At 35.8% G+C, this 72,089-nt stretch overlaps 1 protein-coding gene and 3 long non-coding RNA genes across 11 annotated transcripts; all 4 read right to left on the reverse strand.

The window, feature by feature from the left end:
• Window positions 1-3,043: 3,043 nt before the first annotated feature.
• Window positions 3,044-8,648, reverse strand: LOC147474807 (aldehyde dehydrogenase family 7 member A1-like). 8 transcript variants are annotated; one of them, XM_086582999.1, is made up of 9 exons: window positions 8,205-8,648; window positions 7,922-8,083; window positions 7,363-7,461; window positions 6,958-7,042; window positions 6,130-6,164; window positions 5,871-5,980; window positions 5,622-5,696; window positions 4,008-4,132; window positions 3,044-3,258 (listed from the first exon to the last, which is right to left on the reverse strand). In XM_086582999.1, the coding sequence occupies exons 1-4, from the start codon at window positions 8,241-8,243 to the stop codon at window positions 7,028-7,030; spliced, it is 315 nt and encodes a 104-aa protein (XP_086439125.1). In that variant the 5' UTR covers window positions 8,244-8,648; the 3' UTR covers window positions 3,044-3,258; window positions 4,008-4,132; window positions 5,622-5,696; window positions 5,871-5,980; window positions 6,130-6,164; window positions 6,958-7,027. The 8 variants fall into 8 exon arrangements, 7 of the variants coding, with proteins under 7 accessions (XP_086439125.1, XP_086439122.1, XP_086439124.1 ...); XM_086582996.1 differs by having other exon boundaries at window positions 5,622-5,749; XM_086582998.1 differs by having other exon boundaries at window positions 5,871-6,011.
• A 20,353-nt stretch (window positions 8,649-29,001) lies between these two features.
• LOC147474808 (uncharacterized) lies at window positions 29,002-30,348 on the reverse strand. The gene is made up of 3 exons (XR_015209576.1): window positions 30,316-30,348; window positions 29,233-29,526; window positions 29,002-29,111 (listed from the first exon to the last, which is right to left on the reverse strand). It is a non-coding gene; the product is annotated as an uncharacterized LOC147474808 (long non-coding RNA).
• Window positions 30,349-30,790: 442 nt separating this feature from the next.
• On the reverse strand, window positions 30,791-31,698 carry LOC147474809 (uncharacterized). Its single transcript, XR_015209518.1, has 3 exons — window positions 31,574-31,698; window positions 31,290-31,451; window positions 30,791-30,828 (listed from the first exon to the last, which is right to left on the reverse strand). It is a non-coding gene; the product is annotated as an uncharacterized LOC147474809 (long non-coding RNA).
• A 368-nt stretch (window positions 31,699-32,066) lies between these two features.
• On the reverse strand, window positions 32,067-33,134 carry LOC147474810 (uncharacterized). Its single transcript, XR_015209633.1, has 4 exons — window positions 33,057-33,134; window positions 32,607-32,663; window positions 32,383-32,501; window positions 32,067-32,183 (listed from the first exon to the last, which is right to left on the reverse strand). It is a non-coding gene; the product is annotated as an uncharacterized LOC147474810 (long non-coding RNA).
• Between the last annotated feature and the right edge of the window lie 38,955 nt (window positions 33,135-72,089).

The following is a 72,089-nucleotide window of genomic DNA, read 5'->3' on the forward strand; positions in this document are numbered from 1 at the left end:
ATATTAATTCAGAAAAGATGAGGATCTATATTGTTTATTGTATCCGCTTGTGTAGTTGTGTTACATTCAAAGGTAAGTTACACACATTGTGTATCATAGCCCTCTTTTCAGCTTATTTTCTCGACAGAGGATACAAATTATATGTCCTCCTCTACTTGTTGCTAGTGGGTTAGACTTGTGCAGCCCAACTTTTGTGAGTGCATGATTTAAATTTTTTTGTGTGCTCAATCTAACTACTCTATATATACTAACAAGATGCACGTGCTATGCACGCGATGTTAAACAAAACTTGCCGAAAAGTGTAAACATGATGTTGTTCCAAAACCAAAATGATTATTGTAAACAAACACTCTAACTCTATTGTACAACACCAGCCTGTAGAATAGAAAAACATAATAAAGGAATGTAGAGTTCCAATTTCTAGCAATAAAATCCACCACTTTCTAAGAGAAATTAAGAACAATCTACAAATCAATAATAAAAACTAATTTATGAAGAAGATAGAAAATACTTGTTGGTAAATGCCAGATTCAGGCATTTTTCCTCCAACGAAAAAACCCTATGAATTTGGAAAGTGTTTGGAAAACTTTCAGGTGGTGCTACAGATCAGATCATATCACTTGATAACTCGAAGCCTGTGAATATGATGAGGGTCTGAGTAGACCACATGCCAACATGGAGGAGACCTCCATAGACTCATCCTTGTAACTTTAAAGCCCTAAAAGAAAAAGGATATAACATATTATTGAATAAAAGATAGTAACCATGTAACTGGAAGATAGAATGTGATGCTAGCTTCCGCATCAACTAAAAATCAAAATAGGGAGTATAAAATTGTATACAAATTAATTTTAACCACATGACTCAATAAAAATAGGCTGCTTGGCACTTGCTTGAACTGTAAGATTGAAAAAGAGATAATAAAAAGGTGTTTGCCAATTTCTCTTGCATTCATAGTGTTGTAGGATTAGGCACCATAAGGATGTTCTTAACAGTGAGGAAATTGGTAAGTACATATGAATAGACATATTATTTGCATAAAATCTCATCCCACACGACCATCTCTAACATGCTAATATTCTTTTAGATGTTAAATGAAGATCAATGCCAGATCATTCATATAAAAAAAATTCTAATGTGAGTAAAGTTTGATTGTTTTTTATTTGGACGCTTTAGATGGTTTATTTTCCCAATTTCACAAATAATAGAGGTTGTAACTTCTCCGACTGTTATTAAGATGATATTCTTGATGAGAGTACATCATCACAACTAAGAGCTTTGAAATCAATATCATGTAGTCACGACTGGGGTTAAGACCACTTTTGGTAGGCAAACAAATAACTTTAAAATCATTGTTGAGAACGTATGTATTATAATCATATTATGCAGCCTCAGGTCATGCCTGGGCAATTAGGTTTCCAAACTTAATATAAATAGATAAGTCTCACATCGAGAGTATTGTACTTTTCGTTAACATATACTTTTCACTACCAAAGCAATCAAGACCTACATGTATAAAACCACCATCACTGAAACCACACACCACACCGCCTACACCCTCTAAAACCACAAATCAATTCACCAACAGCCCTAAAACAAAAGCCATAACGACACCACAGATTTGTTGGAAGAAAATAACGGAGTCGAGAGAAATACATTATTCTTCAGAACGTACAAAAAGGTAGATGATAAAGAGACCTAATTTATGTTAGCTTTTTCATAAAGTACATCTAGACTTTCTGAAAGTAAGCTATGAATGGCATAGCCAAACAAAGTTTCTCTACGTATATACATTGGAAGTCTACAAAGGTAAATTTTCGAGTCCATCTAAACAGGCATCACAGACTTAATGAAATATTTCATATTCTTACCGACATGTGAAAGTATAAGATAATATCATATCAGCACTAAAGTACCAAAAGACTAAAAGAAAGGACTTTAAAAACAAACATCGCCAACTTTGAACAAAACCTATAATATAATATGTGAAACTAAGAAAAATCAGTCGCAGCTCATAGTACTACTGTAATAGATTGGCATCATTTTCATTCAGTAGTATTAAGAATATGATTGCTCAAGTGCCGAATCATAACAATTTGACAAACCAGTCCTTAACCAGACGCACACTCATCGCTATGGGTGATGACGTTCACACGTCGTGACCCCATTTTCACATAATTTGATTTTTAAGTAAAGTCTAACCCAAAACACAAGTACATACCTTGTTTTTTAGAGGAGAAGTGGGTATTTCAATACTTATCGAGCAACTTTTGGGAAAACTCCCTTCTCTATATCTCCTATAGCTGCTTGTATCAATGGTAAGCAGACATCAACTGCATCCATAAAATCACTTTCATGGCTTTAATTCTTCTTCCTACATAGAATTGAAATGCCATAACAAAAATAAAAAATAGATAAGAAGAGAACCAAACCATGTGAATACGATGAGGGTCTGGGAAGACCACATGCCAGATGGATGAAACTATATTTAAGTATTTTTTCATATCACTACCACTACACCAAAAAGGGGGTTTGGTAACGGTAATAATTGTTACTAATATTTTTACTAACGCTTATATCCGTTACATCTGGGGTGTTACAGTCACTTACATAAATATTTGTAACGGATATATTCGTTACTAAAATTAATTTAAGTAACGCTTATATCCGTTAGTGTTCCAATTTGTAACACTTACCTTGCGAGTGAATTTTGTTCATTTCATGACATTCGTCACACTTATGATCGTTACTAATGTCATTGACCAAATAGTCAATATTTATTTGTAACAAATTTGTAACGGATATATCCGTTAGTGTATGGGGACTGTTTTGAAAAAAAATATAATATATATTTTAGCCCGGTTGTTTTGGATATGGACTACCTGCTCCTGCTCCTCCTACACCCACACCCACACCCACACCCAAGCTTGCAGTAGCACACCCCACCATAAAAAAAAAAAAAACTCCATTCAAGTCATATAACCATGTAAAGAAACACAAAATACTTCTACCATTCCAAACACAATTTATACCAACTCTACCATTCAAGTCAAACAAATATATTTTATTGATCATAAATACTAAGTCTTGACATAAAAAATATGGTACTAAATGGGTGAATGATTTCTTACCAACAAAATTTACCATACACATTTAATTCATTAATTACAAGTACACCTAATATGTCCAACTCAAAACTTCATTTCTTTCTTTGACATGCACTTCTATAAGAAAGGCTTGCTTTACAACGCCTGCACACTAGCAAATGGTTAAAAAAAAATTATTAGAAATGACATTACCATAATGTATTAAAAATAAGTCAAGCTACTAGAAAATGAAAAAATTATTACTGAAACACGATGCATATAGACGGTGGCAACCTACGTTCATACATGAAATATATTATATGCAAAGTGTAGGAAGTTACCATGAACTTAATTGGTGTCTAGTTCAATAAAGGAAAAATAATCAAAGGCTTAGATTGCTCGTGTTGTTCCCAAACATACATAGTGGGGTCCATACCCGCATAGCGGTGTTCTTTTTAATGGTACATATCTACAAGACTACAACTACCTTCATTTCTTCCTTTCTTTTACTAATTATCTGGTAGAGTGTACCATGGAGGAAAGTAAAAAAAAGGTAAAATAAAGCCAATTACACGAAGGATAGACAACCAACACAATAGAATTTTTTTTTTTTCTATTCAGATCAAAAGATAGACAACCAAAGTAGCAAAACATAAAGTAGATCACTAAAAACCCTATGGACAAGAACAACAGTTATCTATACCAATGCAAAACATTTGACCCCACTACTTCGATCCATAACATATAGTTTGACCCCTAAAAACCAGTAGAACCAAGTGCTGAAAACCCATGGTTCAAATTGGATTAACAGAAAAGGGAAGAAGCTTTTTGTTAGTCTTAAACTAGTAATCTAGTATTATAAATTTCTAAATGTGCTTTGTTGGAAAGCCTAATGACTTTCAGAGAGGAAAACATACATACCTCTCAAAGCAAAAATGATTGTATCGTCGGACATGGCAACCACTACCTTGAACAACTTGTGAAACCATACCCATTGGACCAATAACACTCCCCCCTTTATAAACCACATTAAATTTCCTCGTCACCTACATCCAAAGAAAGCAAACTCAAGTCAAACATGAATCGGTTCACCAAATGTAATAAAAGAACCCATTTCACAAAACAAAAGGATTGTTCAAAACATACTATGCATTTACTTCACTAAAAAAGGCATCTTTGGATAACTCTGTTAACACTATGGAAAGATAAACACCAAGAATCGAGCAAATTAACTAGAAGTGTTCCAAAACAACCAAAGAGAAAAGACAATTCAATAAATTCATGTTATCGAGACCTAGCTTGGTATATTGGAGCTGAATCAGATTCAACAAACAAAGAGCGATACCGATAGTCTGATCAATACATTTCTATGGTGCCCAAGGCAGGTTTGTGATGTGAGTTCTAATTTGCACAAGGGTGGGTAGACATGTCTAATGAAAACAATATTTTCAAAGGTGAGCTGATGTTTCTAATGTATCTTAGAGCAATATTGTTGAACCTATATTTGGACCAAGACGCTAATATAAATTAAACACGAATAAAGTTGAGTGGTGTGCTATTCAACTTCAAATTTTGTAAACCTCAGAAGCATCAAACCAGAACGTTGGTACTAACATAGAAAAAATGAAGAACTTGAATAAAAATAGCTAAAAGAAGGGGTCAACTTTCGCTCATCCTAATGGCATCCTCAATGTCAACAAACTCACAAATCAAAATAGCTAGAAGAACTATTTTCCTTCAAACAACAATGTGTCGGGGCAAAAAGGACATGCATTTAGATTTTTCCTTACGCCTTTTTGAACGAAACTTAACTATTCAAGTGTTGGTGACCCGACAAACTAATCGAGTTCTAAATCATGCAACCCTCCAAATGACTTCCCTAAACTTTGTAAGTAAGCTAAAATGGATGGAAAAGTCCAATAAAATCAGCACAATAGAAGGCGTAAGGAACAATCTAAATGCAAGCCAATAGTGGGATACAACCCTTAATAAAATCAGCATAATAGATGGCGTAAGGAGCAATCTGAATGCAAGCAACCAGATGGGATACAACCCTTAATAAAATCAGCACAATGGATAACGACCCTTAATAATATCAGCCTGATAGATGCAAGACAATTCAACATTATCCAAAGAAACACCACCATAAGTTGTTTCCTCGCAATTCTATAAGTTGTTCCCTTTATGTATGATTTACCTAGTCATGGGGTTAATTACTAATAAAGTTTACCTTTGAAAATAAAGGAACAAAAAATACTTGTATGAAGTTGCACATGGCTTGTTCCAGACCCAAAACCCGAGTGATACATACGCACAAACAAACAAACATAGAAATAAAAGAGAAGGTAGTAAAAACAAAGATGAGCAATGAATACTTCTTCAAGGTAATGGATGCAACAACAAATGATGAACATCCAAAAGAAGTGATTCCTCAACCCCAACCATATTGACAAGCCTGATTGATGCTAATTCTAATTGATAAAGTCGAGACAATAAAACAATGAAAACAAAGAAGATGAAGAAAAAAAAACTAACCAGAATATTAAACATCAGACTAGTCAAATGCATTCAAAAGCTTGACGTCGTCATATATTAAAGATCAATGGCACCCTTCCATCCAAGAATCAAAGAAGAAGCTCTTTTATAAGACCATGAAGAGTTATCTAATTACAAGCATAAAAAACACATACAATCTTTATAGTATGAACAAAAAACAAATCGATGAATACACTTTCTACAACATAGATGTACTAGAAAGAGGAAGAAAAATGTGATATAACTTACAAGTTTGTGTCACATGAAAAATTATCGACCTTCCCAATCATAACAGACTCCAAAGATTTGTTCTCATCAATTTGAGAATGTCGTGCATGTTCCATAACAATACAACAATACTGTAAAGGTTCAATGTGCCGAAGCTTTTCACTTGACAAAAACAAAAATGAACAAGGAATAAACCAACCCATTATCTGAAGATTGATTTCACTAGAAAAAAAAAAACTAGTAAAAAAAAATAATAAGTAACAAAAATTCTATAACTTGCCTGTGTCCGTGAGAGAAAAAGCTATGTAGCACAACCTAGGAAATCAAACAGAAAAAGAAACAGTTTATAAGGAAAACTAAATCTTAGATAAACATAAGCTATTTAATTAATACCGAAATTCCTTAGATTTCTTATTAGCCAACCGAAGCCCAAACCAACGAAATATCCCAATTGATGATCGAGAAGCGTAAATTTAGAGTCCAATCTTGCAGTTTCAATACAAAGCTTAATTTCCACAAATTTATCGACAAAATCTGAACCAAATAAACCTAACTTGAACATGCGATCATGGAGCACAATTAAAAAAAAAAAAACTTAGAAATTAAGCTAGATGAGGTTTGGGTAGAAAAAAGAAAGTGTACCTGGTTTATTTCCTTCTTAAAATCGGGCTAGGGTTGGACAGAGGAGACGGGGAAGTGTTCGATGGAGGCTTGAAGAGAGAGAGAGGCGAAAATGGGAAATCATCGGCACAATTTTTCTCTATTTAATTTAATGTTATCTGTTAGTTCCGAATATACCCTTCTGTTCATTATTTTAGTTGTTTGCTAACAGACACAATTGTTACCAAACATTATTTTAGTTGTTTGCTAAGCCCAGTGTATTGTCCACATTGTTGTAATGTTGGTCTAAGACACAAGACAAATAAATAAGATAAACTATTGCCACTACTTAAAAAATGGAAAACAATTCAAAGTCATTTGTATGTAAATCTGGATTTAAAACCATAGAATGGTTGCAAGCATTTGTTAACAAACTTAAGTACTCAATAACATAAAATTATATCTACTTCACAAGTAGCATAGTTAAAAGACAGATTTTGGAACCTACCTTAGTTTTGCATTGCATACTACAATTGCAAGGATCAAAAACAGAATTGAGGCAACACAATGGAACAGGGCTACTCGTTGTGAGCCTAAAAAATAAGGGAAAAAAATGAAACAAAATGACACTTGATTAGTACAAAATGTCAAGGCAAACAAGCAATGAAACTTAGAAGTAGTTACTCGCCTTATATAATCCAACGATAAAAACATAAAAACCATGCTATCTAACCATGATAAAAACATAAAACCGTACTTATTATTCAAGTAATAAGTATAAGAATAAGAATAAGAAAACTTACAGCTATGCGAACCTTCTTAATGAGAGCCATATATAACAATACAATATAACAACACACACATGGTGAAGAACGTGAGAAAATAAAATATAAGATATGGAAATGAAATCTACCTTTTCATCAACACATTTGAAGTGAACAGATACACAGAACCTATTATTCTCCACTTTAGCAGGGAGTGATTTGGTTTTCTCTAATAGTGCTTTATAAACCTGTAATTTTTGTCAAAAGCCAAACAACATTAACTTCATAGTTTTATATAACTTTTATTACAACTAGTACAACTCTTATTTTACCATTAGTTCCCAACACCCAAAACGAATAAAGAAGAATCAAGATTACCACTACTTTCCAATTATATTGAGGGCAATAAAATTATGTAAAGCTTCATAAAGGTCTCTTGGGTTTCTATTAGTAGGGTTTTTGGTATGAAGCACCCCAGATGCTTCACTATAGTTAAATTTTTTTTAAAAAAAAAATAATAAATAAATAATATTAACAATATGAAAAATATTAATAAATTACATGCCAAAATATTATAAATATTAAAAATGACAGTTAAATTTAAACAAAAAATGCATGCACCTTAGTTATAAGAAACACTAGAAGACAAACACCAAACTTACGACTGGGAAACATAAACCGACTTTAATCGTAAGAAAAAATGATTACCTGAGTTTTTATGATTTCCATTCCCTTTTCAAACTTTTCCTTCGACACACTAGTATGTAATGGCCCTAACAGCGTACCCTTCTCTAATGGATCCCCCATTTGAACTTGCTTGTAAACCCCAATTAGTTGTTCCAGTACACTTTGATATATACTTTCATGGAGCTGCATGTAAAGAATATTTCAAATTGTATCAACAAAACATCATTAAAAATCAAGAAAATGGAATTTATGGCAAACATATCCCCTCCCTAATGTAATAGCATAAGTTTGGGGAGGAACTTACTTTACAAAGTACATCCCTGCGTACACCAATTAGGATCATGCTAAATCTCCACGTTATTTGATCCCGGTGGCTCGGATTTTCGGTGCACCAAGTCACAATGCAACATTGATGTCACACTGCAAAACAACCGGACTGAAGGGCGCTGCCACATGGCGGCTTATATGTTTTAAAATTGCATAATTAAAATGCCAAAATACCCCCAAAACTCCCATATGGTCACAGTACTCGTTTCCAAATACCTTTGCCACACGGGCGCCACGTCAATTAAAAATTCTCCACAAGGATTTGATTTGTAAAATTAGTGTTGTTTCCTATTTGAGTAAACTACAAAACAAAGGCTCTATGCCCAATTCCGTGAAAAAAAAAACAATCTTAAACGCTTTGACTAATGTTATCATTTCAGGACTCTAATGATAAACGAAACTAAATTACCGACCCTCGACATGTTGTTGCGGTACCGACCAGCCGATACCAACAAACAAAGACAAATAACCTGCGTAAACGGACTGACTAAGCGGGATGTCTGCATCATCCATGACAATTATGGCATTGTTCCCACTTAATTCCAGTAAGCATTTGCCAAACCTCTCACTCACTGTGTGCTAAACCTTAGGCCCACCTGGAATTGCGAATGTGTAAGAAATGGTTACTGCAACCAAATGAAATGATCTAAGATTCTCAGTCTGTAAGCACAAGACCATCCGTCTATTAGGCCATGAAACGAAAGGAAACGAATTAATTTATGCGCAAATGAAACGAAGTCCCAATATTAGGCCATGAGCAAAATGTGAGTAATAAAACAGTGATAGATTACAAACCGAGAGAACAAGTAGCTGCAAACCCCCACACTACTAACTTGTGCACCATCAATATTTGCTATAGAACATCTTTGGTTTCACAAGCGGACATATTGCATGCCATATATCGATTGAGATTGCTGGTTTTAACATAGAAATGTAATAAATATTAAAACATAGAGAGAAAAAATAATATAATATAAGTTTATTATATGTATCAACCTCAATGTAGTCTCCTTTCTTACATATTTGTATTGGACTACTTGCTGTTCCCAGAAGCTTCCCAGTTTCGTCAAACAAACCTACTTGTTAACAAAAGTAAAACGTTTATTTGTTTATTAATTTGATGAAATGGAAAATGAATGTTACTTGCACAATGAATGTTACCATCGATGAATCCAGTTGTGAAAGTAGCAAAGCCCTAGTTTCTTTTTCCCAACCAAACCCAAAAAAAAAAAAAAAAAACGAAATTTTCCCAATTGGGAGCATAAATTTAGAGTCCAGTGTTACAGTTCCCACACAAAACATAATTTCCCCAAATTTATCAACAAGAAAATCAAATAAACCTAACTTGCACAAAAAAGGAGCACAATTAAAACAAAAAAAAATTAGAAATTAAGCTAGCTAGGGTTTGGGGTAGAAGGAGAGATAAATCATATCAGGAAAGTGAGAGAGAGAGAAAGCGTACTTGGTTCTGAGTTGACAAAGGAGATAGTGTTTGATGGAGGCTTGAAGACTTGAGAGAGACGAGCGTAGGAGATATCGGCCATAACCAGTTTTATTTAATTGTAGTCTCTTCCGTTAGTTCCGTATATACCCTTTTATACTTTGTGTGAGTTGTTTTTTATTTGTTCCTAACGGACACAGTTGTTACCAAACAATAAAATGATGTTTTAATAGTAATTGGAAAAATAAATTGAGATATACTAACGGATACAAGAGAACCTAACAGTTATATCCGTTAGGAAGGCAGTGACGGATATATGTGTTACAAATGAAAATTTTGTAGCATTACAAAATGGCCATTGTGGTGTAGTGTACCATGGATTTGTGGCCTACTTAATTAGTACCCGTAGTGTTATGCGAAACAACTGACGAAGTTGACGATTCAGTATAGGAATACAACCATCGGGACGATTCCTTGATAAGTTACAAGTAATTAAATATCCTCATACTGACCTGTAAACTCATTTATACTAAGATCAATTACTTTATTGACTAATCTCCCGAGCAAGTGAGCCCACCAACATACTATTACTGAAATCCAAATTTAACTGTTGCAATCTTCTAATCTCTAGCAATATCCAAGGGAACAAATGCCAAATCAAATTCTAATTACACAAATCTAACAGCTCAAACATCTTTGGATTGGAGGTATACTGCCATATTGACGAAGACACTACTTAGGAGTATTCAACCAATTTAAACACAAAGGCCTTAACCAGGCCATCTTTAATGTTCAATGGTGTCAAGCTTTTACTGAAAATCAATTGAATCAAATAACTAAAAGTGGAGTTGAATTACCGAAGACAAATACAATTTCCACACAATCGAAAGTAGAAAAATTGGAGGAAACTCACATGCAATTGAAAATCATAACACAATTGTTTAACGGATAAGTAAACAACCTCATATGATAAGATAAAGTTTATATTTGTATTCGAAACCCAAAAGAAGCACATTAAAACAGACAAATATCAATAAATAAAAAGATATACGAGTTTGAATATTGACTGTCACTCGGTCCTTGGAAATCAAACAAAACTCTTGCACGCCATTGTTGATCATCTCCACCTTTGTAGTCACATGTCATCCTAATCATCAGAAGACAAAGAAAAAGGTCTTAAAAGAACACCAAATAGATGAAGAAAATAAATTACAAAATAAGCAAATTGAAGAGATTTTAAAATCCATCTCTTCGTATTAGTTTGGAGTCTAAAGACACGAATACACGATGATGATTATTTGGTTATTTTTTCTACCTTTTCATCTGCTTTTCCATTATGTTTTCTTCCTAGTAGGAGGAATGCTTTGGTGGCTCGACAACTGTTGCCAAGAAAGACAAACGTTGGTGATAGATCGAAGGCTCTTTAGGTGTTCTCTTTTTAAAAAGTTTTTGTATGCTACTATCGCAACAACTTTGACTTAATATATAAATAATGACACACTTATTTTGCAAACACTTCCAACACATTAGCATATGAATCAAGAAGATACAAACAATAGAACACATAAACCAGCCTGAAACCTAATAACTTTTAAGAAAAACCCGACTACTACATGAAGTACTAAGTCATGTAATAAAAATGAAGCTACATATTCAAACATTCTACACACTACTTTCATAAAATATATTGGTAAGCATTAGTAGCAGAACATATGCACAAGCGGTACCCCACACATAATGTCATATTGCTATCATGGATTTTTAACACTTAGATACCAAAAGAAACCACAGTATCAAAACTCAATACAACCTAATTAAGAATTCATCAGCAAAACCATGCCCAACAAAAAAAAAATTAAAAATTAAAAATAACCAAAACCCACACACTATAATTTCAAATTCATGCAAGGATAGCGTATGTAAACAACAACTCCAATGAAAATTAAGCAACTCCAAGGAAAACCACAATCTATAGCTAAGATAAAATAGCACAAACATACCTTTCACCAAGAGCAACGAAGTCCTCCTCAGAAGTAATATCGTATTTACTAAACCTCAACTGCCAAACAAACCAACAAAAACACATGAACTTCACATTCTCAAATCTCATGCAGTGAACCCAATAGAATCCAAAAACAAAAAGTCGGGAAAAAATTGAGGAAAAACTTTCAAATACAATAGGTTGCAAACAAAACCCGAAACCCAATTTCACGCTTCTAAAAAAAACCACAAATCTTCAAAAGGCTTCCAAGCATATACCAGATTTTTCTAAGAACACAAAATGAAATATCTAAGCACACCAAAACTAACTCAGGAACAATAGATATGTATAAAATGTAGGAAAAAAGGCAAGAACGGTTACAAACATTTTACATGAAAGCTAATCTAATGTAAAGATATGATTACTCACTAGAGGATCAAAGCAGGGCTTCTCCACTAGCACTATTTCAAATATTTCCCGAAGATCTTCCTTGTTCCACAAAAACAAATACCAATAAGGTGAGAGAAATTACTGGCAACCAATGCGTATTTACATAAATAATGAAAAATTATAAAGTATAGATGGAAGTGTAGAATGCAGAATAGTACAAATTGAGAAAACACACAAAGAAAAACAAAGCAAGAAATAAGTTATAGTTTAATCAAACCAATTCAGGAAATGGCTTATATAATGAGTAAATGTTTATGTTTTAGTAACGATGGAGCAAAAGGAGAGAGAAAAGAAGAAATATTAGAACACAATCTACAAATGCCTCACCTTTGCCTCCACATTTAAATTTCCATAATTGTCGCCTCCCATCGTAGACCTAAACGTGAATGTGTGCAAGTGAATGGAATTGGAGTTCCAGTATGCTACAAAACTAAACACAATCAAGTCCAAGATTATAGGAAGACACATTGGCTATAAATCATCAGAGGACATAATCTCATATATACAAAGGAAAATATACTTACAAACGTCTACGGCTCTGATCGTGAAACTTTGTTGAACTTTAACCTCACCTTATGCATGAGTGCACTTAGCTACCATTATAGGGAGAAATGCATAGAAGAAGGCTCCGACCATTTTAGAAAAAAAGAAGGTTTTGATGATTTTAAAAGAAAAGAAGGTTCTGGCCAATTTAATATGTATTCAAAGAAGAAGCTTAATGTTTTAAAGAAATTGCAGTTCTAAACAAACCATATATCGATTAAAAGAAGGTTATCAACTTGCTTGGCGCTATTTGGTATTTATTGAGAAAATCAGATACAATAGTACCATCATGCTCTATAAGTCTCATCCTTGCATCGCTAGGCCAGCTAGAATCATATAGATCCCTGATTCTGCTTATTAGAAATTTAGAACTGTAAAGTAAATGGTGGTAGCAGTTACTTGGTGGTCTTGTGATGTATGATTGACGGTGATTTAGCATACCTACATTCCTATAAAGTTTTGTCTTAAATACATCAGCCAAAATACTTTATAACTATCAAAGTTTTCACATAGCTAAGCAGAAATCAATCAAAGAAAAATCAATAAACTTATGAAAAATTTAATTATCATGCACGTAGAGAGAAATATATGGATCTTCAATTCCATAGGTTCGGCAAAGCCCCGCTCATTTAGAGGTTCCTATGCAATAACATGGTAATGCATCGAAATAGTTAAACATCTCAAAGTACATTATCAAAAAAATATAAGCTAAAAATCACAATACATCAGTACTAATATGAAGCTTGAGATCTTGAAAAAATTGGAATAAAAAACAACAAATGGTACCGATAACTCTAAACCCAACCCTAAACCCTAAATTTCTTAAGTTAAGTGTTGATCAACAACATACATTATCAAAGTCGCACAAAACATACATATTGCAATTATAATGGGCCATTATCGAAGCCAAAAAACTAATGCAAACAGATTATTACAAAAGCAATAAACATATTACAAAAACTATTTGCAATCGATGCCAACCTGTAAACTTTGTTGCTTGAACCAAGGTGACTCCTTGTAATGTTTAAGATGAATTCATTTTTTCCGGAAAAAATAGAAATAAATAACTATTACAGAATACATTCTCAGTAGTACCTGACATCACCTGGATAGCTTGCAATGACATAGAGAAACTTCTGAATGACTCACTTTCTTTCAATGATGGACTGATCCCAACCTTAATCACTTCTTCATGATGATCCGAAAGTCACCTTAACCTTGCTTATTTGTCTTCCTAATGGTCTCGTTAAGCAACAATTGTTGAGATTTTTCAGCTGCCGCCTTGCCTCATGGACTGTATGAACCAAAAATAGCACAAAATGTCTAAGTTTGAAAAGATATAAAATTAGTATCTCCAACTTAAGTTAAAGTACGGTTAGTTTCCAATAAGAGAAAAGTCGTTAACAATGCCATCAATATGTAAAAGATAATAACCACTACTTTGAAGAAAAACTCTCTCAATAGTATGCCAATTATTTATAGCAATACGAGAAAAGACCAACTTGATTGAAATGGTAACTAACCATCTCTACTACCAGTACATGGAGTCACTCGGACCACTTTCCGTGTTTCATTGCCTATCGAGAGAGCACATCTTTAAGCGTTAGGACTCTATCATGTGTCCAAATGGGCATTGATCGAATAATGCTAATTGCACACAAAACATAATTTTGCAACTTTTGTATTCAAATAATTATCCACCCTTAATAAAGTTTATTCCTATATCCTCAAAGAGCATAAATGTCAAAGCGTCAAGCACCATATGAAGATGAAAAACATATAACATGTATTGCCCATTGACTGAAATGCTAATACTACATTTTTGTATGCTTCGAAAACCACTCCAGAAAGTGAGAATTCAAAAGAGAATTTCAGGGCCATTGATTATAAACACAATTAAAGCAGAGGATATAGTGAGACACATAGTGACACTGCAAACAAATTGTAGAACTTAAAAATTAATGTACAACTTGTGAAAGTAACCAAGTACGATTACATTAAATCACATTCATTCTTCACATTTACCATAGCAACAAAAGTAGGATGGATATAGTTGTCAAGGACCAAAAACCACTAAAGAAAACGAATACATACCTCAACTTTCTACATCTTGTAAAACCCATCTCCCTCTTTCAAAATCTGCAAGCCCAATATGTACCATCTCAGGGATTGTCACTTGATACTTAGTGACATACTTCCCTATGAATTTCTCCTCATTTAATGTCAACGCTGAAGTGACTAAACCTGCATTCACTCTTCCTATCAAACTGTTTGAGTACAGAATTTCCAGCACATTACACCTAGGAATGATCCTTTTCTCAAGACTAAGAGCAAGTATCACTTGGATTTTTCACAATATCCGATAGTTCAAAATTTTTGTTTTACAATTGAAAAACTCAACCCTACCTTGCATATTCTCTTTTGAAAGTACAAAAATACAGGGGTTGCCTCTTAAACATTGAAAGACTCTCCATGAGAAAATCCCAAGCTAAATACATACCTTTTCGAGGGACATGTAACAACCACATCCAAGGAACCGGTTTTGAGTAGTGGGGCTGTTTTGAAACAAGATTTTTTTTTTTACTTCTAATAATAATCATCATGGAGGCAGAAGCATTTTTTACCTGTTCTCATACACATTAGATGATGAGAGCACCTCGGGGTTGTTTGACATACATCCTAGTGTTTTCGTAGAATTTTTGGGTGTATGACATACATTCCAGGGTTTTCATAGGATGGTTTATCGATCCAGTCGGTTGGTGGCCATGGTGGTTGACCCACATAGTGAATAGGCATCTGCTGTGGGCTTGGTGAAAATAGAGTATTATGCTTCCTTAGTGGCTTACGAGTCTTTGGTATGTTGGACCATCTTTGATTGTCAAAGACGACTTTCATGTCTGTAAGTGGTATTGTTCTTGATACTGATACCTCTCTTGTGCTCTGTAATTATGTTCTTTCCACATTTCATTGTAAGAAGGTGTTGATCTAGAATTACAGGGAGTGACTCTCAAGGACAAAAAATGCGAAAAAGTAACTCTCAAGAACACCTTTTTATTTTTGTAACTCTCAAGGACCGGGTAGATGAAAGTTCAAGTATACCCTTGACGCGAAATAAAAAACGGATCGGGTAGATGGAATGTCAAGTATACCCATGACGTGAAATAATTAACGACCCGGCCCAGACGAAATGACCTGGTGTATTTAGTATGAACATTGAATGTTCATACATCTTTGGGTATGAACATTCGATGTTCATAGTGAACATTCAATGTTCATAGTCCTTTGGGTATGAACATTCAATGTTCATAGTCTTTGGGTATGAATATTGATTAGGTATGAACATTCGATGTTCATAGTCCTTGGATATGAACATTCAATGTTCACAGTCCTTTGGGTATGAACATTCAATGTTCACAGTCCTTGGGTATGAACATTCAATGTTCACAGTCCTTGGGTATGAATATTGATTGGGTATGAATATTCAATGTTCATAGTCCTTTGGGTATGAACATTCAATGTTCATAGTGAACATTCAATGTTCATAGTCTTTTGGGTATGAACATTTAATGTTCACAGTCCTTGGGTATGAATATTGATTGGGTATGAACATTCAATGTTCATAATCTTTTAGGTATGAACATTTGATGTTCATAGTCCTTGGATATGAACATTCAATGTTTATAGTGAACATTCAATGTTCATAGTCCTTAGGTATGAACATTGATTGGGTATGAACATTCAATGTTCATAGTCTTTTGGGTATGAACATTCGATGTTCATAGTCTTTGGTCCTTTGGGTATGAACATTCAATGTTCATAGTCTTTGGGTATGAACATTGATTGGGTATGAATATTGAATGTTCATAGTCATTTTGGTATGAACATTCAATGTTCATAGTCTTTTAATATGAACATTCAATGTTCATACATCAATATATTGTATAAGGTGCATTCACCTATTTGGATATGAACAATCATTGTTCATACACCAGCAGAAGGTATGAACACTCATTGTTCATAGTAAAATGACAGAAAGGGTAAAATTGGAAAATATTTATTTTAAATCCGGGTCATTTGTCCTTGAGGGTTATTTTTACGAAAGGGTATAACTGACATTTAAAAAAAGTAAAATGGCCGGGCCAACTTATTTTGTCCTTGAGGGTTACTAAATTTGAAATCGTGGGTTCGTGAGTTAGTAATTGCTAGAATTTGTCCTTGTGAGTTACTCATCAAAAACCGTGTCCTCTAGACTTCATTTTCTTCAAAATTGGGTGTTAGGCCCAATTTCTTGCTAGAATTAACAATTGTACCTCTAGGATTGCTAAAGTTCCCATGGAAATAATTTTGATCCTGGCCATATCCTCTTTCATATCTTGAAGGTCCTGCTGGCCTAGGCACGTTCATTTGTATGGTTGTTTGGAACATGATACCGATTTCTTTGGATAATCCAACAACGCAGATGTACTTGGGTTTCATTTGGAGTGTGTTCTGAAGTAGCCTATGAGACGCTTTATCCTAAATGATGTCCGAGATAGCTCCCCCCCACTTGTGGCTGTAAAAGCAAATACAGAAATTTGGCATTCAATTAATAGTGATTAAATCTAGTCAACCAGTGTATAATGTACAATAATGGGTTAGTCAACTTAATCACCATTGGAAACTCAATATGTCCGAATATGACAACACGAAAATCAGATCGTTACCAATATCTAACGGTGTTTTGATTGCATGGGAGAATTTTCAATGGTAAACCCGACTTTGTAATATGAAAATATTTGAGCTAGGAGAATCCTAATTTTTCACTTGCTCCAATTCTCAAATGGAAGTACCGAGGCAGGGAGTTACGATACATACAATTACTATCACATGGAAAAGTCCCCACTACAAAAAGATTTATCCATCCCAAGCATTTTTGAAGCACCCACCCAAATCCCCATGGCTATCTCAAAGTATCTTTCGGATGAAAGGAATGGCCAACTTAACCAGGTTTATCATACTAACTAGGGCGGACTCACTTCTCTGCAAGACGGTAACATTTTTTACTTTCTTACGTCAAAGACAAACTGTTCTCTCGGTACTTATAGCTTCGGTTTCCTCCAATACCGACAAAAAAATGCACATTTTAGACCTTAGAGCAAATGAATTATTAGAAATTAGTCTCACCTATCTCTAGCTTGATGGCGCTGCTCTTTGTTGTCTTAGGTGCCATAGTAATTGAGAGGGGTTTTACATCGAAGGATTTATAATCTGTTATCAAACCAGAAAATAAAGAGGCGATATATTCAAATTGAAAAGTGTTAAATCGACAATAGTAACAAACTATGATGCAAGGAAAGATTCAACCGAGGGATTTTTTTTTTTAAGAGAGCGAATGAGGGAGATTTCTTTTTGGTAACTGAATGAGGGGAGATTTGAGAGAGATAAAACTCATAAAAGAGAAAAAGAGAAAGACGTCCCGGGATATATGTTTTTTTTTTTTTTTTAGCTTTTACCTTTTTAAGAAAGAGAGAGAGAAATGTGCGCATAAGAAGAAGAAGAGAAGATGAAGAGAGAGACGGCTGGTTTCCTCGCATTGAAATTCGGCATAAATGGTAATAATTTGGCAATTAATGTGAAGGCTAAGTCGCTAACAATTGAATAGTGGCATGTAGTTGATTTCCGACTTGAATTTACATATACATCCTTAAAATACTATGTAATTTTAAGGGTATAAAATTTTGAAATGACGAAGTAGTCCTTCTTAAAGGCATTGAATAATTTGTTTGAATATTTTATCAAGGGTATTTAGTGGTAGAAAAAAGGCTAGTCCAATTTAAATGTCCATGTTAATTATGGTGTACTCTACTAATTGAGATGACCGACAGGTTTGTTTTAAGAACCATGCACCGATATATGACATTTAGGGCATGGTCTGATGATCAGATTTGGTTTTTGTATGTCCGAATACATGGATTATTACATCTCTTGTAGATAGGTCCTTCTTAAGGAATTGTCTTGTTTTACTGTGCTAATTAGGCCCTATTCCCAATAGTTCACAAAAAAAAAAAGGAGCACCTACGAGGCGAAGGATTGGTTGAGAGTAATACTTTCGTCACACCCGATAGTCTCTACGCGCGGTAAAGTTTTCTAAAAAAAACTAGTGCTCTCTTCACACCCCATTCTTTGTTAATATGACCATTATACCCTTAAATAACTCTCTCCACACCGCATTGTAATTCATACGTCCAACTCTTTGCTCTTCACCATACTTACAACTCCACCAATACTCCTACCACTCATGCTCTCTAAAATTTCTCCCACTCCCTCTCTTGTTATTTTAGGTTAGTCTTGAGTCTCTCACAAAATTGTTGTTATTCCCACCAAATTTTCACTTTGAGAATGGGCTCAAGTGGTGGAAGCAATATTCAAGATAAATTCTCCCACCAAAATCAAAATGATAACTTTCAAGGTTCTCCAAGTGACATGGAATCAGCTTAAACACCACTGCAATCCAATTATTGTTCTGATGATGAACTCCAGAACAATGTTGAAATTAGCTATCCCGACATGACCGAATCATTTACAACAATTGAGATAATAATTTGAAAACTTGTATTTTTATTTATTTATTTATTTATTATATCAATAACTTAGCAAAAAATAATTTTTTGTCAATAATATCTAAGATCAAGGGTTTATGCATGTCTTCAAAGATCGTCACTCGTTGATCCAATGGTGTTTGACAGTTGATATTACTGTTGGAGTTGCGGTTGTGATATTAAAGTCTGATAATTTGGGACTTGGGCGAAAACCTAGAGTTTTCTTGAGTTGTGAAAGGAGTGGAAAATTTAGACCATCTGTAAAGCCGAAAATATTGAACCCTAGGTGGAGACAATGTAGTAGCACTCCGATTGATCTTCCTAATGGGTCATTTGATATTCACCCCTAGCTTGCACAGATTCAGAAGAAGTTTCAGTCGCTCTCAGATGAACAAAAGGTTTTGATGCTGAAAAAGTGTACAGAACTAGGTGATCCAAAGCCAACTTTCATGTGATAGCCTCGGGTTAACACCAATGTAAGGGGTAGGCCACCTGGAATAAACATTGGTGTGAAGACTTGTAAAGGTAAAAGTGGCACAAAGAGGGAGCCTTCAACTTTCGAGTATGCACAAACAATTGAGGAACAAATTGCAAGTCAAGAAAGCAAGAATAGTAAAGCCAAGAAGTTGGTACCATGCAAAAGAAGACCAAAAGGAACTCATATTCAAGTGTTTGTAGATTTACCTGAAATTGGGCCTAATTGGGACGATATGTTACAAGACTTAAATCCATTGATACGAGACTTCATTGTGGATTGGCAAGATATTGAACCGAATGGACATTGTGGATTTAGCGCGATTGCACGATACTTAGGGTCTAATGGAGATGATGCATGGATTACTATGAGGGCTCTTATGTTGACAGAGTTGATTTCCCATGAGGCAGATTATACTTTAATGATGGGTGGAGAAGAACGAAAAAGAAGCAAGCAAGACAAATCTATGGTGTATAGTTCCATATACAATGAATAGTTTGAACTTCCTTCAATGGGATTTTTAGCCGCTAATACTTTTCAGTGTGTCATTGTCGTCATTGGAGAGAAAGAATGTATGACATACTTTCCTTTGTGGACTGCTCCCCGATCCAATTAGGTGTTCAGATAAGCGGCAATAGGCCACATTGGAGGAGGCACACATTTTGTGAAACTCATGCTTGAAAATGATAGTCCTATTCCACCACTTGCTCCAGGATGGGAGTCATTTGCATGGACATAAGCTTGGGATTAGACAACTATAATGGGACCAAGGATTGTGAAGTGGTATAAAAGGTGGTTCCAAAAAATGTTATGGATTTAGACATTTCAGAAACTATCCTTGTATCTTGACAAGATTTTTGGCTTTAATATCTATTTTGTGTATGTATATTGTCGAAATTGCAAGATTACTAATTTAGACATTTTGTTGTTGTTTGATATTGTTATTGTTTCTTGCCAAATTGTAAGCTGCATGTCATAAGTTTTTGCATGGTTTTTGAAGTGGTTTTGACATTTTATTAAAACTAGTTTTTGTTAAGTGCTCTGTAAATGGTATAATATATATAAAGTAAGGTCATTTAGTAGAAATGATACTTTGTTTTGACCAAACTTTGTAGTAGTTCTCTCCCAAGCTTCAGTTGCTATGGAAGTATGTGTTAGGGTTGTCCCTTGCCATGAGGCACCCAAGAGTATGGGCAGAAGTATGCAACTCAGAATGGTATGAAGTATGACACTGTTAATGGCATATGCATCAATGTTTCGCTTAATGTCACCGAACAGAGAAAAGATGTTTTCAGAGTTTCAACAAGTCTGCCAAAGTATGTCATCAGAAGTGGCATAACCTTATTTTTTTAAGTATGTCATCAGAAGTGGCATAATCTTATTATTATTATTTTTTTTAGTTATTTGAGTTTGACGAGAAAACCGAGTTTTGAGTAGAAATCAAAACCGTATGTGAACGATTAACACACCCGTCCACAATGGGATGTGTTTCCAACTTAAAACGGGGTGTGGAGACAATTTTTTACACAGGGTGTGGAGAGATACAATTGGGGTGTGACGAGTATTACTCTTGGCTGATACTCAACATTTGTTATAGAAACAAATTTGTTGTCCTAAAAACAATCAGCATACTTACTTTTAGGCTTCTGGATTTCCCGGGTGTCTCGAGTTTCTTTTTCTGATTATTTTGGAAAACCTCGGATTGAAATCTGATCCCCTTTGTCGCTTTTAGTTTTTCACTACTAATGGTTTGTAGAAGTGAAATTTTCTCATCTCTTTTTTTTTTTTCCGATAGAAATGAAATTTTCTCATCTCAAGTCCCTGTAGCTTATCGAGCCGAGCACCTTGTTAGTAATTCGCCGAATTATTCGCGAATATTCGTGAATCGAATTTTTGAAAGGCAAAACATATAATACTTTCGAATGTTTGAAAGATTCGCAATAATTTACGATTTTTTATCTTGAAACGAATATTACGGATTTTGCCGAATTTTCAAAAATTCAGCTAAAAAATTCGGCTAAAAAAAAAAAAAACTGAAAATTCGGTTGTGTTTTTGTTATTTTTTATGTACTTTATGTCCTCACTCTTACTTTAAGTCCCTTACTCTTACATTTTTAGTGATAAATTAATCCAAAATGTTTGCTTTTATACTTTTTTGGCAATTTTTAAATTGTCATGTCATGGTGTGTGTTTATTTTGAAATTTGAACATTAATTTCAATCCAAGAACAAATAAATGAAGGTACCTATGTGGACCTTGGTTTCAATGTTTTTGTAGCTAAATTGTTTAGATATATTTGTTATGTTGTAAAGAATGACAATTATTATTAATATTTACTAACATAATATTAAGAATTTTTTATTTCTGAATTTTTGCAACCAAACGTTTAAAACACGTATTAATTAAACACCGAATAATTGCCGTATTGCGAATTTTTGACCTAATATTTAACCGTACCGCTTTTTTGAATCACCGGCGTATTAATTAAACACCGCATAATTGCGGTATCCCGAATTGCTAACAATGGCCGATCATACCTGTGCTCAAGTCAATTATTTGTAAATGCAAAAATGATGGACTGGAGTAGCTAGAATAGTGGTTTGGAATATGGAGGGAAAAGCTTATCGAGCCGAGCATCACTCGATTAATTTCTACAGCTTAGAAAGATTAATCAACTTTGTGGAGTCATAATCACTTGGTATTAATTAAGTAAGATGAGAAGACTTGTCTACAATTGCATGATTGTACGTTATGTTAGAGTTACTTTGCATGAAGGATGCCTCATGAGATTCCTAAAACAGCGTAACAACAACACAAAAATAGTACTCTTTCTGTCTCTTTACTTTCCCCACTGTTCTATATAAATCAAACGCTTCCCACTCTCTTACTCACATCTGCTCCTCGATCTCTAATCTTAAGAATGGCATTCTCTTCTAAACAAATGAAGATGCTCTCTCTCACTGTGCTGCTAACATGGACAATAGTGTCTATGACTGTGCAAGCACGACCACTGGCCTCCAGTTCAACTCTGGCTGCTCGACTACAATTTGAGGACTCATACAAGTGCTGGGAATCTTTGACTGAGCTTCGAGCATGTACTGGTGAAGTCATTCTTTTCTTTTTCAATGGTGAAACATACTTAGGACCAGGTTGCTGTCGAGCTATTCGGATTATTGAGCACATATGTTGCCTTCCATGCTTGGTTCACTTGGCTTCACCGACAAGGAAGGCAATGTACTCCGAGACTATTGTGACTCCACAGAGTCTAGTTCTCCACCGTCTCCACCATCACCATCAACTATTGAATCCAATGAAATAGTGTCCAAGTCCCCGTTGCCCTAATTAAGTCCACTATGCTTGGTTTGATGATTTCTCTGTTTAATTTTCATCCAGTACTATTCTAAGTGTGTTGGTTTTGGTCCAAAGGTCTTATGTAATTTGATGTTTCTTTATCAGTGTTTGAGTTTTCAAGTTTTAGGTTCTTGCAGATTATGAGTCCCTTAAGCTATATGCCTATATTACAAGTCAAAATGCTGTGACTTATATATAGAAATATTAGTGTTTTGAATGCATGAAATACTAAGTGCAGCTTAAATGGAAGAGTCACATACTCTATTCTGCAACTCAAGTCAATACAAACAAGTGAATTGGATACACGATTTGGAAATAGAAGCAATATTAATTCAGAAAAGATGAGGATCTATATTGTTTATTGTATCCGCTTGTGTAGTTGTGTTACATTCAAAGGTAAGTTACACACATTGTGTATCATAGCCCTCTTTTCAGCTTATTTTCTCGACAGAGGATACAAATTATATGTCCTCCTCTACTTGTTGCTAGTGGGTTAGACTTGTGCAGCCCAACTTTTGTGAGTGCATGATTTAAATTTTTTTGTGTGCTCAATCTAACTACTCTATATATACTAACAAGATGCACGTGCTATGCACGCGATGTTAAACAAAACTTGCCGAAAAGTGTAAACATGATGTTGTTCCAAAACCAAAATGATTATTGTAAACAAACACTCTAACTCTATTGTACAACACCAGCCTGTAGAATAGAAAAACATAATAAAGGAATGTGGAGTTCCAATTTCCAGCAATAAAATCCACCATTTTCTAAGAGAAATTAAGAACAATCTACAAATCAATAATAAAAACTAATTGATGAAGAAGATAGATGATACCTGTTGGTAAATGCCAGATTCAGGCATTTTTACTCCAACGAAAAAAGCCCTGTGAATTTGGAAAGTGTTCTGAAAACTTTCAGGTGGTGTTACAGATCAGATCATATCACTTGATAACTCAAAGCTTGTGAATACGATGAGGGTCTGAGTAGACCACATGCCAACATGGAGGAGACCTCCATAGACTCATCCTTGTAACTTTAAAGCCCTAAAAGAAAAGGGATATAACATATTATTGAATAAAAAATAGTAACCATGTAACTGGAAGATAGAATGTGATGCTAGCTTCCGCATCAACTAAAAATCAAAATAGGGAGTATAAAATTGTATACAAATTAATTTTAACCACATGACTCAATAAAAATAGGCTGCTTGGCACTTGCTTGAACTGTAAGATTGAAAAAGAGATAATAAAAAGGTGTTTGCCAATTTCTCTTGCATTCATAGTGTTGTAGGATTAGGCACCATAAGGATGTTCTTAACAGTGAGGAAATTGGTAAGTACATATGAATAGACATATTATTTGCATAAAATCTCATCCCACACGACCATCTCTAACATGCTAATATTCTTTTAGATGTTAAATGAAGATCAATGCCAGATCATTCATATAAAAAAAATTCTAATGTGAGTAAAGTTTGATTGTTTTTTATTTGGACGCTTTAGATGGTTTATTTTCCCAATTTCACAAATAATAGAGGTTGTAACTTCTCCGACTGTTATTAAGATGATATTCTTGATGAGAGTACATCATCACAACTAAGAGCTTTGAAATCAATATCATGTAGTCACGACTGGGGTTAAGACCACTTTTGGTAGGCAAACAAATAACTTTAAAATCATTGTTGAGAACGTATGTATTATAATCATATTATGCAGCCTCAGGTCATGCCTGGGCAATTAGGTTTCCAAACTTAATATAAATAGATAAGTCTCACATCGAGAGTATTGTACTTTTCGTTAACATATACTTTTCACTACCAAAGCAATCAAGACCTACATGTATAAAACCACCATCACTGAAACCACACACCACACCGCCTACACCCTCTAAAACCACAAATCAATTCACCAACAGCCCTAAAACAAAAGCCATAACGACACCACAGATTTGTTGGAAGAAAATAACGGAGTCGAGAGAAATACATTATTCTTCAGAACGTACAAAAAGGTAGATGATAAAGAGACCTAATTTATGTTAGCTTTTTCATAAAGTACATCTAGACTTTCTGAAAGTAAGCTATGAATGGCATAGCCAAACAAAGTTTCTCTACGTATATACATTGGAAGTCTACAAAGGTAAATTTTCGAGTCCATCTAAACAGGCATCACAGACTTAATGAAATATTTCATATTCTTACCGACATGTGAAAGTATAAGATAATATCATATCAGCACTAAAGTACCAAAAGACTAAAAGAAAGGACTTTAAAAACAAACATCGCCAACTTTGAACAAAACCTATAATATAATATGTGAAACTAAGAAAAATCAGTCGCAGCTCATAGTACTACTGTAATAGATTGGCATCATTTTCATTCAGTAGTATTAAGAATATGATTGCTCAAGTGCCGAATCATAACAATTTGACAAACCAGTCCTTAACCAGACGCACACTCATCGCTATGGGTGATGACGTTCACACGTCGTGACCCCATTTTCACATAATTTGATTTTTAAGTAAAGTCTAACCCAAAACACAAGTACATACCTTGTTTTTTAGAGGAGAAGTGGGTATTTCAATACTTATCGAGCAACTTTTGGGAAAACTCCCTTCTCTATATCTCCTATAGTCTGCTTGTATCAATGGTAGCGACATCAACTGCATCCATAAAATCACTTTCATGGCTTTAATTCTTCTTCCTACATAGAATTGAAATGCCATAACAAAAATAAAAATAGATAAGAAGAAGAGAACCAAACCATGTGAATAATGATGAGGTGCGGGAAGACCACATGCGGATGGATGAAACTATATTTAAGTATTTTTTCATATCACTACCACTACACCAAAAGGGGTTTGGTAACGGTAATAATTGTTACTAATATTTTTACTAACGCTTATATCCGTTACATCCGGGGTATTCTGATCCTTACATAAATATTTGTAACGGATATATTAGTTACTAAAATTAATTTAAGTAACGCTTATATCCGTTAGTGTTCCAATTTGTAACACTTACCTTATTGAAGTGAATTTTGTTCATTTCATGACATTAAATCACACTTATGATCGTTACTAATGTCATTGACCAAATAGTCAATATTTATTTGTAACAAATTTGTAACGGATATATCCGTTAGTGTATATGGGGACTGTTTTGAAAAAAATATAATATATATTTTAGCCGGTTGTTTTGGATATGGACTACCTGCTCCTGCTCCTCCTACACCCACACCCACCCACACCCATTACCAAACTTGCGGTGCCACCCCAAAAAAAAAAAAAAAAAAAAAAAACCATTCAAGTCATATAACCATGTAAAGAAACACAAAATACTTCTACCATTCCAAACACAATTTATACCAACTCTACCATTCAAGTCAAACAAATATATTTTATTGATCATAAATACTAAGTCTTGACATAAAAAATGGTACTAAATGGGTGAATGATTTCTTACCAACAAAATTTACCATACACATTTAATTCATTAATTACAAGTACACCTAATATGTCCAACTCAAAACTTCATTTCTTTCTTTGACATGCACTTCTATAAGAAAGGCTTGCTTTACAACGCTGCACACTAGCAAATGGTTAAAAAAATTATTAGAAATGACATTACCATAATGTATTAAAAATAAGTCAAGCTACTAGAAAATGAAAAATTATTACCTAAACCACGATGCATATAGGCGGTGGCAACCTACGTTCATACATGAAATATATTATATGCAAAGTGTAGGAAGTTACCATGAACTTAATTGGTGTCTAGTTCAATAAAGGAAAAATAATCAAAGGCTTAGATTGCTCGTGTTGTTCCCAAACATACATAGTGGGGTCCATACCCCGTTACATAGCGGTGTTCTTTTTTAATGGTACATATCTACAAGACTACAACTACCTTCATTTCTTCCTTTCTTTTACTAATTATCCGACCGAGTGTACCATGGAGGAAAGTAAAAAAGGTAAAATAAAGCCAATTACACGAAGGATAGACAACCAACACAATAGAATTTTTTTTTCTATTCAGATCAAAAGATAGACAACCAAAGTAGCAAAACATAAAGTAGATCACTAAAAACCCTATGGACAAGAACAACAGTTATCTATACCAATGCAAAACATTTGACCCCACTACTTGATCCATAACATATAGTTTGACCCCTAAAACCAAGAGAACCAAGTGCTGAAAACCCATGGTTCAAATTGGATTAACGAGAAAAGGGAAGAAGCTTTTGTTAGTCTTAAACTAGTAATCTAGTATTATAAATTTCTAAATGTGCTTTGTTGAAAGCCTAATGACTTTCGAGAGGGAAAACATACATACCTCTCAAAGCAAAATGATTTGTATCGTCGGACATGGCAACCACTACCTTGAACAACTTGTGAAACCATACCCATTGGACCAATAACACTCCCCTTTATAAACCACATTAAATTTCCTCGTCACCTACATCCAAAGAAAGCAAACTCAAGTCAAACATGAATCGGTTCACCTGAAATGTAATAAAAGAACCCATTTCACAAAACAAAAGGATTGTTCGAGAACATACTATGCATTTACTTCACTAAAAAAGGCATCTTTGGATAACTCTGTTAACACTATGGAAAGATAAACACGCGAATCGAGCAAATTAACTAGAAGTGTTCCAAAACAACCAAAGAGAAAAAGACAATTCAATAAATTCATGTTATCGCGAGACCTAGCTTGGTATATTGGAGCTGAATCAGATTCAACAAACAAGAGCGATACCGATAGTCTGATCAATACATTTCTATGGTGCCCAAGGCAGGTTTGTGATGTGAGTTCTAATTTGCACAAGGGTGGGTAGACATGTCTAATGAAAACAATATTTTCAAAGGTGAGCTGATGTTTCTAATGTATCTTAGAGCAATATTGTTGAACCTATATTTGGACCAAGACGCTAATATAAATTAAACACGAATAAAGTTGAGTGGTGTGCTATTCAACTTCAAATTTTGTAAACCTCAGAAGCATCAAACCAGAACGTTGGTACTAACATAGAAAAAATGAAGAACTTGAATAAAAATAGCTAAAAGAAGGGGTCTGCTCGCTCATCCTAATGGCATCCTCAATGTCAACAAACTCACAAATCAAAATAGCTAGAAGAACTATTTTCCTTCAAACAACAATGTGTCAGGCAAAAGGACATGCATTTAGATTTTTCCTTACGCCCTTTTGAACAGAAACTTAACTATTCAAGTGTTGGTGACCAGCAAACTAATCAGAGTTCTAAATCATGCAACCCTCCAAATGACTTCCCTAAACTTTGTAAGTAAGCTAAAATGGATGGAAAAGTCCAATAAAATCAGCACAATAGAAGGCGTAAGGAACAATCTAAATGCAAGCCAATAGTGGGATACAACCCTTAATAAAATCAGCATAATAGATGGCGTAAGGAGCAATCTGAATGCAAGCAACCAAAATATACAACCCTTAATAAAATCAGCACAATGGATACGACCCTTAATAATATCAGCACAATAGATGCAAGACAATTCAACATTATCCAAAGAAACACCACCATAAGTTGTTTCCTCGCAATTCTATAAGTTGTTCCCTTTATGTATGATTTACCTAGTCATGGGGTTAATTACTAATAAAGTTTACCTTTGAAAATAAAGGAACAAAAAATACTTGTATGAAGTTGCACATGGCTTGTTCCAGACCCAAAACCCGAGTGATACATACGCACAAACAAACAAACATAGAAATAAAAGAGAAGGTAGTAAAACAAAGATGAGCAATGAATACTTCTTCAAGGTAATGGATGCAACAACAAATGATGAACATCCAAAGAAGTGATTCCTCAACCCCAACCATATTGACAAGCCTGATTGATGCTAATTCTAATTGATAAAGTCGAGACAATAAAACAATGAAAACAAAAGAAGATGAAGAAAAAAAACTAACCAGAATATTAAACATCGGACTAGTCAAATGCATTCAAAAGCTTGACGTCGTCATATATTAAAGATCAATGGCACCCTTCCATCCAAGAATCAAAGAAGAAGCTCTTTTATAAGACCATGAAGAGTTATCTAATTACAAGCATAAAAACACATACAATCTTTATAGTATGAACAAAAAACAAATCGATGAATACACTTTCTACAACATAGATGTACTAGAAAGAGGAAGAAAAAATGTGATATAACTTACAAGTTTGTGTCACATGAAAAATTATCGACCTTCCCAATCATAACAGACTCCAAAGATTTGTTCTCATCAATTTGAGAATGTCGTGCATGTTCCATAACAATACAACAATACTGTAAAGGTTCAATGTGCCGAAGCTTTTCACTTGACAAAAACAAAAATGAACAAGGAATAAACCAACCCATTATCTGAAGATTGATTTCACTAGAAAAAAAAAAACTAGTAAAAAAAAATAATAAGTAACAAAAATTCTATAACTTGCCTGTGTCCGTGAGAGAAAAAGCTATGTAGCACAACCTAGGAAATCAAAACGAAAATGTAAAATTGGTTTATAAGGAAAAAACTAAATCTTAGATAAACATAAGCTATTTAATTAATACCGAAATTCCTTAGATTTCTTATTAGCCAACCGAAGCCCAAACCAACGAAATATCCCAATTGATGATCGAGAAGCGTAAATTTAGAGTCCAATCTTGCAGTTTCAATACAAAGCTTAATTTCCACAAATTTATCAGCAACTGAACCAAATAAACCTAACTTGAACAGTACGATCATGGAGCACAATTAAAAAAAAAACTTAGAAATTCGCTAGATGAGGTTTGGGTAGAAGAAAAGAGAAAGTGTACCTGGTTTATTTCCTTCTTCGTCGGCTAGGGTTGGACAGAGGAGACGGGGGAAGTGTTCGATGGAGGCTTGAAGAGAGAGAGACGAAAATGGGAAATCATCGGCACAATTTTTCTCTATTTAATTTAATGTTATCCTGTTAGTTCGAATATACCCTTCGCTCATTATTTTAGTTGTTTGCTAATGAACACAATTGTTACCAAACATTATTTTAGTTGTTTGCTAAGCCCGGTGTATTGTCCACATTGTTGTAATGTTGGTCTAAGACACAAGACAAATAAATAAGATAAACTATTGCCACTACTTAAAAAATGGAAAACAATTCAAAATCATTTGTATGTAAATCTGGATTTAAAACCATAGAATGGTTGCAAGCATTTGTTAACAAACTTAAGTACTCAATAACATAAAATTATATCTACTTCACAAGTAGCATAGTTAAAAGACAGATTTTGAACCTACCTTAGTTTTGCATTGCATACTACAATTGCAAGGATCAAAAAAAATGAATTGAGGCAACACAATGGAACAGGGGGCTACTCGTTGTGAGCCTAAAAATAAGGGAAAAAATGAAACAAAATGACACTTGATTAGTACAAAATGTCAAGGCAAACAAGCAATGAAACTTAGAAGTAGTTACTCGCCTTATATAATCCAACGATAAAAACATAAAAACCATGCTATCTAACCATGATAAAAACATAAAACCGTACTTATTATTCAAGTAATAAGTATAAGAATAAGAATAAGAAAACTTACAGCTATGCGAACCTTCTTAATGAGAGCCATATATAACAATACAATATAACAACACACACATGGTGAAGAACGTGAGAAAATAAAATATAAGATATGGAAATGAAATCTACCTTTTCATCAACACATTTGAAGAAGTGAACAGATACCACAACTAACCTATTATTCTCCACTTTAGCAGGGGAGTGATTTGGTTTTCTCTAATAGTGCTTTATAAACCTGTAATTTTTGTCAAAAGCCAAACAACATTAACTTCATAGTTTTATATAACTTTTATTACAACTAGTACAACTCTTATTTTACCATTGCGTTCCAACACCCAAAACGAATAAAGAAGAATCAGCATTTACCACTACTTTCCAATTATATTGAGGGCAATAAAATTATGTAAAGCTTCATAAAGGTCTCTTGGGTTTCTATTAGTAGGGTTTTTGGTATGAAGCACCCCAGATGCTTCACTATAGTTAAATTTTTTTTAAAAAAATAATAATAAATAAATAATATTAACAATATGAAAAATATTAATAAATTACATGCCAAAATATTATAAATATTAAAAATGACAGTTAAATTTAAACAAAAAATGCATGCACCTTAGTTATAAGAAACACTAGAAGACAAACACCAAACTTACGACTGGGAAACATAAACCGACTTTAATCGTAAGAAAAAATGATTACCTGAGTTTTTATGATTTCCATTCCCTTTTCAAACTTTTCCTTCGACACACTAGTATGTAATGGCCCTAACAGCGTACCCTTCTCTAATGGATCCCCCATTTGAACTTGCTTGTAAACCCCAATTAGTTGTTCCAGTACACTTTGATATATACTTTCATGGAGCTGCATGTAAAGAATATTTCAAATTGTATCAACAAAACATCATTAAAAAATCAAGAAAATGGAATTTATGGCAAACATATCCCCTCCCTAATGTAATAGCATAAGTTTGGGGAGGAACTTACTTTACAAAGTACATCCCTGCGTACACCAATTAGGATCATGCTAAATCTCCACGTTATTTGATCCCGGTGGCTCGGATTTTCGGTGCACCAAGTCACAATGCAACATTGATGTCACACTGCAAAAAACAACCGATGAAGGGCCGCCACATGGCGGCTTGGCGTTTTAAAATTGCATAATTAAAATGCCAAAATACCCCCAAAACTCCCATATGGTCACAGTACTTTCGTTTCCAAATACCTTTGCCACACGGGCCACGTCAATTAAAAAATTCTCCACAAGGATTTGATTTGTAAAATTAGTGTTGTTTCCTATTTGAGTAAACTACAAAACAAAGGCTCTATGCCCAATTCCGTGAAAAAAAAAAACAATCTTAAACGCTTTGACTAATGTTATCATTTCGGGGACTCTAATGATAAAAGCGAAACTAAATTACCAAATTTCACGACATGTTGTGCAAAACGACCCGGCAACACAAAAGACAAATAACACTTAACGGACAGCTAAGCGGGATGTCCGCATCATCCATGACAATTATGGCATTGTTCCCACTTAATTCCAGTAAGCATTTGCCAAACCTCTCACTCACTGTGTGCTAAACCTTAGGCCCACCTGGAATTGCGAATGTGTAAGAAATGGTTACTGCAACCAAATGAAATGATCTAAGATTCTCAGTCTGTAAGCACAAGACCATCCGTCTATTAGGCCATGAAACGAAAGGAAACGAATTAATTTATGCGCAAATGAAACGAAGTCCCAATATTAGGCCATGAGCAAAATGTGAGTAATAAAACAGTGATAGATTACAAACCGAGAGAACAAGTAGCTGCAAACCCCCACACTACTAACTTGTGCACCATCAATATTTGCTATAGAACATGCTGGTTTCACCGCAGCACATATTGCATGCCATATATCAGTTGGAGATTGCTGGTTTTAACATAGAAATGTAATAAATATTAAAACATAGAGAGAAAAAATAATATAATATAAGTTTATTATATGTATCAACCTCAATGTAGTCTCCTTTCTTACATATTTGTATTGGACTACTTGCTGTTCCCAGAAGCTTCCCAGTTTCGTCAAACAAACCTACTTGTTAACAAAAGTAAAACGTTTATTTGTTTATTAATTTGATGAAATGGAAAATGAATGTTACTTGCACAATGAATGTTACCATCGATGAATCAGGTTGTGAAAAGTAGCAAAGCCCTAGTTTCTTTTTCCCAACCAAACCCAAAAAAAAAAAAAAAAAAAAAAAAACGAAATTTTCCCAATTGGGAGCATAAATTTAGAGTCCAGTGTTACAGTTCCCACACAAAACATAATTTCCCCAAATTTATCAACAAGAAAATCAAATAAACCTAACTTGCACAGTCCAAGGAGCACAATTAAAACAAAAAAAATTAGAAATTCGCTAGCTAGGGTTTGGGGTAGAAGGAGAGATAAATCATATCAGGAAAGTGAGAGAGAGAGAAAGCGTACTTGGTTCTGAGTTGACAAAGGAGATAGTGTTTGATGGAGGCTTGAAGACTTGAGAGAGATGAGCGTAGGAGATATCGGCCATAACCAGTTTTATTTAATTGTAGTCTCTTCCGTTAGTTCCAGATATACCCTTTTATACTTTGTGTGAGTTGTTTTTATTTGTTCCTAACGGACCACAGTTGTTACCAAACAATAAAATGATGTTTTAATAGTAATTGGAAAAATAAATTGAGATATACTAACGGATACAAGAGAACCTAACAGTTATATCCGTTAGGAAGGCAGTGACGGATATATGTGTTACAAATGAAAATTTTGTAGCGTTACAAAATGGCCATTGTGGTGTAGTGTACCATGGATTTGTGGCCTACTTAATTAGTACCCGTAGTGTTATGCGAAACAACTGACGAAGTTGACGATTCAGTATAGCGATACTAATGAATTTGGTTATCTACCTTAAAAGTTTTAACCTTTGAAACAATCTTCACCGCAAAATCTGACGACTTACTTCTTGTTCTTTGGAGGAATCGGGATAACTCCATTTCTAAGCTTATTGCAGGAAATCCATTCTGTTCAGAACATCAAACAAAGTAGACTCCCCACAAGCGTTCAACTGATATATGCCATCAAGAAAACACAAGACATTAATATTAGACCGGCTTAATTTAAAATTTTGAAAATTTGATAAAGGAACTAAAATCTTTTAGATTCAATTAAAGAATTCGTTTTATTCAAAACCTGAAATTAAAAAATGGAAATCTAACCTTTCTTTTTGATAATCAAAACTCATACAGCAAAGCCAATTAAAGGCTGGTTTGACAGGTAGGGAAACCAAGAATAACACAACTAACTTGAACTGCAGCTCCAAGAGCAACAACTTCATCAGGATTGACAATAACATTGGGTTCTTTTCTAGTAATTTTCTTGACAAGTTCCTGCAGTGCTGGAATTCAAATTGATCCACCAACAAGGATAACCTCATCTATGTCCTTAAAAGAGAGCTTTATGTATTTCAAGGCATTATCAACTGGTGTTTTAAGTCTACAATACAAACCTACGTCAGCTTCAAGTAAAGTAGACGAATTATAAGTATTACAAATACCGTACATAAAATCTGATACACTAGAGTAACTAATGAATAACTATAAGCAAGACGGACATTCTAATTATGCATATGGGTGAAGTTACTCACTGGAAAAAATCACATACCTATCATGGAGGTCAGAACACAACTCCTCAAACTTTGCTATTGTAAGACTGGTATCAATGTGCTTGGGACCATCTGCCGTTGTAGTGATGAAAATGTAAACTGGGAAATTTAAAGAAATCCTCAATCAGAAACAGTAGTTTATAGATACAAAAAGGGAGGCAACACAAATATGAATTACATACCTTATATTTGTTTGTGTCAAGGACGACAATTCCATCTTGGCTTTTTCAGCAGCTTCGGTGAGGTGCTGAAGGGCTTGTTTGTCCTTCAAAAGATCAATACCTTCATCTCTTTTGAAGTTCAAAGCAAGCTAATCAACAATTCTCTGTTAGACTACAGATTCTTTATTTAGTGAGCAGTTGCTTGCTACAACATGTAACATTTTTAAAAGCAAAATGTGTGTGTGCGGAGAGAGAGAGAGGATTGGTGTAATGCCCATATTTATAATATGTATTTATTTATTAATTTATTTAAAATTTGTTGGATTGGATTTGGGATGTGTGGGTCTGATTTATGGGCCTGAGTTTGTGTTGGGCTTAGGTTTCAAACCCAGATATATATTCATATTTTTCCAGAGAATAGGGATTTTAGATAAAAAATTAAATAAAATAGAGGCGAAGATAAAGAAACTCGATTGCTAGAGAGTTGGAGCACGACGATTCGGACTAGGAAAGATTCGTGGAGCTTTTACTTAATGTGAGTAGATTAGTTTTCTATTTCACATTTAATTTTACTGTTCAAGGTTTCCGCTCATATTTTCCGCTCATTCTTCTGTCATTATTATTTGTCCGGTCGTCGTTGTTAAAACTTGTTAAAGTATAGTAGTATTGAAACTCTGAAATGGAGATTTGAATTGTCGAAGCTTGGAGGCCGTTAGTGGCGGCGCGAGCCAAAACAAATAGTTGTCCTGTATATGATTTGGAAATTTTAGTATATTATTTGAAACTGTTTGTATATTATACTCTTGTTGTGTTGATTGAATTACTGATTGGTGGTAGTGGGGGATGTCGGGATTGAAATTGGGTGGTGCTGTTGAACTTTGAAAAGGTCGTTAATGGAGGTGCCTCAGGAATCGTACTGGATTTATGGGAACTTTTATTATGTTGTTGTTTTGGTGGGTTAAGGTTGTGGTTTTAGTTGGATTTTGATTGGTGATAGTGGGGTGTATGAGGGCTGTTGGGAGCTTGAATGAGGAGTTAATGGCGGTGCGATTTGGTCGGAATTCGCGTTGGTGCGCTGGTGAGGGGGAGAGGAAATCAAGTTTTACATGTATTAAAGTCTTAGGGGTTTTCATTAGAAGTCCAACCGCTGGGTTGAAAAGGGGGGAGGAGGAGAGTTGGTGGCCGGAAAAAAATTTGGACTGGTGGTGGAGAAGAAGCTGGAGAAGACGACCTGTTGGTCGGTTGGGCTTTGGGCCAAAAATCTATTTTCGTTTTGGGCCGGTTTCTATATTAGTTGTTGGGCCGGATTCATTCCTATTGTTTTGGGCCTAAACATGAGTTAGTTGTTGGGCCAGATTCTATTATTTAGTTTTGGGTCAGTTCAGTTTAAGTTTTTGGGCCAGTTCTATTTTTGTTTGGACCGGTCCATATGACTTAAAAATGGGTCCAATGGGGTCTTTAAGTGTTTAGACTTTTGGGTTTTGGTTTTGGGCTTTGATTGGGGACTTTTGACTGCTTAATTGTGCTACGTTTTATGTTGTAAATTGTATGGACAAATCAAATGCTAAAAATGTTATGGAAGCTTGTATAAATTTGTTTGTCATTATCTAATTAAGATTGACGTGAGTAGTGTGTAAAGCATATAAATATTGGCACGTAACAAGAGGGGAATTCTTGTAAGACTTAGATATATACGTTTTTATGAGAATTAAACTACATACGGACTTAGATTCATGGACTTTAGTTTTGGGCTTTTGACGGTTAATCAGTTTGATTTGACTTGTGATTTGGACTCGAATAATTATGCATGATACTTGGACTTGAGTTATTCTTTCTTTTTAAAGTCGTTTCATTTTGACATTGGTAGAATGGACATATAATTTGATTGTTTATTTACTATTTATATTATGCACAAATGGAAATAATGCGTGCCTTTGGTGGGGAATTGAGTTCACATAAATATATTGAATGAATACGTTACATGATTGATTACTATTATGAGTTGCTACTTAAATAAATTGTAGTATTTATGAAGGCTTGAGATATTCCATATGGTGTAGTGCAATATATGATTGGCACGTGAAATAATAAATTTTGAGATTTGATATAGAGATGCTTGGATATCATGCCATGAATAGTATTGGCACGTGGTAATGTGGAATTTTATTATAACGAGAAACGTTGAGCTTCAGTACAATTAAGTATACTGGCATGAGATAGAACAAGAATTATTATTGAGATTTTCCAAATATGGTGGTTTAGTGCAATAATTTATCTGGCACGTGATAGAGTGAAATGGTTATGAGATACTAAGGTATGATACCTAAATAAATTACGTAACGAAAATCCTATAACCTAGCTACCACAACTCATATGATTTGGCCCTAGTGATGGGCGTATGTGATATGATTGGCCCTTCTCGCATTTCAGTGAATCTAAATGGCCCTTCTGGCGTTTCAGTGAATCTGAATGGCCCTTATGGCGTAGCCGAATAGTGGCTTCATTATTTCATTCGCAAAATTAGAACGAGACGCGCGATATTTTATGCCGAATAGTGGCAGTACCCACATAATGACGGTCGTGTGAGGGTTACCTGGTATGTGATATCTCGCTTAGGGTAACTACGCACAGAGTGGTGCATTATGTGAGGGGAGAGGCATGTGGATGTACATGTTCGGCGTTGGGTAGCGATTGTGGTAGCCAGGGAAACTAGGTAAGACATAGATACGACGTGATTTTAGGGACACGCAAAGAAAGCCTTAAATAATATAATTATGGTAATATGTTGGTTAATGATATATCTTTAAATATATGATTGTATATGGTTTTGCAAAAGGGTGGGTCAAACTAATTACTTGTGCAGAGACGACCCCCTCTGTAATGGAGCATGAAATGCGGTAAGTATAGAATATGCTTGGCTGGTTATTAGTTTAGTTAGAACCTAAGGCGCCTCGGTGGAGGAACTAAATGCCTGTGTATTATTGTTGGGAAGCTAAGGCGTCTCAGTGGAGGAACTACCTGCCTTAATTATTGTACTTAAGGATGTTCTATTATTCGTTGGATGTTAAGGCGCCTCGGTGGAGGAACTAACTGCCTTATTTATTGGGTATATATATGTATTAGTATGATTTGTATTTTAGGGCTACTCACACCAGCATTGTTTATAATGCTGACCCGATTTGCATGTTTGCTTATCGGGTGTGTTCATTAAATGAACATAGTTGATAAGTCTTGGCAGGATTAATGTTGAAGAAGGTTGGTTGCTGCTTGTGGTTTGCATTAGCGTCGCATTCAGGATATATTTTGTTTTCCCTTAAGGTGTAATAGATTTTAGTTGAGACAAATGTTGTTTTGTATTTCCAGTTGTAATTATAATTAAAGAGGGTTGAAAGGAGATTTGTAACTTAATCAAATTTGTGAATTTTTGTAATGAAGAAGACTTTTGTTTTTTGAAAATTTTTATTGGTTTTTTAATTATCCGCGTATTTAAACTGATTATGGGTTTTCGAGAGTTGAGAGTGCATCACACCTCGAAAATCAAAGAGTTGGAAACAAATATTGTTTTTCCGGATTCTGTCGAAATTCGGGGTGTGACAATTGGTCTGAAGGCAGTTGTAAAAACCTTGTCAAAATCATCACCACCCAAATGTGTATCCCCAGATGTAGACAACACCTCGAATACCCCATCACCAACCTCTAGAACTGTTACATAAATATGCGAGTATTAACCAAAAAAGTAAATAAAGTAAGCATTGCACCGCATGTAAGGATGAGTTTCAGTATTTTTAGACACCTCCAAAGCTCTTTGCATGTAATAAACTAATTGTTCCTTTAGTAACACTCTGTCATCCATATTAGAATCTTTTCCAGAGGCTACAAAAGCCACAAATACCAAATGCGAGGCTCCTGCTACTTTCCCATTTGGATGTCCCATATATCTGAATGAATATGAATTAAAGAATGACAAACATAACCAGGATTTGAAGAGGGGACTGAACATTGATCTATAAGGAAGCCTCTCTCTTTCTCTAATGCTCTGAGCCTATTGTTGTTGTTGGTGCACACTATTATCACTAACAGAAAGCAAATTTTGGATGGCCTCTGGTCCCAGCCATTTCCAAACACTGGCAAATGGAAAATAACTTGGTTATATATGAAGTACGCAGTCTATAAAGCAATAATACAAATTGAAAAGCAATAAGACAAGAAGCACTAAACAACACCATTTAAAGACTACTTTATATATATATATATATATATATATATATATATATATATATATATATATATATATATATATAAAACTGAAGTTCGACACACTACGTATTGGATTGCCTCTGGACCTCGCCATTTCTTAAATCGCAGTCAATTCGGTACTATTATAGTAAACTGCAAACACATCAATTCGCAATATATCTATCTAAAAAATGCATGAAAACCAAACAAACAAACAGACGCCCATGGTACATTAACATTGGTTATATGAATTATGAAACCCAACAGCCTACCTGCATTACTACTCATAAGAGATGAACTAAACATTCACACATCACTATACTAATGAGTTCCAAGAGAAGACAAATAATAATAATAATAATAATATCTATTCTTGAAGAGAATAGGAGAACTAACGAACCTGTTCCATCAATCAGAAGTTTTCCTTTGACTCTGGTTGGTATCTTTTTCCTGATTAAAAGCTAAAATAAAAGAAAAAAATAAAAGAAGAAACTTTAACTGAACCTTTTTGTGAGGAAACTGGCACAAAAGAAAAAATGGCAGTGGAAGCAAGAACCTTGAGTAAACAAAAATTGGAGAGTTGAGATGTGAAGGAATACGCATATCATCACAAACGGATCAAAAAGAAAAGGTGTGCGTAAGAACTTCATATACAGGTTCTAAACATAAGCTAGAAATAGCAAAGAAAATCTAAGAAATACCTTTTTCCAACCTTCTTACTAACTCCTAATATGTTTCTCCTAATGAAGAAGTTTGTCAATCTTGAGTCGTCTGAGCTTCAGGGTACCCGACCAGAACCTAAATGTAGAAAATTTGGAAACAAATCAACAATTAAAAAAAAAAAAAAAAACACACACACACACACACACACACACACACACACACACACACACACACACACAGGGCTATCAGCAACCACCATGTACAACAAATGGTATATCATTATTCACTGTGTCCCTCACTTAGTAGCTTAAGATTAACTTGTAAGCAGACCTCACCATACCTGCTTCAGTCGAAAGGATAACAACCTCTTTAGTGTGTCCAATCATTCCTGAACACAAAGAAAACCATCAGCAAAGCAATCGGCTTGCTAGAGACATCGATTCCACATAATTATAGGATGAGAAGGAGATAAAGAGAGGGGTCTTCCTCCGTGGCACTTTCTTCTCCGAGCTCTTCTCTAATGGTTTTTTGGTTACACTCAGATTACACTCAATTTTTTGGTTATTTTTTATTTCCTTTTGTCTTTGTCTTACAGGGAAAAATCCAAAATTAAAAGAATGAGAGTAGTAGTTTCATTGTTAGAAACAAAAATTATGAGAAACAGAAGAGATGGGAGAGAAGGGAAAAGAATCGGTTCGTATTCTCTGATTAAACTTTTCCTTTTATTAACCTCTTATTAAATAACCCAATTATTGCTAATTAAATGGCATTTATAGTAAGGCGTACAATTGAGAATGGTGTGGATTTGGTTTTCTAATATACTGCCACATGAAAAGACTGATTGCTCCTATTTAAAAGTGTTAAGCAATATTTTTATTTAAGGACAATATCGGTACTGAAAATTTATAAAGGCATAAAAAGACAAAGTAGTCCTCATTAATAAATATCTAGGCATCTGATTTTATTATTCATCAAGGGTATTATGCGTCAGAAAAAGACCCGGATGAATTTAAGATGCCATGATCATTATAGGCTATACTACTAGTAGAGATGATCTGAGTACTTCTTTTATGTGTGTTCAATCTAACTATTCTATATTAAGTGTCCCTTGCAATTATAATTCTGCCTTTTTTTATCTTTATTATAAGAAATCCCTATAGCCAAGAAGAAGAATAAACAGGTTCGTAAATCAAGGCTAAGATGCAATCCTCTCCCGCAAAGAGAGTTGGTTATAAATGATTCGTGCTACCGAATTTCAAATATTTGAAAAGTTCAGTCTATGCACAGAGAAGAAACCGTGAATAAGCAAAGAAGCATCACTACTGATGTTGATTTTTAGAACATCAACAACAATTCAACAAATTTTGATTTGTCAGATTTTGATTTCATTGACAGCATTCCACTTCGCAAAAGTACTCGCGATATTGGTAATTATTAAATTAAACACGTTGAATATTTCGATTAATAACTTATATCATTTTTTTTTATCTTTTATTTCTTTATATAGAACTGTGGGACTTTGGTGAACCCAACAAAGTTTGTTCTTTCTGTGGAGCTATACTCTGGAATGAAGAAAGGAACAACAAGAAACAAAAGGGACAGCTTCCTACATTCTCCATTTGTTGTCAAGTGGGAAAGATACAACTTCCACTATTGAAAAATCCTCCACAATTCTTAAAGGATCTGCTTGAATCAAGGGGACCAAGAAGCACTCATTTTATTGAAAACATAAGATCATATAATTCGATCTTTGCTTTCACATCAATGGGTGGTAAAATAGACTATGCAATTAACAATGGTGGTGGTCCATATGTCTTCAGAATTCTTGGACAAAATTACCATAAAATCGGATCGTTACTTCCAACAGAAGAAACTAAAGTTTGTGCAACTTTATATATATGACATAGAGAATGAGGTGTCCAATATATAGGTTAAGTGCTCTACCCAATCAAGCACTCGAACAAGCATTAGATGGTAGTATAGTTGAAGGATTGATAACAATGCTGAATGCGGAAAATGAAATTGCAAAGGCCATCCGAATGGCATGAGATAGGTTCAATGAAGAAGACTACATACTTGTACGCATTAGACTCATCGGCACACGCTCAAAAGATGCAAGACAATATACCTGCCTACATCTACTGAAGTAGCAGCACTGATGTTTGGAAATGGAGTTGAATTTCATCATCGAGATATAGTTGTTGAACACCAAGAAGAAGGCTTCAAATGAACTATTGAACATTATCCTAGCTTTATGGCAATGCAATATCCTCTTTTATTTCCATACAGTGAAGACGACTACACATTCGGTATTTTGTATCGAGGAGAAGAAGAAATATCATAAAATCACCGCCACACATTTAGCATGCGAGAATATTATGCCTTTAGACTTCAACATAGAGAAAATGAGGGTCATACTTTAGTCAAAGGTGGTAAAGTAAAACTGCAATTTCTAGTCGATATATACACATGTGTAGAAGAAGAAAGACTTGATTGGTTCCGAAACAACCAGTCCACAATCAGAGTAGAACTATATAAGAATATAGTTGACTCAGTGCACGCTGGAGACACAGATGCAAAATTAGTCAGAAAACGTTTAGTTTTGCCTTCTTCATTTACTGGTGGGCCACGGTACATGCTGCAGAATTATCAAGATGCCATTGCTATATGCAGATGGGCGGGACGTCTAGATCTATTCATCACATTTATTTGCAATCCAAAGTTGAGAATGAAATTAAACTTGCAATGAAAAGAGTTGAAGGTCTAAAATCCGAATAATGTTCCGAAGTTGTAGTTAGAGCATTTAAGATAAAAGTGGATCAGATTATGAAGGACCTCAAAGAAGAAGAACACTTAATTTTACATCTTAATTTTATTTGTGTGATGCCTAAACTATGTGACTCTTGGCTTGAAAACATCTTATTCCTCCTTTTTTTTCCCGTAAATTATTCATTTTTATTTTATTTTATCTTATTTTCTATTGGTTTTACTTTTTTTCCTTCTAAAAGTTAATTGAGCTGGTACAATTAGTTAGTATGTAAGATGTTAATATGTTTATGGTTGACAAACACTAATCAAGAAAATGTCTATGGTTGTCATTTTGTCAAAATAATTTGTCAAATTTGTGAAATGCTACTAATAGGGAGAATATTAGTATTTATGTTTAATGGAGAAATAAGTCAAGTGGTGACAGTATGTCAAAATAGCTGATTTAGGATGGCTTATATCTGTCGAGATTGGTCAATCTCAACGGCTACGGACTGTCTTATAAGCCGTTGTTAAAAATGTCGTGGTTTTGGTTCTCGACGGTTAGTGGCTTTCCATTATTTGAAATACAAAGACAGCTAGTAGCCGTCGAGAAATGAGTTTTGTGGACGGTTCATGGCCGTGGTTTAGTGTTTAAAACAACAGCTTCGCGCTGTCTAGAGCTGTGTCCTGCTCGATCAAAACACAAAACTGAATAGTTTCAATTCCTTATTGCAGACGGCTAATGACAGTAGAGTATTTGAAAATCTAATTTATCAGATCCACCTGCTGCTTCAATATAATTGGCTACCCAAATAATTTAAATTCAAATTGCACTATAATTAAGAAACCATAATCAAACTTAAGTACCAAAACATCTTTATATTTATCATTCCATCCAAAATGTTTACATTGCAGTACCATATACTATAAAACTTGAAGTCTGACAAATTACCAAAATATTTGAACTTGATCTTGTTGCTCAAGTATTTAACAGCTAGCTAGAAACACTATCCAAAGACCAAAAAACAACTATGTACTAGGATTTACAAGGCACGCCAAAAGAAGATAAGTTTTTGTCGATTTAAAAGCTTCATCGATCAATGAAAAACCACGTAATTTTTTGGCCAAGTAATCATGTCACCAAGCATGATATCTCTAAGTCTTCCATCTTCTTCATACAACGGTGCAAAATCATCAAGTATCTCATCGATTCGGATATTATACGAACTTGGAGGTGTCATTAAATAGGTGTAGACTTCTCCAAGTGCAACCACAGTCTTTGTTATGAAACTCTTCAAGTGACAAGTTGTAGATTGAGGTTGGATATTGCGGGAGTCTTCATGAACTGGTGATTGTTGTATTTCCAAAGTAAATAAGAAAAAACAATGAAGTTAATATAGGTTATTCACAAAGAATAATGAATATAGAGATGATTACTTACTATATCATTTATTCAATCTAAGACATGATACAAACTCAACAACTAATCTTCACTAACTAGAAACATCACAATGACCAAAACATATAGGAAACAGACATCCAAAAACAATTCATACCATTGCAAATTGAAACCAAACCTTAAAGTCACCTATCCTACAAAATTCAACATACCCACAATTTGGCTAGATTTTGTGAATTTGGGTGAAAACTCGATTTCTCAACCCTTCAAAAGTTTGTACCATTACAGATTTTTTAACTATAATCAAACCTATGAAGACAATCTAACAGGCATGCAAGTTACATCACTATGAAAACTTTTGTGAGAAATTCCATACAGCAACCTCGTAGGAAAGAAACATATAGAATAGCCAAACAACACACCACAAGAACCCAATTAGGTACACAAAAGAGCAGCTTACTGCTTGAAAAGTGCATTCATTGGCTGCAAACCCTCAGCAACAGTCTTTGGATCCATTGCCAGAAAAGGTAAGTTCCTTTATGTCATAAAAGGATAATTTGAAAAAAATCGAATCTTCTAACACCATAGAGAAAAAATAAATAAAAAGAATTTAAGCTGACAATAAAAAAATATCCACCAACAACATCTGTAATAAACGAAGAAAGCTTAAGGGACTGACATTATACTTGCAAATGTTCATATACATGTACTATCTGCAGTTCAAGCCTCGTCACATATTTCAGTCCAGTACACCCTAAAACATCTTTGGCAAGAGTCAGAAAGGAAAACCATTTGGTGCTTTAAGTTGCAAGCATAGTACTACTCAGAAAAATCATACAACAGCATAAGTTACTGTTGTTTTTCTGCCTTGCGTGTACCACTGTTCAAGTGTTGGACTGACAAATGTTTCTACTTCTATTCATCCGACTAGGGTTTCAATATCCTATTAGAGGGCTAACAGAAGATAAAGTTTGTGAGGTCATCATACATGCTAAGCATAAAAAGACACTTCCTATGTTGGGATTCACTTTTTGCCTAAGGATGTAATTAGAGTTTGATCCCAAGAAAATGTGCAGACTGAAGATATGCAACTCACAACATGAGTTGTCTGCTAGCATTCCTCAAAATATTGTATTCATTGAAAATAATGAATATATTACTATCAATTTTACTGTGCAGCTATATGTCCATTTTCCTTTCTAAATACATCACCAATTCACTTGAACAATAGGATGTTGCGTTGCTCTCTTTCTTGAGGGTTTTACAAGAGTAGTGGCCTTTCTAAAGAAACAAAGACCAGTCACATGGAATATTGTGGGTTTGGCTAGACTCTTACCAGTCCATAAAAGTAGTAACATCCAAGTAGCTTAGAATGAAATTCAGTTAACATTCTTCTCCTTACAGGTCCTGTCACGCGGCACTTGAAATACATTCATAGGCACTGCCAAAGCCATTTTCAGTACTTCACAGGGACGGGATATGAGGCCACCTCCCCTAGTCTTGATTGGTATTCAGGTCGTTCAGTGAAGGCTCGAAGCTATCTCCATATTAATCCCCACCAGCTTCCATTGACCCCTATGATGCATTCGATCCATATGTCCCATCACCAGAGGCAGATATGTGCCCAGGCATCTGATGCCTTTCGGACCTGTAAGGGAAATCAGTCATAGGTAGGCCCCATAGCCATCTCCATTCATAAGAAACTATCAATTACGAGTCTGCTAACCACTAGCAATCGGGGGTTACAGTTCAAGTCGTACTACACTAGGCAGGCTTGCCTTACTTGCAGTGGTTACCCCTTCCATTCTTGACTCCCCTACTGACATTAATGGTTCATGCTCCTTCCTTAATGACTGAACGGAATTCGGGGCAAAAGAGCTTTTACACCCTGCTAACTTAGGAACAGATGCACTCAACAATCTTGATTCTCAAAGAAGGTACGGGGCAACGTCAAGAAGCCATCCTACATCCGGTCAGGAACAAAAATGTGAGATGGTTCACCAACCTCTTTTCTTTAACCGGATCACTACTCCAAGAGTCCTAGTGTGTTGTCTCTTGAAAAAGAACGGCAAACATAACTAGATTTTGAACCTTCAGGCCTCATCAGATAGTGGGAAATGGCCATCTTAATTAACCTAAAGTCGCCTAAGGCTATTTGGCATTTCCATTTTGAAGATCAGATCCCGCCTTTGAGCTCTCCCCTTCTCGTTTACACTTTCCCTATCTGCCTCGACTTGAACTAGAGCACTATGGTTGCTTATCCGCCTACGCTAGCAGGTCGGAACTACACTAGAAAAGGGATATCTGTCCAGGCCTGGTGAGCCCACCCATACACTACTCTTCCTACTTACCATTGACACCTAAGACAATTGCAACCACCAAACAAGCAAGGGATTCGTTGGCCATAAATAAGACTGCCTACATGGAATGAAACTCGCCTGACAAAACTACTCTCTCAAACTGATATAGGTCCAGTAGCTGAGCCCGAGCAAAGCTGAACTAAGAAATAATCCTTCTGAAAGCCAAGGCTTTAGCCGTTATTCCCTTTCTTTGCTTTAGCCGTTCATTCTTTGCTCGAGAGCGTACTGTCCCCAACTCTTAGCTCACAAAAGAAGCAACGTACATCTTATTTGACTAAAGTGATTTTGACTCAAGAGAAATGGCCATAGAAAGGTGATAAAACGTTAATTTTCACGTTTTTGGTTTTTATACTTAAGTCCGAGGTCGACAGTCCGAAGTCCAAGTCTGAAGTCCGAAGTCCAAAGTCCAAAGTCCAAAGTCCAAAGTCCAAAGTCCGAAGTCCAAAGTCCGTATAGTCGTCCGTTTAGTCAAGTTACCTTACTCACGTGGGTTTGGTAGGATAGGTCGAGTAAGAGATCGTCCAAACCTTAGGGCTCGACAAGGTGTACAACTGGATTTACAACTTTTGGTAAGTAGGATTTTAGGTTTTTTAGTTGGTTTAAGTAAATCAACTGTAAGGTAAATAATGTAAATTACTAACGGTGATTTCAACGTAAATAAACAAAGATAGAGAAACAGAGAAAGGGTTAATCATACTCATGCAAGAATCATTTTTTAACAGTTTATATTATCACATCACTATAGCTTTAATTCGTCTCGAGTTCATAGACAAACCCGAGACGACGTCGAGTATCGATCCCTAGCGAAACGCGCACATCTCTGAGTCGCATCGTACTAGCATAAGGAGTTCAACTAATATTTCATCGCTGGAATATCATTTCAGCTCCTGGTTCGATTCTACATCAGATGGACAAATTGGAGATCTGTCTGACACCAGAGCATCGTCGCGAGACATTTTGGGTCTCTCGCGAGACTGTTCAGGAGCATCAGTATTCCAAATTTGTACAGTCTTAGTCATTTTGGGACAGAATATCTAATCTACACCTAATTCCTAAGCAGTGATTCTAGAATATTAAAGAGTCAATCCGGATTCTCACACGAGCAACATAACCCACCCCCTGAGGGGGGCGATTAGCTCATGGTCATTGGAGGAATAATTAAACTTGCTGTATACAATAAAGAAGTAAATGCAGGACATGAATTAAACTTGAAAAGAAATGACTTTAATTAAGAAGAAATAACTTATAGTATTGAAGCTGCTGGAAGAGAAAATGACAGAATGTAAAGTGCTGGAATGAAACTGTTGGAAATAAAGGTTGGATAGACACCCACCAAGATAAGGATAAACCACTGAGTATAGGACTCTATCCTATCTGATATTAGATGAGTATAGGACTCTATCCTATCAGATATTAGATGAGTATATAACTCTATCCTATCTGATATTAGATGAGTATAGGACTCTATCCTATCAGATATTAGATGAGTATATAACTCTATCCTATCTGATATTAGATGAGTATAGGACTCTATCCTATCAGATATTAGATGAGTATATAACTCTATCCTATCCGATATTAGATGAGTATAGGACTCTATCCTATCGATATTAGATGAGTATATAACTCTATCCTATCGATATTAGATGAGTATAGGACTCTATCCTATCCAATATTGAGGAGGTGGGAACCTCTATAAATAGACCCCCACCTCTCACATATTAATCATCCGAACAACAAGAAAAGCTCTCTCTTTTTAATGGCAGCCTCCAACATTTTCTAAAGTAGAAGCCCGATTTGTGGAGATTCCATAGGTGGTATCCTCCCTAGCCATTTGTCGGTTCTTGGTTCTTGGTTCGTGAAACAAAAGGTTGCTTCCCCGCTAAGTGGTTGAACTTGACTCAAGCAAAGTTAAGAAGAAGAAGATCTTGAGTGTGTCAAGAACATCTTCTCCAATAGATCAAAGCTTGGAACTTCAAATTGAAAGTCGTGACCAAGGTACGATCTTTCATTTCATTTCTTTGCTATTTTATGCATGTGGTATAACGTAATTGTATATATCATAGGAATCATGCATAAGATATCGATAAAATCCAACATTGGCATCGAGCGAGTTTTCCATGGTTTGCATGCTTTTGTTTGTGGTTTTGATCTTGTGATCTACAATTTTTGAAAAAAATGCGTTTTTTTCAAAATATTTTAATTAATTTTTAAATAATTAGGTTGTTTAAAATTAATTAGATATTGCTTAATTTTTTTTGTAAAATAAATTATTTATGGGAAATAATTAGTGGAAATTTTTTTTCTAGGAAATTTTTTTCTTTGAAATTTTTACATGGAAATTTATTTAAAGATTATTTCTCTATAAATTTTAGGATTTTTTTTTTTTCACATGTATTTTTCCACAATTAAAAATTGACATTAGGATGTTTATTTTTACCATGCAAGAATTATTTGAATCTGGATTTTACTATTGCATGAATATAAAATTGTTTGTTTTCTATCAACGGTCATATGAAAACTAAGGCACAATGCCTAAGTCACATAGACCCGAAACTTGTAGGAAAACTGAACCAGATCTTGGGAGACGGGCTTCCAAGAAACGCATGACTGCAAAGCAATATAGGAGAACTTTGAAGCCTACTGTCTTGAAATCTGATAAGATAGAGACAGAGCCACCATCACCAGAATATACACCAAAGAGCCCCAAATCCTATTCAAGATAGGAATGAGGCTCGACCACTTAAATCTCTCCTACATCGATTATGGGACGATGCTAAGGAACCAAATCCATATGATGTGTCATCAGGGTTTATTTTCCCACCTCACGGGGAAACAGAGGAAGTGGCTAGTAATTTTCGAATGGCTGATAGTGACTGTGAGGATGAGGATGACTCCCCTGGGCACCCAGGAAGCTTCTATGTTCATGGTTGACTAGCTCTGTTTAGTTCTACATTGTTTTTTGAAAGATAGGAAACTCTTTTTTTTTGTAGAAACAATTTTATGAAATGGAAATTTAAGTAGTAGATTTTTTGCATATTCTATGTTATTGATAGTCAAATGCATTGATTTTATTTAATGGCTAGAATCATGCTAGTAGATTATCATGATCATCTCATATGTGAAAATGTGGATTACTTAGATTTAAATTTAAGAGATGATTCTTATTCGTAGTATCTTATTTTTGGAATTCAAACTTGATAGAATGGCACCCGATGGAAAATCCCCGTTTACGATGCTACCTGAAAAGGACTTGTTAAACGATAAGAATTACTTAACTTTGGTCTAGGAAAGTTAGGCTAATTCGGCGCATAGGAAGGTCATTGATGTAATAACTAAGACAATGAGAACCTACCCATCACCGGGGATTAACACAAGCTTATTATATTCGGCCAGACTTAAAAAGTATAATGAGTATACAAGCAAAGATAATGTTGCCCGAATTGCCATACTTGGCACCATGAGGAATGACTTCATGATGCGGTATGATGGCCTTGGATCGGCAAAAGAGCTATGGGAAGCAGTAAAAGGACCTTGGGGTACGACTCACTGCATTGAGAGGAGGCTACAAATGAGCTTTGACAAATTTATCAAGCCCCCCATACCTCTATGACACAACATTGCACGGTGATGAGAAACATGGTTCTTGAAGTTAGCCCAAGCGGGGCAGTCCCCGGCAAATGAACAAAGAAATTCAAGCTGTCATTAGGTCTTTACCTAAAACTTGGGAACAATTTCGCCTTATCTTGACGATGACGACAAGATCACAAACTTTGCACAAAGCAAAGGAAATGTGAGCTTGAGGAACAAAGGCTTCTCAATGAAAAGCCCGTTGTTCAAACCGAAGCAAATGTTGTCAACTCCAAAAAGAGGAAGGCTCCTTGGAACAAGAAAAGTGGAAAAGGAAAGGCAAGGAAAAGGCCAAGCCTAACCCACAAAAAAAAGAAACCTAGGAAGTCGATAGACATGACTAGTGTTGAATGCTTCCGTTGTCATCGATGGGACACTATGCTAGGGCATGTCCTTCTCCCCGGTGAGTTTTACTTTAAGTATCGTCAATGTGATAAGTATCTTGTCATCTTTCTCGATTCATCACAATATTGGATTGTAGATTCAGCACGATGCACCACATAAGCCGGATAGGTCCCTATTTGAAGATTTCTGAAAACTTCCACAAGGAACTTCGGAGAGTCCACATGGGAAACCAAAGTGTTGCTTGATGTTTTGGGCACGGCACTTGTAGGTTGGATTTTATGCGAGTGGGAGATCCATCCTTATTGAAGAAGTACTCTTTGTACCCTCAATTAGGAGAAATCTTTTATCGGTTTGAAATTACTTCAAGAATCCTATGTGTTTAATTTTTCCCGAACTTCGCTTGAGATATCTTTAAATATAGTTTGATAGGTCATGCTTATTTAATGAATTCTTTTATGACATTACACTTAGCACAAACTGAAGTTTTATGTCTAAAATGGTTGGTTGCCAATTGTGGCATGCTAGACTAGGACATATTGGACACAATAGGATAGACCGCTTAGCAAGGGGGAGGGTTATTAGGTAACTTAACCTCTGTTAAAATGGAAACCTGTGAAAGTTGTCTTCTTTGGAAAAGCCACCAAGAAACCTTTTGGGAAAGCCCAAAGGGCAACTTATCCTTTACAACTTATTCACTCGGACATCCGTGGGACCAAATGAATGTAACAAAGAAAGGCATGGGGCTTTGTATTTCATTACCTTCACAGATGACTATACACGCATGGGACCGTGTACTTGATGTCTCACAAATCGACGCCTTGGACTATTTTAAAAAGTACAAGAACTTAGTTGAGAATCAACTTGATAGGACAATAAAGGCCTTAAGAACTGACCCATGGGGGACGTGATATCTTTTCATGAGTTTAAGGAACTCGCGTGAAAATAAGGGTATAGCTAGACAGACTAACTATTCCTTATACCCCTCAAAGAGAATGGTGTCTCGAGAGAAGGAATAGAACCCCTGCTGGACATGGTTAGATCTATGATGGCTCGGGCTAACTTGCCTATCTCATTTTGGGGTGATGCATTGTTAACGGCTGCACATTACTTAACCTAGTTCCTTCAAAACTGTTGACAAAACACCCTATGAACTATGGACTGGTAGACAACCCGCTTTTGAACTACTTTAGACCATGGGGGTGTCTGCGGCCTTTGTCACTTCTCAAAATCGAGAATTTGGAAAGTTGAGTGCTCCTGGAAAGAAGTGTATCTTTATAAGATCTGATTGAGACTTCTAAGGGGTATGTCTTCCTAGGGGAGGATACTCAAGGGCATGTCACGTAAATAGAAGCACGTAACGCCGATTCTTAGAGGATCAATACCCAATGAGGGGTGAGGTTGATAAGGATATACAACTTTACGGGTTGATAACCTTATAACTGCTGATGAACAAGGCGAAGATGAAACTTTCATCAACCCTGATTCTAGTAACAATGGCATTGGTCAAATGATTGATCAATCCCAACCTCGTAAGAGTGTTAGAGGCCATATCCCCAAACGTCGGTTTGAGATTGAAGGGGAGATAAATATGACCAATGCACTTACAGAAATATCTGATGAACCTAAAACGCGTTCAAGGAGGCTATTTCGGGTCCAATACAAGTAAGTGGATGGAAGCTATGAAGGAAGAATTGAGTCGATGAAGAAAAACAAAGTATGGGACTTAGTTGATCTACCTCCAAACAGGAGATCTATTGGGAACAAGTGGGTTCTCAAGATCAAGAAAAATGCGGAAGGGAACATAGACAAATTCAAAGCTAGGCTTGTTGCAAAAGGTTACACCCAAAAAGAAGGAATAGACTATGAGGACACCTTCTCACCAGTAGTGAGATTTGCCTCCATACGTCTCCTCTTTGTCAATGGTTGCCCATTTAGATTTAGAGCTTTACCGGATGGATGTCAAAACTGCTTTTCTCAATGGAGAATTACAAGAGGAAATCTATATGGATCAACCCAATCGGTTTTTCAATCAAGGGTCGAACACAAAAAGTGTGTAAACCGAACAGATCCATATATGGTTTAAAAACAGGCCTCTAGACAGTGGAATCTGAGATTCCATGAAGCAATGCTTCAAGACAAATTCGAAATGGTAAATGAGGACCATTAAGGTATATGTCAAGACATCTAAAAATGGTTTTGTGATTCTATCTCTATATGTGGATGACATTTTGTTAGCATGTAACAATAAGGCATTGATAAATTCCACTAAGGAGTGGTTGTCATTAAACTTCAAAATGAAGGACATGGGTGAAGCAAGTTATGTCTTAGGAGTTAAAATAACTTCGTGATCGCCCAAACGCTTTGTTATCTTTTGTCTCGGGAGACATATATCAAGAAGGTTTTGGAAAGATTCAACATGACCGATTGTAAGCAAGTGGATCTCCCAAGAAGTCTAGGAGAGTCTTTGAGTTCTAAAATGTCTCCCAAGAATCCTACTTGAACTCGGGCTATGAAAAATGTACCATACTCAAAGCCGCTTGATGGAAGCCTTATGTATGCAATGTTGTGTACAAGGCCGGACATCCGCTATGCAGTTGGGTTAGTATCAAGGTTCCAAACAAATCCCGGGTCGCATTAATCGGAAGGTCATCAAGAAGATAATGAGGTATCTAAAAGGCACCGTGGACTACTCACTTGTCTACCAAGGGAAAGATCTTAAGTCGATTGGGTAATTCGATGCCGAATTTGACCGGCCGAGACCTTGATGAGAGGAAGTCAACTTCGGGATATACCTACATAATGAATGGAGGTGCTATATCCTCGAGCAAAGAGAAAGCAAACTTCCATAGCACTTTCAACTATGGAAGCCGAAAGTATATTGCATGTTGCTCGCCACACGTGAGGTCGCGGTGGCTCGACGATTCATCAAACACTTGTCGTTGTTCTCAAGAGTCTTGAACCAGTTCATATCCGGATCGACAAAGATGGTCGCTCTTGCATATGCTAAAGATCCAAAGTACCATGGAAGAACCAAGCATATAGAGTTAAAATACCACTACGTACGACAAATGATACTGAAAAAGAAAGTGGTTCTACAACATATATCCACTGATCGGATGGTTCTTGGATCCACCGACCAAACCTATTCCAAAGGAACTCTTCCTTGCACATGTAAAAATGCTTGGGTTAAAGAGGATGTGATTATGTTAAGAACACTTTGATGGTTTAATGAATAAAAGTGCATTCTTTCCAGATCGATTGCATTCTCATTATAATCGCTTATCATCTCATATGTATGTCAAGGCGTTGGTTGGTTCACTCACATGAACAAATCACTTCCATTTTAAACAGTGGGAGTTTAGCTTGACAAGTCACTAAACCTTATAGGAAGGGTGGACCTAGTGTCGAGTCATGCCCCTTCTTATAATTGGATAAGAAGAAACAGGCTTCATAGGGGAAGATTCTCGCCTAAACCTACAAACGGGTTGTTGCCAAGTGGGAGCATAGTATCCTTTGAATTGTCATTAGGGATGACAACACTTGCATGGTATGAGTGGACATACAGATATCTATTGTTGAGTAAACAAATTAGATACTCTTGCCATGACATGTTTTCACACAACATATGTATAGTTGACCACCCGAGAGCAAGAAAAGAAATATCCCTAAAATTCTTGCTATGTGAGCTCTATTGATATATTTTTTGTTTAAAACATATCGAATGGTACCCTCCTTGAACTTTTGACCTTGTCAAGAAAATAAGAGGACTACTCGTAACTTTGGTTTGCTCCCCACAAGCTCTTACTAAAAGGCCGACCGATGCATCTTGGGAAGTTGGTAGAACTCTGACGATAATGACTTGCGTGCAAAAGGGTAAAAGAACTGAAGGTTTATCACACAATCACTGGGATTCTACCTGGCCAGGACAATTGATGATAATTGTGAATCATGTGATACGTTTTTGACTTTATGGTGTGGACTCATAGGGATGAGTGCTATTTGTCAAAGTGATGAAACAAACAGATCTTGGGGTATACACACTCTCCGGATATTAGGTTTTCGGATTCATCTTCTTTAAGATCACTTTCATGGTAGATCACTGTGTCGTGCTTTTCATTGCGACTTGCTACTTCACAGATATCATGATACGTGTGCTAGGGTCACACGAACCATTTGCCGTGTGAGACACACAAATGGCTAAGCATTCTACTTAAATGCTTCTCTTAGAAACCTTCTTCGCCGTTGTGGGCGAGTGGGAGATGTTGGAAATAAAGGTTGGATAGACGCCCACCAAGATAAGGATAAACCACTGAGTATAGGACTCTATCCTATCTGATATTAGATGAGTATAGGACTCTATCCTATCAGATATTAGATGAGTATATAACTCTATCCTATCTGATATTAGATGAGTATAGGACTCTATCCTATCAGATATTAGATGAGTATATAACTCTATCCTATCTGATATTAGATGAGTATAGGACTCTCCTCCCGATATTAGATATTAGATGAGTATATAACTCTATCCTATCCTATCCGATATTAGATGAGTATAGGACTCTATCCTATCCAATATTGAGGAGGTGGGAACCTCTATAAATAGACCCCCACCTCTCACATATTAATCATCCGAACAACAAGAAAAGCTCTCTCCTTTTAATGGCAGCCTCCAACATTTTCTAAAGTAGAAGCCCGATAATTTGTGGAGATTCCATAGGTGGTATCCTCCCTAGCCATTGTCAGTTCTTGGTTCTTGGTTCGTGAAACAAAAGGTTGCTTCCCGTTCGTGGTTGGAACTTGACTCAAGCAAAGTTAAGAAGAAGAAGATCTTGAGTGTGTCAAGAACATCTTCTCCTGTAGATCAAAGCTTGGAACTTCAAATTGAAAGCTGTGACCAAGGTACGATCTTCTGTTTCCGCTGCGCTATTTTATGCATGTGGTATAACGTAATTGTATATATCATAGGAATCATGCATAAGATATCGATAAAATCCAACAGAAACTACAGACGATAACTTAAGCTAACAAACTAATGAACAAATGCTAAAGCATAAAATGCTGAAGGGGAAATATTGAAGACCTCCCTTACATATATATAGGCTGGTCTCTCGTGAAGCCTTTAATTGGGTTTCGTCCGTTTCTCAAATTGAGACATTCAAAACTTTGAATAACAAAGTTTTGTCTTCATGTGAATTAATTTGATGCTTTGTCTTTTGTATCCTATGTTTTCATTTTTGTCCTTATGCCAAATTCAATTCAAACTTTGAATTGGTACGTGTCTTCTCTTTCTGCAAGGTGGCACAAAATTGTGACCATCATTTGCCACCTGCATATGCTGGCTCGTCATGCCTTTTGGGCTTTGAAGACCTCCCTTACATATATATAGGCTGGTCTCTCGTGAAGCCTTTAATTGGGTTTCGTCCGTTTCTCAAATTGAGACATTCAAAACTTTGAATAACAAAGTTTTGTCTTCATGTGAATTAATTTGATGCTTTGTCTTTTGTATCCTATGTTTTCATTTTTGTCCTTATGCCAAATTCAATTCAAACTTTGAATTGGTACGTGGCTTCTCTTTCTGCAAGGTGGCACAAAATTGTGACCATCATTTGCCACCTGCATATGCTGGCTCGTCATGCCTTTTGGGCCCGCAGAGTGGTTCCACTTAGTGTGTCCAGTGGCGGCGCCAATTTTGGCATTTTTTACAATTTTATGTCTTTATGTAGAGTTCGTTGCCCTGGTCGCTCTGGCAGTTCACTAGCCAACGTCGGCGTCCAGATTTATAAGATGTGAGCTTTGAAAGTTTGCTGCTTCTTTATATGTGGACCCGTTCTGCACTAGTTTTTTTTTCCTTTGGAAACTTCGGTTCTAGTCAGGCTTTGTTAGGCTTCACTGGGGCTGAGTGGAAAGACTTCAAATATTTCAGTATTCCCGTACTTCGATGTATGTTTTATCATTATATTCATGTTAACTGCAGAAACCTGCAAAAGTACGAAAATATAATTATTACATGATTATTAAACACATAATTGAACAAAATGCAATGTCTCTCAGGGTTTAATATTACAGTTTTGGGTGCTTATCACACCACCCCCAAACAAAACTTTTATTGTGCTCAAGCAAATTAAGAAGAGACATTAAAATGATAAGTGACCAAAAATGTGTTGTCCTAAGCTAAGTCTCATTTCGTAGAGTGCGGTTGCATTGACCGTATGCAACAAGGCCTTGAACCACTAGGAATTCCCTAGTGGACGAGTTATAGCCTCGTGAGAGTTTTCTAGAGAAGATACTCACAAACTTTATTTATACTACAACGACTCAGCAACAAAGGCTTGTTTCCTTAATTAATCTCAGATATCTATATATCTCGCTAGGGGGGAAACAAGGATTTAATTCTTTCGAAATTCAAGTTAATATACATACAATAATCAAAACATCTACATATGAGCATGCATGCAGTGATTTTATAATGAAATGTACGAGCAGGGCCGTTTTTGGATCCTTTAGATAGTGTTCTTAAGTAGGTTCTCACCGGTATGTGTCGAAACACAATTTCTCTCTTATTTTTCCACTCAAGTTTTGCTAACTCCAAAGGCTTGTGATGGGCACACACATTTCCTCACATACTCAATGACAGTCAGAGGAGCCAAGGTTGAGAAGTCACATCTACTACTTATTATCATACCACCCTACTCGTAATTGAGCTAGAGGTATTTATTAGGTTTTATCGGGCTTAGGTGGTAGTGTAGAAGAAACTGGTATGGAAAATTCAAAAATGATAAGTATGAGAGAATAAGGTCTTCAAGATATTTATACTAGAGAAATCCTTATTTTCTTTCCTGCTTCTAACATGGGTTTCCATACTTGGCTTTGTTAAGCTTTTGTATTCCCTTTTTTATTTGATTTGGGGGAAATTCTACCTTTGATATTTCTTTTGATTTTTGGAAACATATTTCTATTTTTCTTTTTCTTTTCTTCTGAAGCTGGTAACTGATTTTGATTTGTGACAAGTTTTTCTCTTCATTTTTCCGCACTTCATCCTATTTCTTATACTCATCATCTAGGTAGGCTTATTTATTTGTGGTTAATAGATGGGTAATGAATTTTTTTGGTAGAATAGAAAGGGTTAATGAAAGGTTCAATGGGGTGACTAGCGGTATATATATATATATATATATATATATATATATATATATATATATATATATATATATATATATATATATTTTTGGTGAATTTTTGGCTATATCGATCCAAAGAAGGCCTAAATATCGATCCAAAGAGACGTGTGAACTTCTCTATTAGGAAAAACTACTCTTCTATGTCATTACTCACATATCACACATTTTGAGGCTTTTTTGGTTAGATTCTTACAGGATATGAAATCTAAGTTGCCTAACCGTGGGTCCCAAGATATATATATATATATATATATATATATATATATATATATATATATATATTACATGTGTGAATTTTTGGCTATTAGGAAAAACTAAATTCTGCTTTCTTCTATGTCATTACTGTCATTACTCACATATCACACATTTTGAGGCTTTTTTGGTTAGATTCTTACAAGATATGAAATCTAAGTTGCCTAACCGTGGGTCCCAGAAACTTACTGCTGTGTATATTTAATGATAGTTAGTGCATGAATGCTCATGAAAAGATGTAAAAACTATTGTATACGTATTAAATTAAGTTTATAAGAACAAGTCCTAATTTTGATGCTAGGGTGAGATTTAAATATTTTTCATCACAGAAAAGGAAACGAGAATTCGTCACTAAATACGTTTATTTAGACATAAAGTAAAACTATATACAACAATGCATGCTTAATTTTTGCAAAAGGTTCTCACCACCCCCAAACAGTCGGACGCTGTGTCCTCAAAGTGTTAAGAGGAAGAAAGAGTATACCTGAGAGGCTTTGAGCAAAAATATAGCTGGCATCTTCCACAGAAATTTATTGTAACACACTATATATTATACATCATAAAAGTGAAAGCACACTGTTAGGTTATTTATTTATTTCACATCAAAATGTAAAACAAATATGTACATCAACTCACATTGCCCCAATTACAAACTGGGGGATGGTCCATCCTTGCTTCGTCTCTGTAGAAATGTCATTCCTTTACGTCACGCTGACACTGCCTCTTTTTGTGTGTGAGATGTGGTATGGTCGTTGTAGATAGATGATGGTCGTTGAACAAAATAGAAGCGTATCAAAACCTAATTATCCCTCAATAAGTAAAGGATGAGTAGGGTATCGTTCCACTTTTAAGTGTATGTTTATATGAAGGACAGGACTGGAAAGGGGGTTTGAGGGATTAAAAACTATAATTGTAGAGATTTTAGATTCTAATGCTAAACTAAACTAAACTAACTAAACTTATACTAAAGCTAAGAATTGGAAATAGGGAGAGAATATGAGAGAGATAGATTCAAGAGATTCAAATCCACCAATGCTTTTGATTCAATGACTTTTTGCTTCATGTTGTTCTCCAAGTAGACTACAATCGGGCAATCGAGCGAGTGCCGATGCCTTTTTGGGTGAAACGTCGTTAAACAATTAACTCTACTTAAGGTTGTTCCTATGTTCATGTTACTAGTATCTTCTTTCCTTTTATGTGAGCTTGGGCAGCTATTCAATGAATCACCATCTAAGGCAAACACAAGGAATACTTCCCTTACTCTAAAACACTACACAATTAGAAGAAAAGTAGAGAATAATAGTATAATATTCAATTACAATAAATAAAACTCTATTCTAGCATTATATTCAATTGCAATAAATAAAAGCATATTACTAGCAAATATTCAATTGCAATAAATAAAACCCTAAACTAGCATGATATTCAATTGTAATAAATAAAAACCTTAATCTATACTTCCATCCCCTGGTGTGGGCAATGGAACTAATAACTAAAAACATAAAGAACTAACCTGATTGAAGAACACCATAAACCAGAAGAATCATTAAACCTTAAGCACCGGCTTCATCTCCTCCCTTGAAGGAGAAGATTAGCCTTCCATAAAGAAGGAAGAACATGAAGAACGAGAAGAAGAAGAGTCGAAGAACATAAGACTAGAAAGACCAATTTATTAAGACTTCCTAGTTAAAACCGATCTTTTATTATTAATCTCTCTCTCCTCAAGTTCGAGACAAGAATATAAGTGAATTGGCCCATTACATGAGGCACTTAGGTCCTCTATTTATAGGGGTTACAATGAGCTCTAGAAGCATTCCAAACCGTCATTTGTTTCCTAATACAAATATACTTCTTCCAGAGTCCGACTTCGCCTTCAAAACCGAAAAAATTGGCTATAATGTCGATTCATGCGTCGGGCGCATTATTCATCGTCCCAGACTTAATCAATGCGTCTGGACGCTTCGATTTATCGTGCCCCAGACGCAATCAATACGCCTCGGGCCTTCGATACATCGTCCCTGCACGATAAGCCGATTTTCTCTCTCTCCGCCTATCCTTCTATCCTTTTTATGGCTTTGGTCCAAACAACGAATCCTTTGGCCTTGGGCTTCCAAATAGACTTTAAAATAGGTCCAAGTCGCATCTTTAACAGCTCCAATTCCTTGGCCTTCTCCATGATTGTCCACGGGCCTCCCATGTGATCCTTAATGCTCCGAATTGCTTGGTTTTACCCCATTTTCTCTAATATTCTACAAAACTCTCTTTTTCACCTGTAGCATCTTAAAACACAACTTATAAACACTATTAGTCCACTAAGATGGCTAAACAATAGGCATAATCGAGGGTTAAATAGCACTTTTTGAGCACTTATCACAACTCCCAACTAGCCTTTTGCTAGTCTCTTAGCAAATAAGATAAAAAAATAGATAAGTGATCAAAATCACATCCTAATAACAAAAATAAAATCCTAACTCATTTTCCCAGGCATCGCGATTGCATTTACCATATGCAACAAGGCTTTAAACCTTTATGTTCCCCAAAAAGGACGAGTTATAGTCTCGTGAGGGTTTTCAGGTGATATACCCACAAAATCAATCAATAACATGTTCAAGAATGATGATATTTTTCAAAGAGAGAAATTCCTTACCTACTTAGTGCTTACTCCAATAGACACTCTCCATTGCTAACTACATTGCTGCAAAGACTCATAGATTATGATGGGAGATAGTAAAAATTGACAAAATTCTCAATCAAGGCTTATGTGTGTACTTAGTTAATCTCCTATACTCTCATATCCAAGAAACGGAATCCCTAGTTTACCATAGGTAGATAATCTCGACTTTCAATCCTCACCGGTCATACTCTTAGAAAAGAATCTCTCAGAAGATGGTCTACTATTTTACCTCATGTATGTGGGGAAAAGAATAATGCATATGAACATCCCACATACTACTTTGAAAAACAACTTCTAAATAAAAGTAGTCTCATGGAAAGAATGTCAATCACATATGAAGTGTCGGGGTCCTTCACTTTAGCATCTTCTCACCTATTCTAGACTTCATACCATACTGTAGTGATAAGCCATGGGTTGTAACTTGGATTGGGTATTGGTTGCAGGAAAGGTAAAAAGGATTTTAAGGTTGTTTATGAAAAATACTAAGGGTTTTGCTTCTTTCTTTGGAAGATTTCTTTAAATTTTGTATTGCAGAGAAAATTCTTCCTTTGTCTTAGCTTTTCCATCCATTCTGTTCAACTTTTTTTTTTTTTTTTTTTTTTTTTTTTTACTCAGTGGTATATCCTTGATTAATACTAGATATACTTGTTTTTCACTAGCTTCTTTTACTTTGAACAGAATGATGGTCTTCATTGTATCTCTCTGATATTTCCTTGTAATCTTCCTTTTGTGCTCTTTCTTCCTCATTGTGCCCCTCGTATTCTCAGAAACATATGGGTATGGCTGACAAAGATTTTGGATATACTCCTTGTATGGAGTTGGGTAAAGGGTAGAGGGTTTTATGAAAGAAAATGGCTTATTATAAAGCGCAAAAGGGTTTAACATGATGGTCCTACTAGGTGGGATAAAGGCTAAATGGGTTTACTACTTGACTTATCAGCATGATACTCTGTTTCGAATAGACTACAAGACCTAATGGCTATCTCCTCAGTTGATGTCACTTCGTGATTAACCAAATCAACGAATAATGAGACTGTATTACAACGACATAAAGAACTGAAAGATGTTGAGTCACTATGACTCGGATTTTTCGTAAGAACTCTCCAAAGAATGGGTATAACGCTCAAGTCTCACGGGCTAAGTCTAAAAATTCTACTTCTAGTTTACTAGGGGTTTAAATCTCTCTTCTAACAAAAGTACACAAAACTGACCAAGTACTATGGTGGTGCCTTGATAAAGAATTCTATCAACAAGAACTATGTCCGAGCATAATAAATAGTCTAAGCGGTAATGAAATCAATAATATCAACTATCTATCAAACTCATCACTAAGCAGTATAGAATATATATCCCAGACTCATCATTAAAATTCATTTTTCTCATGCAACTGATATAGAAACAAAAATATTTTTGTTTTTGAAAACTAATTTTCGAAATTCATTTCTCAAGTACACCCTCCCCCAACTTAACATATGCATTGTCCTCAATGTATAGAAATTAAGTCAATGAAATGAATGAGAAAAAGGGAAGATGTTACCATTGATGCCGAATTTTTAGGTCTTTTTACGTCAGATCCCTAAGACGTAATGTGAGTCTTTTAAAGTCAGATTCTCAAAACTTTATATCATGCATTATCAATTTGGAGTGAGGAGATCAGATTTTCTCACCCAAATCTGACGAATGTTTGGAGGGCGAGGAGGTCTCACCTTGTGGGTCATCAAAAATACTCCTTGATATGTCGGAAAGATTGATGGTGAAGTTGCTTCTCTACCTTGAACTATTTCAGGTCTGATGATTTTGTGATAGGCCTTATGTTCCTCTATATAGAAGATTGATGAAAATCTTTCTTTCTAACAGGACAATACTATCTGATGTGTCCTTTACCACCACAGTGATGATAATGGATGTCTGGCTGACTACGCTCAGGGTGGGTAGTAGATTGGTTCACATACTTCTCTTGTTCAGACAATGATGGTGTAGAAGAAGCTTCAACAGTGCAATTCTCCTTATCAATATGGTTCACTTTCTGCTTTAGAAAACTCATTTCAGGTTTCTAGATTCTCGTTGTTTTTCCAAAACTTCTTTAAGCTGATTTTCTAGTAACCCATTTTTCCGGCGTAAGTTTGTTGTTCATCCCGAAATGTAGAGTTCATCTTCTCAAGATATGATACTCTCTCTGTCAATTTTCCATTATGCTCACTTAAATCCTGAATTTTCTGCATAGATTCTAAGAACATGGCTAGCAACGCCTCTATGGTGGGGTTCTCAGGTTCATCACAGTTTTCTGTAGATTGAGCACTCTCAATTGTATCTTCGAATGGGACGAATTCTTGTATCATGCTATCAAGGAAGTACACCTCTCCACCTTCAGTGTCATCATAATCCTTATGCAACAGGTGAAAGATATTTATGTCCATGGACATCTTACCAAAGTTGATCTTCATTTCACCGTTGTGACAATTTATCAAAGCTTTTGCGGTAACGAGGAAAGGTCGACCTAGAATAATTGGAATTTTATCAAAGGCCTCCTTGGTGTCTATTACAATGAAATCCACTGGATAGTAGAAATCAGCTACTTGAACAAGAACATCCTCAACTATGCCTCTGGGAATCTTGGTAGAGCGGTCAGCTAACTTCAATTTGACTTGTGTAGGCTTTAGGTTTTCCAGGCCCAACGCTTGGTACACATGATATGGCAAGAGATTAACACTAGCACCAAGGTCTAAGAGAGCATTACCCGTGAATTTTTCTCCTATCTTGCATGATATTGTAGGACTTCCTAGATCTTTGAGCTTGACTGGAGCTTGCTGATGGATAATAGATGTTGTTTGTCCAGCTAGAAACGCTCGCTTTGGAACATGAGTACTTCTCTTTATGTTGCATGCATCCTTCAAGAATTTGGCATATGATGGCAATTGCTTGATCGCTTTGAGAAAGGGGATATTGATGTTATCTTTCTCAAATGCTTCCTTCATCTCTAAAAATTGCTTGTCCTTTTTGCTTTGAGCAAAAAAAACATAGGAAAAGGTGCCTTCGGTACAAACACATCAGCATGTTTTTGCTCTTCTTTCTCTTTGCCATTCTTGCATATCTTGTCTTGGTCATCTTGACAAATGGGAGTGGAAAGGATTTCCCCCACTTCCTTTTGAACTTTATTTGAAATCTTGACCGATTGCTCTGTAGCAATGTCATCATGAGAAGGTAAGTCAACCTTGTTGTCTATTTTCAATCCTGATCTGAGAGTAGTAACTGAGCTAACATGATCATGGAGGTGATCAATACTAGAAGTTGTCACAATGTGGCATACATCTTCACTCTTCAATATTGGTTCCAATAAGCTAGGTTGAGTGGCTTGTGTCTTTACAGGCAAAGCAGTGGTGAGTTTGTCGACCTTAGCCTCTAGAGACTCCATTCTAGAACATTGACTTGCCTGAGATTGCTGGAGATTAGCTGAGACTGTGCAATAAGCTCTAGAACACTTTTAAACTTCTGATTTTTCTGTGGAAGCAAAGTTATAGCATTCTCCAAGTTGGCAGGTGTGGCATAATTTCTCCTAGGATCAGGCACTAACTCTCCACTTGTATTAGAATTCTGCTGAGAGTATAATTGTTGTTGAGGAACCAACTGTGAAACTTGACTTGTCTGTGGAATATAACTTTGATCTTGAGAACCAGGGGGTCCAGCGTTCTGTCTATAATAATTGCCTTGAAAGTTATTACCACCTTGGTTGGGCCTCTGAAATGAGTTAATATTGTACTCTCCAACTGATGTATGTTGATAGTAACCAGGACATTCTAGAGTTGCATGGGAAGTGTCTGAACAAACTTCACAGTATCGGCTAGCTTGCATGATTGGGAGAGATTTAGCATGAGACTTGTTGATCTTGGAGGGATTCATGGAGAACTGGTTGAATTTCTTACTCAAAGTTTCAATGCTGGTGGCCAGGCTGGCCAATGTAGACTTCAGTTCTTGATCTGATTGTTCATGTGCTTGGTAACCAAATTGCTTTGGTTCCCCCTCCATGCTAGCGACATCCTCGTTACTAGTAGTCCATTGTTGTGTTTCTTCAGCTAAATTCTCGAGAAAGTTGTAAGCTTCCTCTCCATCCATCGATGTAAACTTGCCTTTGTGCATTGGGATCAGATCATCCGCTTGTTCATCATCGAGAGTCCTTGATAGAAAAAATGAGCAAGTGTGCTCTTATCGTATCCATGATGTGGACATGAGACTAGCAAATTATTGAATTTCTCCCAGCTTTGATGATATTCTTCAGTCACCTTCCCTTGGAAATTGTTGATGGCTTGCTGTCGCATGGCATCCGCCTTTCCTCAGGGTAGAACTTGTTCATAAACTTTGTTCTCAACTTCTCCCAGTTGTCTATTGAATTGATCGGTTGTGCAGTTAACCATTCAGATGCTTTACCTTCGAGTGAGAGTGAGAACAGAATGAATTTGATACTCTCATCCCTGATATTCTGGTTCTTGAAAGTTCTGAGGACTGATAGAAATTTGTTCATGTGAACATAAGGCTGAACATTGTCTGAACCATTGAACTTTGGAAGCATAGAGATTATTGATGCTCTAAGCTCAAACTAGTTAGCTTCTATTTCTGGAAAAACAATACTGCTGGGTGGGTCTCCAATGATTGGCGAATAGAAATCGCTCAACTTCTTCCTTTGTTGTGCTTGCATGGGTGGGATAGCTTCAGGATTATTGGTGTCCAAAACACCTCCATCATTAAAATTGGCCATTATATCAATCATGTCTAGTATTCTTGCTATCATGCGAAGATGATGAAAACTATCCTATTATGCTTGAATGCAATTAAACTAATATGCAACTATTCTAAATTATACTAATATGCAAAACTACTTTCCTTCAACTTGGTTGGGCTTTGCAGCTAGTATCTCGCCCGTTGTCTAAAGCTGTCTCTTCTAGGGCTATGGTGAATCACTTGGATTGCTTAAGTACCACGTCCCACGCATCGATAGTCCGTTTGTCAAGATTCAGACAAGAAACACTAGAGTTTGATATTTCGCTGTGTTGGCTTACAACTTCAATTGTTGAAAAGATCCTAAATGCAATTATACTAGAAAGCAATAAACTAAACTATGATGCAACTATAATAAGAAAGCAATAAAAAGAATGAAGATTCGACTAACCTGGATGGTAGATCTTGTCTTCGAGATGTCCTTCAAGCTTCTTTCTTTCTTAAAAGGATGGATGATGCGGCTAAAATTACCTCAAGATCCAAAATTCTAATCTTGAAAGAAAACATTAAACATAGACAACTTAAAACGGCAGCGGTGCCATTGACACTACCTCTTTTTGTGTGTGAGATGTGGTATGGTCGTTGTAGATAGATGATGGTCGTTGAACAAAATAGAAGCGTATCAAAACCTAATTATCCCTCAATAAGTAAAGGATGAGTAGGGTATCGTTCCACTTTTAAGTGTATGTTTATATGAAGGACAGGACTGGAAAGGGGGTTTGAGGGATTAAAAACTATAATTGTAGAGATTTTAGATTCTAATGCTAAACTAAACTAAACTAACTAAACTTATACTAAAGCTAAGAATTGGAAATAGGGAGAGAATATGAGAGAGATAGATTTAAGAGATTCAAATCCACCAATACTTTTGATTCAATGACTTTTTACTTCATGTTGTTCTCCAAGTAGACTACAATCGGGCAATCGAGCGAGTGTCGATGCCTTTTTGGGTGAAACATCGTTAAACAATTAACTCTACTTAAGGTTGTTCCTATGTTCATGTTACTAGTATCTTCTTTCCTTTTATGTGAGCTTGGGCAGCTATTCAATGAATCACCATCTAAGGCAAACACAAGGAATACTTCCCTTACTCTAAAACACTACACAATTAGAAGAAAAGTAGAGAATAATAGTATAATATTCAATTACAATAAATAAAACTCTATTCTAGCATTATATTCAATTGCAATAAATAAAAGCATATTACTAGCAAATATTCAATTACAATAAATAAAACCCTAAACTAGCATGATATTCAATTGTAATAAATAAAAACCTTAATCTATACTTCCATCCCCTGGTGTGGGCAATGGAACTAATAACTAAAAACATCAAGAACTAACCTGATTGAAGAACACCATAAACCAGAAGAATCATTAAACCTTAAGCACCGGCTTCATCTCCTCCCTTGAAGGAGAAGATTAGCCTTCCATAAAGAAGGAAGAACATGAAGAACGAGAAGAAGAAGAGTCGAAGAACATAAGACTAGAAAGACCAATTTATTAAGACTCAGCTAGTTAAAACCGATCTTTTATTATTAATCTCTCTCTGCCTCAAGTTCTGGAGACAAGAATATAAGTGAATTGGCCCATTACATGAGGCACTTAGGTCCTCTATTTATAGGGGTTACAATGAGCTCTAGAAACATTCCAAACCGTCATTTGTTTCCTAATACAAATATACTTCTTCCAGAGTCCGACTTCGTCTTCAAAACTGAGAAAGAATTGGCTATATTAAAATCGATTCATGCGTCCCGACGCATTATTCATCGTCCCCAGACTTAATCAATGCGTCCTGACGCTTTCGATTTATCGTCCCAGACGCAATCAATACGTCCCGGCGACGCCGATACATCGTCCCGCACGATAAGCCGATTTTCTCTCTTCGCTCTATCCTTCTATCCTTTTTATGGGCTTTGGTCCAAACAACGAATCCTTTGGCCTTGGGCTTCCAAATAGACTTTAAAATAGGTCCAAGTCGCATCTTTAACAGCTCCAATTCCTTGGCCTTCTCCATGATTGTCCACGGGCCTCCCATGTGATCCTTAATGCTCCGAATTGCTTCGTTTTACCCCATTTTCTCTAATATTCTACAAAACTCTCTTTTTCACCTGTAGCATCTTAAAACACAACTTATAAACACTATTAGTCCACTAAGATGGCTAAACAAGAGGCATAATCGAGGGTAAAATAGCACTTTTTAAGCACTTATCACACGCCAATCTATCATAGCTTTCCAGACTTCACTCCACTTCCTCTTCTTTGAAGTGTCCAGATGAGCTATCATTTTATCATCATCAGGGAAGGAACGAACTTTCTTTAGATACCTTACAGGGCGCTGCCATATTCAAAATTGCAAAGAACGAATTATCTTGTTTGTTGGACACATAGAGTCGACCTTTACCTAGTCCTGAAAGATGGCCGCAAACTATGGGAAGTAAGTCCTCACTACCATGCATGCTGTAACTGGCAAGGTGATATAGTGCTGTCGAAAAGACCGAGCCCTCTTAAGGTTCTCAATTACTAGGTCTGTGAAGTCGAAGGAGGTGTGTTGCTGGGCCAGTGCATAGAATGTCTTACAAGCTGACTTTGATGCAGTGGAAAAATGCCAATCCCCCATGATGTTCAGAATAATAAATAACATGGCAGTTCCAACATTCATGGTAATACTGGCTAGTGGAATAGTGATGTCTGGCCATCAGCCATCTTCTGCACGTTCACTGACGTGGGCAAGGCCATCGCTATAACGGGCAGCGAAATCTTCCCGAGAATAGTCATTAAAGTTGTTTTCTATCATGTATTGAATGGGGATGTCTGGCTGAAGAGGAGGAAGGTCCAGAGCCATAGCAACTGTTGGCTCGTAAAAGGGGTGTCGAGTGTTACCAATACGGATTGTAAATCCTTTCAAAGGGAAACCCTGTACAGCAGGTAGGCCTTCCATATGATCGTAAAAATAAGTTGCCAAACCTGGGGAGTATGTCTGCTCCGAGTGTAGAATAAGGGAGTTCCAACCGACTCGAGTGATGAAGTCTCGGAAAAAATGTCCATATGCAGGAGAATTCAGCAACGAATGGAAAGATTATTCTGGAATCATCTTTGGAGCTGCCATTGTAGAAAACATGTGAAGAAAGATGCCACTTGTAGACAAAGATAAACAAATATTAGAATATGATGAGAATGATTAAGTAAAACAAATTACCATAGGGAAATTGAACTATATTTAAAAACTAAATAGAAAATGACAAAGAATATAAAATTGCAAAATTTAAATTGTGTCATGGGCCCAAGTAACGGCGAGGATCCTTTTGTGAGAGGAATCCATTTATAAGATTCTCGATGTCGTCAATCCGTGCAACAGCTCGTTGCAACATTTCGCTTTGTGTCTGGGAAATCTCGGCGTGGTTCTCCATTATGAGAGTTTGATTTGCCAAGAACTGGTTGTGGCTGTGCAAGAATTGTGCTTGTTCCTATTCTTATATTGTCCGCAGGTCCTGAAATTCAAGAAGACTGGTGATGATAATGTTCTGACGTTTGTATAATGTCATCAGTCCTTGTTGAATTAAACGAAAGCCTTCCATGGGATTAAATACGTTGTATAATGCATTTTTAATGAAGATGTTGTCAGCGGAACAAGCTTCGTTGGTTTCTACACCGACATGGTTCTTTGCAACGTCGGGATTCCAGAAACCGTTCCTACAAACTTAGTGAATGGTAAGAATGTTAGCTGTTCTGATAGGTGTATTAGGAGAAGTACTAGAAAAACCCCAACGTATCATGATAAGTGTCACAATGGTTGGCAAAGGAGCTGCCTATTTCCTGGCACGTGCGATCGCGTTATAGAGAAATTTAATAATGCAAAAATCATTGCAGTTATTCTGCAAGACCTAGAGTAGATGGAGGAGGGGTTTTGCTATTTCGGAAGTCTTAGACGTGCCAAGCACATTATGAGCTAGCCATTGGATCACACATAATTGGTTTCTTTGCAAGGATCGCTGATAAACAATACGGTTTTTTCGGTTGTATTCGCCGTAAAGGATAGTTGCAAACATCAGATGCCTAATATTGTCGAATGGTGAATCCTGAAGGTGTACCCCTTGGTTTGTAATGGGAATTTGAAGTACCTCGGAGATAATTTCCATAGTCAATTCACCCTCGCATCCGTTTGCATGGACAAAGAATTGCACGTTTTGGAAATAACCGTTTTTATAGAACAACGGGACCAATTCTCTGGAAAAAATTGCCTACTTATGATGTAAAATAGGGTACCATCCTCGACGTAAAATTTCTGTGTCAAAAAAAAGATGAAAAAGACCGTTTTGGAAATTGCTCGGGCACGAAAATTTGAGTGAGAACCATTAAAGATGGAGCGGTGAAGAAAATTTAGAAGAAAAAGGGAAGTTGGTGTTTAGAGGTGTCTATCCTTGTTATAAATAGGCACCAATCCGAAGATGCAGAAAATACGAATCGAGGTGTCACAGGGTAGTTAGACCACGTGTATCTTCTAAAATTTGGCGCAAAAGTGGATGTATTGTGGATGAGAAGAATGGGGCATGTGACTACAAGAGTGCCTTTTTTTTTAGTGTAAAAAGATAGCGTAGGTAGAAGAACAAGGAAGATGTAAATATAATATTGCAATAAGATGTAAAAACGTGCAGAGGTGCGGAAAAACATCATAATGATACGGGAAATAAAATACAAACTTAAATATTAGATAGAACTATATGCCACATTAACAATATTACTATAATAAAACAAACAAGCATGAAGACTTTAGTAGCTTATTCAATTTGCCGCTGCTCCCACTTTTCTAGTGCATCCATGAAGCTTGAAATTTGGAGCGAAACTAAAAACGATTTTTAGAATAAGAAGTGTAGATGGAAGAATATGAGAGGAGTGAATGTGAAGGATATGTTGAACTTATTTATAGAAAGAAAATTGCCGTTTTCTTACCGTTTTTAGATGCGATTTCATGACCGTTTTTGGTGCGTTTTTATGACCCGTTTTGTAAAACGTTAGTTTACGATAAAATTTGCTGTTAAGTGTGACGTCTAAAATATATATGTATATATTTTTATATATATCTATATAAATTATTATTACTAATATTATTATGTGTTTCTACCTATATAATATAATATCAGAGATAACTAATATATCAAGGCAGAAATTTTTAGGAAATAACAGACTATTGTGAATTTTACAATGGGGCGACTAGCGGTAAAAATTTTACAGGTGTGAATTTTTGGCTATATCGATCCAAAGAAGGACGAAATTCTCGCCTAGGATTTGGGTAGTGATCAAGGTAAGTAGACGTGTGAACTTCTCTATTCGGAAAAACTACTCCTTTGTGTCATTACTCACATATCACACATTTTGAGGCTTTTTGGTTAGATTCTTACAAGATATGAAAACTAAGTTGTTTAACCGTGGGTCCCAGAAACTTATTGTCGTGTACATTTAATGATAGTCAGTGCATGAATGCTCATGAAAAGATTTAAAAACTATTATATATGTATTAAATTAAGTTTCTAAGAATAAGTCCTAATTCTGATGCTAAGGTGAGATTTCTAAATATTTTTCATCATAGAAAAGGAAACAAGAATTTGTCACTAAATACATTTATTTAGACATAAAGTAAAACTATATACAACTATGCATGCTTAATTTTTGCGAAAGGTTCTCACCACCCCTAAACAGTCGGATGCTGTGTCCTCAAAGTGTCAAGAGGAAGAAAGAATATACCTGAGAGGCTTTGAGCAAAAATATAGCTGACATCTTCCACAAAAATTTATTATAACACACTATATATTATACATCATAAAAGTGAAAGCACACTGTTAGATTAGCACACTATTAGGTTATTTATTTATTTCACATCAAAACGTAAAACAAATATGTACATCAACTCACATTACCCCATTTACGAACTGGGGGATGGTCCATCCTTGCTTCGTCTCTGTAGAAATGTCATTCCTTTGCGTCACGCCAATCTATCATAGCTTTCCAGATTTCGCTCCACTTCCTTTTTTTTAAAGTGTCCAGATGAGCTATCATTTTATCGTCATCAGGGAAGGAACGAACTTTCTTTAGATACCTTGCAGGGCGCCGCCATGTCCGAAATCGCAAAGAACGAATTATCTTGTTTGTTGGACATATAGAGTCGATCTTTACCCAGTCCTAAAAGGTGGCCACAAACTGTGGGAAGTACGTCCTCACTATCCTACATGTTGTAACTAGCAGGGTGATATAGTGCTGCCGAAAAGACCGAGCCCTCTTAATGTTCTCAATTACTAGGTTTGTGATGTCGAAGGCGGTATGTTGCTGGGCCCGGGCATGGAATGTCTTACAAGTTGACTTTGATGCAGTGGAAAAATTCCAATTCCCCATGATGTTCAGAAGAATAAATAACATGGCAGTTCCAACATTCATGGTCACACTGGCTAGTGGAATAAGGATGTCTGGCCATCGGCCAGCTTCTGCACGTTCACTGACGTGGGCAAGGCCATCGCCATAACGGGCGGCGAAATCTTCCCGAGAATAGTCATTAAAGTTGTGTTCAATCATGTATTGAATGGGGATGTCTGGCTGAAGAGGAGGAAGGTCCATAGCCATAGCAATTGTTAGCTCGTAAAAAGGGTGTCGGTGTTACCAATACGGATTGTAAATCCGTTCAAAGGGAAACCCTGTACAACAAGTAGGTCTTCCATATGATCGTAAAAATAAGTTGCCAAACATGGGGAGTATGTCTGCTCCGGGTGTAGAATAAGGGAGTTCCAACCGACTCGAGTGATGAAGTCTTTGAAAAGATGACCATATGTAGGAGAATTCAGTAACGAATGGAAAGATTGTTCCTGAAACATCTTTGGAGCTGCCATTGTAGAAGACGTGTGAAAAATGATGCCACCTGTAGACAAAGATAAACAAATATTAGAATATGATGAGAATGATTAAATAAAAACAAATTACCATAGGGAAATTGCACTATATTTAAAAACTAGAAAGAAAATGACAAAGAACATAAAATTTCAAAATTTAAATTGTGTCATGGGCCCAAGTAACGGCGAGGACACTTTTGTTAGAGGAATCCATTTATAAGATTCTCGATGTTGTCAATCTATGCAATAGCCCGTTGTACCATTTCGCTTTCTGTCTGGGAAATCTCGGCATGGTTCTCCATTATGAGAGTGTGATTTGCCAAGAACTGGTTGTGGCTGTGCAAGAATTGTGCTTGTTCCTCTTCTTGTATTGTCCGCAGGTCCTGTAATTCAAGAAGACTGGTGATGATAATGTTCTGACGTTTGTATAATGTCATCAGTCCTTTTTGAATTAAACGAAGGCCTTCCATGGGATTAAATACGTTGCATAATGCATTTTCAGTGAAGATGTTGTCACGGAAAAAGTTTCG

Source organism: Coptis chinensis, chromosome 9 (genome assembly GCF_015680905.1).
Source record: "Coptis chinensis isolate HL-2020 chromosome 9, ASM1568090v1, whole genome shotgun sequence".
Taxonomy (NCBI): Eukaryota; Viridiplantae; Streptophyta; class Magnoliopsida; order Ranunculales; family Ranunculaceae; genus Coptis; species Coptis chinensis.

What these genes read in the sequence shown, in the direction of transcription:
- LOC147474807 (XM_086583000.1), bottom strand. Translation starts at nt 8,243, where the DNA reads ATGATCCTAATTGGTGTACGCAGGGATGTACTTTGTAAA. An exon ending in GCAGGGATGTACTTTGTAAA is followed by an intron (nt 8,084 to 8,204) that starts GTAAGTTCCTCC and finishes CTTTACATGCAG; the next exon opens with CTCCATGAAAGTATATATCA. An exon ending in TGGAAATCATAAAAACTCAG is followed by an intron (nt 7,462 to 7,921) that starts GTAATCATTTTT and finishes CAAAAATTACAG; the next exon opens with GTTTATAAAGCACTATTAGA.